This window comes from Lampris incognitus, chromosome 13, assembly GCF_029633865.1.
Source record: "Lampris incognitus isolate fLamInc1 chromosome 13, fLamInc1.hap2, whole genome shotgun sequence".
Taxonomy (NCBI): Eukaryota; Metazoa; Chordata; class Actinopteri; order Lampriformes; family Lampridae; genus Lampris; species Lampris incognitus.
Genome location: NC_079223.1, coordinates 32,339,659 through 32,400,606, shown reverse-complemented (window position 1 = coordinate 32,400,606; position 60,948 = coordinate 32,339,659). Strand labels below are relative to the sequence as shown.

General features: G+C 42.5%; 3 protein-coding genes across 4 annotated transcripts; 1 reads left to right on the top strand and 2 right to left on the bottom strand.

Moving 5' to 3' along the window:
- Positions 1-1,032: 1,032 nt before the first annotated feature.
- Positions 1,033-9,577, bottom strand: runx2a (RUNX family transcription factor 2a). Its single transcript, XM_056291430.1, has 6 exons — positions 9,541-9,577; positions 7,404-7,618; positions 6,546-6,705; positions 5,694-5,798; positions 5,343-5,405; positions 1,033-1,361 (listed from the first exon to the last, which is right to left on the bottom strand). Exons 1-6 carry the CDS (start codon positions 9,575-9,577, stop codon positions 1,033-1,035), a joined length of 909 nt encoding a protein of 302 aa, XP_056147405.1.
- An 18-nt stretch (positions 9,578-9,595) lies between these two features.
- Positions 9,596-30,426, top strand: supt3h (SPT3 homolog, SAGA and STAGA complex component). Of its 2 annotated transcripts, none has more exons than XM_056292061.1 (12): positions 9,596-9,642; positions 10,919-11,022; positions 14,394-14,478; positions 16,970-17,056; positions 20,435-20,531; positions 21,431-21,573; positions 22,798-22,873; positions 23,288-23,400; positions 24,214-24,318; positions 24,479-24,607; positions 25,096-25,185; positions 29,436-30,426. In XM_056292061.1, exons 2-12 carry the CDS (start codon positions 10,931-10,933, stop codon positions 29,475-29,477), a joined length of 1,059 nt encoding a protein of 352 aa, XP_056148036.1. In that variant the 5' UTR covers positions 9,596-9,642; positions 10,919-10,930; the 3' UTR covers positions 29,478-30,426. The 2 variants fall into 2 exon arrangements, with proteins under 2 accessions (XP_056148036.1, XP_056148037.1); XM_056292062.1 differs by having other exon boundaries at positions 9,601-9,675.
- An 81-nt stretch (positions 30,427-30,507) lies between these two features.
- Positions 30,508-54,507, bottom strand: cdc5l (CDC5 cell division cycle 5-like (S. pombe)). The gene is made up of 19 exons (XM_056291827.1): positions 54,340-54,507; positions 53,591-53,694; positions 52,648-52,809; positions 52,310-52,437; positions 51,755-51,854; positions 51,126-51,252; positions 49,947-50,038; positions 47,179-47,323; positions 44,835-45,026; positions 44,082-44,230; positions 43,572-43,746; positions 42,953-43,117; positions 41,927-42,007; positions 39,218-39,469; positions 38,858-38,965; positions 36,865-36,954; positions 36,167-36,298; positions 35,031-35,111; positions 30,508-32,438 (listed from the first exon to the last, which is right to left on the bottom strand). Exons 1-19 carry the CDS (start codon positions 54,382-54,384, stop codon positions 32,325-32,327), a joined length of 2,442 nt encoding a protein of 813 aa, XP_056147802.1. The 5' UTR covers positions 54,385-54,507; the 3' UTR covers positions 30,508-32,324.
- Between the last annotated feature and the right edge of the window lie 6,441 nt (positions 54,508-60,948).

Here is a 60,948-nt window from a genome sequence, read left to right as displayed (position 1 = left end):
TTCATTGTTTGTGTCTTTGTCTGCTCAATGGCTGTAGCATGTTCTGACCCTAGACTTTGAGTTTATTTAAAGATATTCTACAAGACATCGGAGTGTGGAGTTATTTGAAAACTCTTATCAGAAAGTTATATTGAGTTGGGATACCTGAAAAGGAAATAATGTGACTTACCTGTTTGTTCTTATACAGTATACCTGTACCGCAAAGAAAAGTGTTAAAACATATTGTTTAATGTTTAAATGACTAGGTGCGGCAATAGCTTAATGTGATTTACCTGTTTGTTATTTTACTTGGAAAGGAAAATGTTAAAAATGTTGTGTAATGTTTAGACGACTAAGTTTGGTTATAGCTTAACAGTCTCTTGATTTTATACTTACCTTGTATTCTTATTCTTATTATTTTTTATGTCAACTTCAAAGGAAGAAGGCTGTAATGTTATGTGCCCACCAGGGCAGTAGGTGGAAGTATTGGTATATGTTGTTTATTGTAGAGGGTTACGGTTCATGCGCAGAACGTTCTAGGCTGAGAACATGTTACAGCCATTGAGCAGACAAGACGTGATTAAATACACAGAGACAAGATTTACTTTTCAGCTTGATTTATTATATAACAGAACATTACACAGTGCATAATATTTACTGCATATTACTTACATATTATATATGCATATTATTTACTGTATCATTTATTTCTCTTTTTCTACCATCCAAGGTTAGGAGTGCCAAATCACAGGAATTTCATTTTATTTGAGTTTTGACAAGATCTTTAGTGCAGACAACATTAAAGCTGAACTTGAACCTTTTGTTATACCTGTTGTAAAGTCAATAACTATGATGGAAACAGAAAATATTACAGCTGCATTTCACAAGAGAGAAAAGCCCAACACTTTCAGACTGTGAAGAAACGTAACAGAATGAAACAATGTAAACATATTATTTATTTCTTATGGCAAAAAAAAGCTAAATGTATAAATAACCCCACAAGCAGTAAACTCAATTCAAATTACCGGTAGTAAAACAAAACAACAAAGATCATCAATAGGGCCTCCAAACAGGCTCTTCCCCTCTGATAGAAAGATGTGTTCCTTCAGCGTGATTGATGAGTGGATTTGTGTAGTAACGTTCCTCCCCCGTACCTTGGTGCAGTTGGCTTGGTCCAAAGTAGAAGCTACCGGGCTGAAACGGCCCACTGTGGCTCATAGGAGGAGGCCGATGAGAGGCGTAAGATGGAGAAGGGTTGGAGTAAGGGATGGAGGATAGGTGATGCATTCTGGGAGCTTGAGTGAAGGTTGACCCCAGGGAAGGTACCTGACCTAGAAATGATGGCTCACTGGTCCAAAAAGAGGTGGGAAGAGATCTAGAGTCTACGTGGAGAAAAGATTAGAGAGCAAAAGATAGAAATTTGAAAATAAGATACTGAGAAAGGTATCGGTGTGCTATGATGGTAATTTGACAGCATCTCCAAAGGTCAGCAAAATTATGAATCAAGCTATCATTTTGGGGTCTGTTTTGGAAAAAAAAACTAAACTTATACTACTAATTTAAGGTGAATGAAATTAATTTAACCCATACTTGAATGAAACAATGTGAAGTTGCCCCTGCCCCAGGGAAAGGTTCACATGCAGGCCAAGCAATCAAACTTTCTGAAGTTTGGCAACCGCACCATATTATATTTCATAGTATATGTCATGATGTTATAACTAATGCATTTAACCGATGTGTTTATCCAGAGTGACCCTGAATAAGTACAACCCAAGAACAAACTTAACTCATTTAACCATTGAATAATGAGGCATGCATGTTTGTTTTTTTTAGTTTTTTTTTTTAAATAAGCTACTAAATGCTCATTTCTAATGTCTTTTAGGATTACTCTGGTGCTGGTCACAAGCTAACAGAATTACAAAATTAAGCAAAATAAAGTACAAAGTATTAAATTATTAAGTGCAAATGTTGCTTTACATATGATATGCTCACATTTACAAAGAAAATTAACGAAGGGCAGCCCCACCAGGTACACAACTAATTACAGTTATTTTCAAAATTATTAGTCTCCATATCTGCTCTGTGCCAGAAACCATGGTAAAATGTGAAAAGAAAAATTACAAATGTGAATACACAAGAATATCATATGCTTTAGGATTGGTGTGGGGGACAGGGCTAGAGGGGTCTGTCCTTATTCTTTCTGCCTGGACCAGTGTCTCAAGGGTCCGGTTTCACTGTTTTGCCATATGCCTCAGCCTTGCTCTCTTCAGCCATCTGCCTTTTGCTATCCTGAGCACTGTGATATGGTTGGCATCCATACTTGCTCCACTGCTGTCACTTTTCTAGCAGACTGCTGCTGTTGCTATTTGTCAGAGGTTCCTGCTGACCGGATGTTCTTACTGAGTGTGTGGTCCACCTCCCCTACATGACATCCTCCCTTAACAATGTTAGCTAGCTTGCTAACAATTATTGTTTCCTCCAATTTGATCTCTTCCCTCAGGCTTTCCGACTGGTGGCTATTTTTCAGTTTTCAGTTGACGTCTTCTCTGTAGTTTTGTTGCTTCGTTTCGGCTTTTTCCATGCAGCAGGTAATAGACCCATGGTCTGGGCTCATGCTGTACTGTGACTTGCGAATTGACTGGCTGCTGCCTTCTGTTGACAGTCGATGCACACACATCCACAGCATAAGATGTTCACGCTCCGTTGTCTTTCTATGGAAGACGCTTTGAGTAGGTGGGCTCTTGACCCCCCCCCCAATTATTTCCCAGCAGATCTGCACGAATCATGAGGGCCCCCTTTCTCAAACTATGGGAAGGAATCCCTGCTGGGCCGCCACAAAATAACTGTCTTTAAAAAAATATAGGCTATATTTTTTTTCTTTTAATTTAAATAAATAACTGTATTCAATTCAATGGGTCTGTGAATGTTCTCATTCATCCAGGTCATGGTTATCCAAAGGAGTTGAATCAAGTGCAACTGGACTTGGTATTTATCCGTGAAGACGTTTCGCCTCTCATCCAAGAGGCTTCCTCAGTTCGTGCCTCTCTGACTAGACCAAGCTAGTCTGACTGTCTGGTGATGAGACTCGGTATTTATCCTCTAGGAGTCGTTGTCAGAGCTGTTGATATGCGTGGCTCTTTGAGTCCCGATGTTTACCAACGCCCGTCGCTAACAGAGCCATAGATATGCGTGGCTCTTCTTCTCTACCCAGGAGACTCAAGAAGCTTAGCCTCCAAGAACAACAGTCGGTCACTAACGGCTCCAACGACTCTCATGACCACTGAACAATGAAGTCGAAATCAACATCCCCAACGACCGTCGCTGCTAAACAAATGCAAATCAATAGCTTCGATAACGACGGGCGCGGCCATGACATCTGTACACAAAAGAGCCACACATATCTATGGCTCTGTTAGCGACGGGACATTTTTCAGACGAATGACAAAATCGCTGCATTCAAGAAAAAGCTCTCCGTCTGGAAAACTCGAGTTGGCAAGGGAGTTTATGATGTGTTCCCATTATTTTCTTCTCTGGCTGATGATAGTGAGGCGGATTTGAGTCCCATGCGCAAATTTATGGGAGAACACCTGAGCCAGACTTTGCTCAAATTTGAGGAATACTTCCCATCACAATCTGACGCACGCACCGGAAATCAATGGATGCGTGATCCGTTCACCACTGCCGAGACCGGCACATTATCTGCCACTCTCGAGGAGGACACACTTGAGGAGCTGTCATGTGACGGAGGGCTGCGCGCTCGTTTCAATACTATGCTGCTTTCAGAATCCTGGCTGGCCTGCCGAGGAGAATACCCGCAACTCGGTGACATGGCAGTGAAAATGTTGCTCCCCTTTCATTCCACCTATCTGTGCGAGTCCGGCTTCTCAACTCTTGTTGCGACAAAACCGACATACAGGAATAGACTGGCTTCTGAAAACAGAAAACACCATGCGTGTTTCCCTCTCCTCCTTTCCCCCTCGGTTTGACCTACTGGTTTCAAGAAGACAGGCGCACCCATCTCATTAGGTGAGCACATGAATCAGACATTGATTATATTATGTTTTTTTAAGACTAATTTGATTTATATTGTTCCTCTTATTATGTCTCTCCCTATACCCTCTCTCTCTCACACACACACATGCACAAACCTTTTTATTAAATAGCCTATTGATTTGGTCACCTGACAGCAAAATGATTTGAGGGAATGTCATTCATGTGTGAAGGTGTTTGTCTAATTTATTTCGTTTTTAAAGCTAATTAGTACCTGTCATTTACTGCAGGGAAAGATGAGGTCCAACAGAGAGACAGCCAACTCAGCCAACAGAGACAGCCAACAGAGAGACAGACAACTCAGCCAACAGACAGACAACTCAGCCAATAGACAGACACACATCAGCCAACAGACAGACAGACAGACAGACAGACAGATAACTCAGCCAATAGACAGACAGACAACAGACAGACAGACAACTCACCCAACAACAGACAACAGACAGACAGACAACAGAGACTTTCAAATAGACATGATGTGGCGCGGACAAGAGAGACAGACACAATTCTATAAATATAGCCTACATTTAAATGATTAAAATGTTTTATATAATAAAATACATTGAATAAAAAAAATAGTCTTTTTTTCCCCAAAAAAATTACGTAAGCGGTCCCCAGAGGTTGAGGGCCATGGATTACTGGTCCCCGGGACTAAAAAGTTTGAGAAAGGCTGATGTAGGAGACCTATTTTGGATTCAAAATTGTGAATTTCGCCGAAAGGTTTGCTTGGCTGTTAATTACACTGACATCGATGTTGTGAGCCCCTTTTGTACATAGAGGCGAGGGATTTATAAAGATAAACACTTTTCTAGTCTATCCACCTCTTTGAGATTCGTTGTGATGACAAGAAAACCAATAAGAATAAGCATGGCAGAAAAGCTTTGGAAGAGAATGATTGACAGGCAGCAACACTACCCCGTCACAGAGACCTCCCCTGATTGGTTGAGGCCAACTGGGAGATGTGAGATTTTAAGAACATGAATACATACATGGGATTAAACGCAGAGGCTTGGTTTTCTCTCAGACCGTTTCTCATAGCCATTATCAGAGATTAAATCTTTCAGAAATAACACTGAAAGAAAGTTGCCTACCTCAGCTTTAAATTACCACTTTGTCTATACAGTAATATATCTAATCTGGTCATGTGTGATTTCCAGCTGGGGTTTGATTTGAAACCACCAAACAAAAACTATATGGGTTTTATCTTTAGCTAACTATTTGACCAAATCTAAAATAATTTACTTGATAAGTGTGATTTACAAAAACGAAACCAAATGGAAATTCGAATAAACCATTAGCTGTCCTCTTTGCACCTGAGGATGCATGGCTGTTGCGAGACTTGAACTCGACTGACTTCATCTCCTTCTGTCTCTGTCCTGAGAGAGAGAGAGAGAGAGAGAGAGAGAGAGAGAGAGAGAGAGAGAGAGAGAGAGAGAGAATAGAGAAATGACAGCAGAGGGATTGAGATAAATCAATGCCTGTCACATGCTGTTGTAGCTAATTTGGGCGGGGGGGGGGGGTAAACCAGGAACCGCCATAGCCGGGACGCGAACCCATGGCTCCCACACCACACCCGTTAGCCAAGGGCTACTTTATGAAAACTGTGGTTGGTGCTGCTTATCACGTCAAACTAGTTACATTGGCCAACCTCTGTAGATACTAACGTCTAGGCAGTCGGGGCCCATCCACCGTAACCTTGATGGCTCTCTGCAGAGTTGCAATCTGAGGAGGTGTGGTCAACACATTGATTGACACGGTGAAACTCCTTCCTATAACAATCACACACACATACAAACACACACATATTAAAAACAATCATGTCAACACACACACACACACACACACATACACACACACACACACACATACACACACACACACACACACACACTAAGAAATTGGTGGTTTAGCTCGAATAAACTTTGATCAAATGTATTGTATCAGAGACTTAAAGTAGTGCAACAACACTAACTTAATCAGTGCAAGAAACAAAAAGAAGTAAACTATCATAACTACGGTACCATACAAACTCAACATAATAATGCAGCAATACTGTTCAACTACAATGTCCCTCTCAATAAAGTTAATGAACAGACAGGACACTATGATCCAATAATGTTAATCTGAAATTAAAATAAAGTGCCAAAAAGTACAGATAACATATCCTGCAAATACTACGGAACAATCAACAACCATCAACGCCATAGATACAATCAAGAATACAGAAAAAAAGCACTCTGTTCTGTTCTAAAAAATAATGAAATTTGAATTTACATCTCAGAACCACTTTCCAATTACTACATGATAGACCTATATTAGTTTTAATGTAACAGAGAGGCTAATTGGTGCACTGTGTCTGTCCATGTGAATACATATTTATGATATATATATATATATATATATATATATATATATGTGCATTGATATATGTATCATACTATATTAATTGTCTATCTTTATCTGTATGTATTTACATATGTATGTGTGCATATGAATATATCTATCCTTCTCTGTACCTCTCCCACTGCGTCCTATAAAGCGGAGGTCGTTGAAGTGGGCATGGCCTTGCTTCATGATCGCTGTGGCGTTGCGTAGCTCAGCGCTGCTGTTGTCATCATTACCAGCCATCACTGTGATGACCACACCATCTGCAACATCACCGCCCAGAGCCACCACCTGAACGGGATGGAAACGACGTTGGTTAGCTGGATAGTTTGGCCTTCTTATGCCAGTGGTCTTGTTTCAGTGTTTGTATGGGCTTAATGAGCATGAGGCAGGCAGAGTGTGGTCTCAGCAGTGATTTAGTGAAAACTCAGAAAGGGCTCGCTTTGCAAACAAGGACCCTGTGTGCCTATTACCTCCTTCTAATATATGTCCACACGGGTTTAAGCAGGGAGAGAAGATGTGACTAAAACGGGGCAGTATGGACGACTACACGTAATTGTGAGCCGTTTTTCAAGCATATGAAAAGGGAGAAATATTGGTAAAGGGACATTACTTTGAAAGGAAAGCTAAATTTTGTACTTGGATTGTTGATTTGACACTTGCTGTGTTGATGATAAACTACACACTGTTCCCCATAACACTCATTTGCCCTCCCGTCCCTCCATAAATTCCCAAATGTTGCTGCAAGTGTGCTGAGGGTAACAAACCAATATATTAATCCATGTCTTAACCAATTTATCGATCTGTTAGTAGTTATTAATGAAATGCCATCAGGCCACACCGTTATGAATCTAGTTCATATCACGAAGATGGTCGGATGACACAGACAGACAGACAAACAGACAGACAGACAGACAGACAGACAGACAGACAGACAGACAGACAGACAGACAGACAGACAGCCTATCTACTTGGAGGCAGCCACTCACAGTGAAGGCTTTAGGTAGAGTCTTATTACACCTCCAGTGTTGAGGCAGGCTACTGCAGAGGAAGTTAGGGCTGTCCGTCTGTACCAGGTCTTGAGAGGAAACTATACTACACTTGTGGAAGGACTGATGAATGGGCCCCCGTGGTGACCTCACTTCCTTGTCCGCTGGTTGCCAAGTGCATGGGGGCAGTGTCAGACATTGTTTTGCCTGGGGATCTAAAGAGAGAAACAGAGAGTACAGATAGTTGCTTCTTTCTTTCTTTTTTGCAGTCATGCAATTATCAATTTCATCCATTAGCATATCAACAGGTAAACATGAAAACACAAAGGAACACTCCAACCGGTCCAACAGATGGTCACTATAATTGGAACGGAAGTGTTGTGCTGACCCTGCTCTCACAGATGTAATGTCTTTGAAGAGGGCACACTCGATTATTGACCTATTTACTGTATTGTGCATTTGGAAAGCAAGACATATAGGTATGAATACAAATAAGTTTTGCACTTTCAGCTGCACAGTAATTCAACAAAAAACTACTAAGCCTTTACAATACAACAAAAAGAAGAAAGATTTGTGTTAGGATATCTGGATCATTTTTGACCGAGGGCACAAAGTTTTTTTTTTTGTTTTCTTTTACCATCTGACTGCTGTTATTAAGATGTCCCTGTACATATACTGGTTATATTGTTATGTAGTGATAAAATCTGTGTATAATTAGTCTCACAGCTTTGGATACAGGCCAAATTAAACTTATAGCCTAGTCCATCCATCCATCCATCCATCCATCCATCCATCCATCCATCCATCCATCCGTCCATCCATTATCCAAACCGCTTATCCTGCTCTCAGGGTTGCGGGGATGCTGGAGCCTATCCCAGCAGTCATTGGGCGGGCAGGCGGGAGACACCCTGGACAGGCCACCAGTCCATCACAGGGCTTATAGCCTAGACCTCTAATTAAAATCCAAGGTAAATATATTGTCTAACACAATCAGCTTTGATTACTCAAAAACAAACAAACAAAAAACATCGATTTATGTTGTTTAGTAAAGTAGTAAATCGATCAGTAACACCTCTGCAATCCATCAAGTGTCCTGATCTTTAATTTGAGTATCTATTTGCAAAGGAAGGGAGTTTCTGCTGATGGCCTCTGACTGAGGCTATGTGTTATGTTTATCTGTTGTCTTGTTTCACCCCATTTATTGTAAAGCAACTTTGAGTGTTAGAAAAGCGCCATATAAGTTTGATTTATTATTATTATTATTATTATTATTATTATTAAAATAACATGAATACAGATGTGTCATTGATTACTGTCAAATTTTCCTTTCAAATACAATTCACTGAATGAACTGAGGACCTCTGAGGTAGTATGAACTAATTATTGAGGCAGCTAAGTAAATACTCTGAAAAAAATTAATAAACCCCAAATTTATATCCATTTGGGAATGTTTCCTTTTGAGATCAGCATCTTAACCCTCTTATTCAACATTTGATGATTTCAGCGCATGAATACTTCTGATATAAGATATTGGATTGTTAATTCAGGTCGGTGCACTGAAATGTAACCTAAATTCTGCGTGCTCCCAAAATAGGTAAATTCAAGCCAAGTCAGGGCCTGGGATGGCCTGGCAGTCTGTCCAGGGTGTCTCCCCGCCTGCCGCCCAATGACTGCTGGGATAGGCTCCAGCATCCCCGCGACCCTGAGAGCAGGATAAGCGGTTGGATAACGGATGGATGGATGGATGGAAGCCAAGTCAGCCTGGGGTATAAATTAGATTATGAAATGTTTTTATTCTAAAATAATCCCTGTTTGTTGTTTGAATGCGCAAAGTGGGCAAGTAGACCGAAAAAGCAAGCAGGTAGCCGCTGCAGCTAGTATATATGCATATTGGAATCAAAAAATTTGTGCAAGAATGAACGTAATTTTGCAAGCATGCCTCCTTTATGGTGGCTCGTGTGCCACCTTTGCAAATAGTAAAATCCAGCATTAAATGCAGTTAGATATTTACATACTTTCTCACGATTAAAATAGATATTTGTACACAAATAAATTAATGTTCAGTTTAAATCATACATTTCTTTGGAATGACAAACGCAAACAGGCAGAGGACTTCGACGAAAGAGATAAAAACTACAGCCTCCATAAGGGCGCGCGTCTCTGCCGAACGTCATCAAATCGCGCTGGCAACAGATCGCGTAAACAGCCGGCAGGTTCAACCTGAAGGGACTTTAAAGAGGTAAAGATTTGTTATTCGAGACTTTACAGCGAGGTGAGGATTTGTTTTTCGATTTTTGTCTCTCACCAGTCTCGACTCGTTCTCCCCGTTTCTCTGTCCGCAGCCCTCTCCCTCTTTTTTCTACGTCTTTGTTTTTGTATCGTGTTTAATCGCCGCAGTGTTTGAATACGAGGGAACAGGGCTGCATTATTATTCAGATTCTACTGCCGGAGAGGATGTTAGCGGTCAAACCACCTGTGCGTGTGTGTGTGTGTGTGTGTGTGTGTGTGTGTGTGTGTGTGTGTGTGTGTGTGTGTGTGTGTGTGTGTGTGTGTGTGTGTGTATACACACATGTTTAGTGTGTGTGTGGTTTAAGCAGTAGCCGATGTTGGCTCTACTCCACTCTTGTTATGTTGTTATAGGAATCCAGTCAATATATCTTCTGTTCTATTCTTGTCTAATTATCTCAGAGCAGATGCCAACCAAACTGCGTTTTAGTTTCCTGGTTTTCCTGCTACTCGCATACATAACAAACACTGGGTTGTCTTTTTTTCTGACTATTTTTGACTAGGAAATATAACCCTTGCCAACTCTTAAGAAATTTGCATTACATTACACCGACTCCGTGATGTCATTTTTTTCAAAATTCAAGTGTATAGTGAGTTTGATTGGACAACTGTCTGACGTTTGGCCTTACCACCTTTTCCCTTTGCGAATGAAACATAGGTAGTGCAGTGCGTCTGAAAGGCTTTTTAGGATGGGAAACACTCTTCTAGTTTGCTTGGAGTTAAAAAAAAAAAGTACCTACAAAGCCTTCAGTAGAATTCCAGTCTTATTCTTTTAAAGGCCCACCACTAGTTATTTAGCAAGACCTTTTTTGAAAACCTCAAACAAATGACTGCTGGATTAGCCATTTAAAGGTATATATTTAAGCTTTATATCTTTGTGGATGGTTGTAGTACTATCTCTCAATTTGCTGAAAGATTTTGAAAAAAGTCAAAAAGTGTTATAGCTGATCCTACTGTCATTTCGTTAATAAGTATGCTGGCAAGCATGAAATCCAAGCTCTTATTAGTATCATCACTACAAATAGTGTTTTCCATTCTCTTACTGAATTTTGAGGAAGTTCTCAGAGTTGCCACCTTGCCTAAGACACCACCTTAGTTTTCACCTTAGTTTCTGTCGAGTTTTAATGTGGTTTTATCTAAACTCTCAAACTAATTCAGTTAGCCTTGTTTTTCCTCTTTCAGCACACCTGTATTTTTTTGATTGATTGATTTTTGTCTTGTATCTTAAGGTCAGCTAGGTTATGAGTAGCCCCATGGCTAGCTCAGCCCTCTCCAGTTCTAAGGACCGACCCCCATCTAGGACCAGCTTCATCCCAGAGCTACAAGGAATGATGTAAGATACATAAATGCAAACACACACACACACACACACAGACACACACACACACAGACACACACACACACACACACACACACTTCCCCTTCAGAGAGAGAGAAGAGGAGAGAAACACTCACCCCTATAAAGGATTGAGCTGGTGCTAGCAAATAGACTGTTTGAAGCCATGGCAAACCTGTTGGATCAATACAAAGCAGAGTCATAGTGAACACTATGGAAATAGTGTTGTCTATGGTTTGGGCCTCTAAAGATCCAAAATTCTTAATGGTGAAACGTTATCGTATACAGTCATCGCATAATGATGATAACAACTTTTTAAAAAAAGGTAAAATAACTATTAAAGCTTTTGCAGGTAACTTTCTTTTAACACCATTTTGTAATATTGATGAAATTCCCATTATACCCAACAAGTAAATAAATGTACTGTGAAAATAATCCAGTCTCTCTAGCTGCTCCAGGAGCTTTATTCTGATTAGCAAAAAAAAACCATCCGTTCCGAATAAAACAACCAATCAGTGCTAAGGAGCGTCTCTAACTTTGTCAGTCATGTTGTGTGGACATGCAGGGCAGTCGACAGCCCCCCCCCCCCATCCCTCCCCTTCCCAGCCAGGCACTGCTGGTGGGAAAGAGTGCTTTTTGTTCTTTTTTAATGCATAGATTAACAACTGTGATACTTTTTATTCTCCACAGCATATGGATAGAGGTCATCAAACGCTGTGCTGGTGCTTTGGATATAGTGATATTTATAAGTACTTCACGTAAAATAGTGCCTCACAACAATGTTGGTGTAACTCGAGATTCGCTGAGAAGAAAATATTTTTACATGTATAGATTATCAACTGCAATACGAACTTTGCCTGTTAAAACAGGCAAACTCAGGGGCATCCAGGTAGCATAGTGGTCTATTTCGTTGTCTACCAACACAGGGATTGCTGGTTCGAATCCCCGTGTTACCTCCGGTTTGGTCGGGTGTCCCTACAAACACAATTGGCCATGTCTGTGGGTGGGAAGCCGGATATGGGTATATGTCCTGGTCACTGCACTAGTGCCTCCTGTGGTCAGTCAGGGTGCCTGTTCAGGAGGGAGGAGGAACTGGGGGAATAGCGTGATGCTATGTCCCGCTGGCGAAACTCCTCACTGTCAGGTGAAAAGAAGCGGCTGGTGACTCCACATGTATCGTAGTAGGCATGTGGTAGTCTGCAGCCCTCCCCAGATTGTCAGAGAGGGTGGAGCAGCAACTGGGACGGCTCAGAAGAGTGGGGTGATTGGCCAAGTACAACTGGGGAGAAAAAGGGGGAAAATTCCAAAAAAACAACAACAAAAAAACAGGCAAACTGGAGGGGCGGGTATGGAGGGAAGAAGTGTCGAAGGGGTGGATTTTTTTGTGGGGTGTTGGGTCAAAATTGATCACCTCTACAAAGTTACCTACAGCAGCTATAAAGCCCACATTTCAGATTAGAAAGCAGTCACCAGCTGATTTGAGTCAAACAGATGAAAAAATAAAGGACTTTGGACAGAACAGTTTTAGGGCTCACACTTTACTTTTGAACATAGCTATATTGTTGAAATTAAGTTATATAAAAAATACACTTCTCGTTGCCAATTCAAAAAGCATGAACCTGTGTTGTACATGGCTGTCAGTGAGTTATGATAAACTTATATAGCACACATGGACTCAGATTATCTTAAGGCCGACTGCTACATTTTGTTGCCAACTAAAAGATAATTAAGTGACTTTTACCAAAGATATAAACTAGTTTGGCATCTTAAAGTCCTAAAAATTTCATTAAATTAGTTGAAACAGTAGTTTGCAAAAATCAGTTTGAATTGCAAAAAATAATTTCAGAAACGTGAATCCCTTTTTAGATACTGTCAAAACAGTAGGACCCCACTATCCTAAAAACATTGGTTATGAATAAAGTGTTGCATATTTTATGTATCACAAAGGAAAATCCACCAATTGGATGAGTGATAGAATCTATTTTCTTATCACATATCCTGCATTTGACCTGTATGATGTGTTGTGGATTAGAAATTCTTGCGGCTGTCTAAATGAGGAAATGCCACAGGTGTGTGTGTGTGTTTCAGGGTACTCACCGTGTGGCGTTTGTATGCGGTTTCTGAAGTAGAGCAGAGAGGTGGTGTTTGTGGTCACACAGGTCGAAACCAAACTAGACCCCAAAACCTACATCTGTCTAAACCTTTAATCAGTATCTGCCCTCAAACTTAAAGTCCACCTGCCCACAACCCCAGTCCAAATCTACTTCACTCTCTCTGTGACTGACACCTCTCAGCCAGCCAATCACAAAGCAGAGGAAAGATGGGTGGGAGTGGAGAGAGGCCTGGAAAGACTTCTGTGATGATGTGTCTGTGTGCACGCATGTGCTGGTGGATGGCAGAAGAAAAGATAGAAAGAAAAGGAGAGAATCAGCATGTGGGTTTAGGTTAGTCCGGCCCCATGGAAGTGGTCTACCGGTATGCAAATTGTGTGCTGAATATGTGTGTGGTTGTATGAGAGAAAGATGAATGAGAGTGAGATGTACATGGTGTGTGTACCTGTGTGTATGTGTATCTGATGGAGAGATGAATGAGACAGACAGACAGACAAAGACATCCAAAATCTGTGTTTCATATACATATGCTTGAAAATTATGCATTTGCATTTAGTACTCACTTTATTATGCAGTGAATGCCACAGTGAACGCCACAGGCAGCTGAACAACAGCACAGTGTTATGCATTTCTCCATGTATTTTAATGCTTATTATTATTTTATCATTTTACATTTTTAATTCTTTATATATTTTCTTTCATTACCTTATTTTAATTGTTTTTATCATAATCTAATTCTCTACATTTTAATTATGTGCTTGTGATTTTATCTTGACCGTGTTTTACCTTGTTCTATGGAGTGGATCTGACATTATGTCCTATATTTTTATTGTATTTTACTGTTTTATCTTAACAATGTGCATTATTTTATCCTGTTGTGTAAGGCACCTTGTAATGTTGTTTAGAAAGGTGCGATATGAATAAAGTTTATTATTTATAATTATTAAAGAATTGCTTTTTAAAAGAACTCTCCTTTGTATCTTGGAGTTAGAAGTTACCGCCCAGTCAAAATTTCATTTCTGAAGAAAATAGTGAAGGCAGCATTTTCATACCATAGGCCTAACTATCTGTTTTAAAATGGAAGAATAGAACAACTTCTACAAGTTGGCAACCAGTACACATCATCAGACTGGTATCCTGTCAGCAGGGTCTCTGACTGGATTCTGTATTTCAGTACACCTCTCTGAGGCTTTAGCTGTGACTCCCTTTATATTGAAAATGCTAAATTCATCTCTAATGATTAATTGCATGCATTAGGTTTGCTCTGGGAGACGCTTGCAGGCCTTTGCATGAGACGGCTGCTCTGGTGGAGGACATCGTGCACACACAGCTCATAACGATGGTAACACACACACGCATGCATGCACGCACACACACACACACACAACTTCATTAAATGAAACCCTCAACAGTAGGGTTTGTGCTCAACAAATAAGGAGCCAAATAATCCACTGAGTCAAGTAATTTTATAATTAGACAGTACAAGCCTGTTTCATGCTATGTGCAATCATCAGCTGTCAATAGAGCTAAATGGCAGAGAACATAACGTATATTATATACACTACCGTTCAAAAGTTTGGGATCACCCAAACAATTTCGTGTTTTCCATGAAAAGTCACACTTATTCACCACCATATGTTGTGAAATGAATAGAAAATAGAGTCAAGACATTGACAAGGTTAGAAATAATGATTTGTATTTGAAATAAGATTTTTTTTACATCAAACTTTGCTTTCGTCAAAGAATCCTCCATTTGCAGCAATTACAGCATTGCAGACCTTTGGCATTCTAGCTGTTAATTTGTTGAGGTAATCTGGAGAAATTGCACCCCACGCTTCCAGAAGCAGCTCCCACAAGTTGGATTGGTTGGATGGGCACTTCTTTGAGCAGATTGAGTTTCTGGAGCATCACATTTGTGGGGTCAATTAAACGCTCAAAATGGCCAGAAAAAGAGAACTTTCATCTGAAACTCGACAGTCTATTCTTGTTCTTAGAAATGAAGGCTATTCCATGCGAGAAATTGCTAAGAAATTGAAGATTTCCTACACCGGTGTGTACTACTCCCTTCAGAGGACAGCACAAACAGGCTCTAACCAGAGTAGAAAAAGAAGTGGGAGGCCGCGTTGCACAACTGAGCAAGAAGATAAGTACATTAGAGTCTCTAGTTTGAGAAACAGACGCCTCACAGGTCCCCAACTGGCATCTTCATTAAATAGTACCTGTTAGAGCCTGTTTGTGCTGTCCTCTGAAGGGAGTAGTACACACCGGTGTAGGAAATCTTCAATTTCTTAGCAATTTCTCGCATGGAATAGCCTTCATTTCTAAGAACAAGAATAGACTGTCGAGTTTCAGATGAAAGTTCTCTTTTTCTGGCCATTTTGAGCGTTTAATTGACCCCACAAATGTGATGCTCCAGAAACTCAATCTGCTCAAAGAAGTGCCCATCCAACCAATCCAACTTGTGGGAGCTGCTTCTGGAAGCGTGGGGTGCAATTTCTCCAGATTACCTCAACAAATTAACAGCTAGAATGCCAAAGGTCTGCAATGCTGTAATTGCTGCAAATGGAGGATTCTTTGACGAAAGCAAAGTTTGATGTAAAAAAAATCTTATTTCAAATACAAATCATTATTTCTAACCTTGTCAATGTCTTGACTCTATTTTCTATTCATTTCACAACATATGGTGGTGAATAAGTGTGACTTTTCATGGAAAACACAAAATTGTTTGGGTGATCCCAAACTTTTGAACGGTAGTGTATATATATACTATATATATATATAAAACTTGATGATTGCACATAGCATGAAATGGGCTTGTACTGTCTAATTATAAAATCACTTGAATCACTGGATTATTTAAATAATATAAAAATGAACACGCATTGTGGGGATCACATTAGTGGGAAAACAATAGGTGTGTTTTACAATTAGGTTCAAGTAGTGCGACTCTAGTCCAGGACATGATGGGTCTTGGCAAGACTTGTTGCTGGATACTAAAATGGCACCATGCACTACCCCAGGTTGGATTAAAAAGGGCTTTCCAAGCCCATGATCATGTAAGGCCTCCCCGGGCTCAAAAGCCAAACCAACTTGTGGGTCAATTACACTGATCTTTTAGGAAATTCAGTCTGACCCTCACTGAGAGTAATTCCAAAATGGAGGAATGTCTAAAAAGTGGAAGTTCAGTTATAACTTTACCTTCTGGTAATCACTAACAACAATATCAGCAAAGTCAGGCAAAGAAGAATTAAATCTTACAGTGTGGTGTGATTTCAATGACAAAAGGTGACAGACTTGCTGAGTTCTCACTGTGTTTGCATTATGTGACACATTCAATGATATGGCTCCCTTGATAAAACATACCTCAACTGTTCACCACTGCTGCCATTCTTGTTTACAATCTGCAGTGTGTCTCAACTACAATACTGGTCTCCAAAGCTTTGTGGATGGGTCCGCCTATTTGAAACTGCGCTTAGTGAGCGGGAGGCCAGGCTCCATCTCACAAAAGACCAACATGATTACCTTATGAAATTGGTGCAACTCGCAAGGCAAGGGCTACCTAAGGAAGAGTAAAATAAGATTACCACATCCCCAAGCAAGGGCAAAATGGGACTTTTTGAAGGTTAGGGCAGATGGGGCTAACTGAAGCTGATATTAACTTTAAAGGGTAGTACCAAAGAAATGGTGTTTTTTTTTTGTTGGTATAATTCTGGTCCAGGATCTGTGCTTTCTCCATATCTCTACGTTTAAGGCGATACATATAACTTTTCTACACCATATAGTCTGTTTAATATGATATGATGCTAATTGCGAGGATGTGATTGGTTTGTTAGCTGCAACAGGCTTGTGAGGGGGCGGTTCTTCGGGGATCAAGAGTAATTTCAACAGAGGACATCCTCTTCCTGATGAGGAGGGACAAGGTACCTAAAATTTGTGTTATGCACGCACACGCGCACACACACACACACACACACACACACACACACACACACACACGTTTCAGGCCATCTTGAGGAAAAAGTTCCTTGTTTGAGATGCTCTCTGTAATTCTGCCAGAATCCTGACCTCTCGATCAATGTGAAAAATGTCAAAAGGCAAACAAATTCAAATTGATTAAGCATTATTGATTTATTCTATAATCGAAATGGATTGGTGTGAGGTGATTAGATTCACAGAGTAGCTGATAATGGTCGATCTCCTTGAAGTCCTGTTGAGGTTTTCACTCTCACACTATAAACCTTTTTCTTCCACAGAGAAACACATTTTTTCTACATCAAAAAAAATCAAAATCTGAATTCATATTAAGGCTAATTAAGAGGCATCAGATGAGTCTGAGGTAATGTGTTTATGATCATAATAATGATTTGGTTTTACATAGCGTAAGTGTGTGTGTAGGGCAGCACGGTTGTGCAGTGGTTTGCGCGGTCGCCTCACAGCAAGAAGGTCCTGGATTCTCTGTACCCAGGACTACAGGAGACCCAGTTAATGGATGCTGAACATGCCAAATTGACACATGAATGGCAGGGGCAGATCATTTATTCATCCTTTACATCCCAATCTAGGGGAGTTGCCACATTGATAGGTAAAAATGTCCCTTGACATGTGGATGTTGAGAAAGACAAACAGGGCAGATATTTGATACTTAAAGGCTCCATAGCAGGTGAACCTATTACACTAGTTAATATTTATGGTGGGTGGCACGGTGGTTAGCGCGGTCGCCTCACACCAAGAAGGTCCTGGGTTCGAGCCTCGGGGTAGTCCAACCTTGGTAGGTTGTCCCAGGTCGTCTTGTGTGGAGTTTGCATGTTCTCCCCATGTCTGCGTGGGTTTGCTCCGGGTGGTCCAGTTTCCTCCCATAGTCCAAAGACATGTAAGTCAGGTGAATTGGTGGTACTAAATTGCCCCTAGGAATGAATGGGTATGTGTGTGTGTTGTCCCTGTGATGGCCTGGCGGCCTGTCCATGGTGTCTCGCCACCTGCCACCCAATGACTGCTGGAATAGGCTCCAGCATCCCCGTGACCCTGAGAGCAGGATAAGTGGTTAAGATGATGGATGGATGGATATTTGTGGCCCAAATTATGATTGCCCTCAATTCTTCCAAAGTTTGTTTTTCACACTAACATGTCCTTCTAATAAGCTTATTATAGGTGGAGATATGAATCTAGTTTTGGATCCATCCAAAGATCAGTCATCTTCTAACCCCAAAATTCTAACCCAAGCAGCTAAGGTGCTCAAAAAAGAAAGGGTAGACTTCAAACTTGTAGCTGTCTGGAGGAAAAGTCATAAATTACTACGTGAGTACTCTTCTACTCACGTGCTCATAAAAGTTATTCCAGAATTGAAATATTTCTTGCTCATACTGGAAAAATCCATCTTATATCCTCATGTGAATATCTATCTATGACTCATTCAGACCATGCTCCTCTCATGCTCATGATAGCTCAGAAGAACATTGCTAGTAGTAATAGACTATGGCGATTCCCCATAAACCTGCTCAATGACATAGATTGTTAAACTTATCAGAAATAACATTGACAGTTTTCTTAGCATTAATAAAGGGACTACCTCACCAGCCATTGTATGGGAATCCTTAAAGGCTTATTTGAGAGGTGAGACTATAAGTTATGCATCATGGAAAAAAAAGCAGTATCTGTTGAAAAACAAAATACTTGAATCAGAGATTAGGAAACTTGAAAGGGAACATTTTCAAACACAAAATGAGATGACTTTTGACTTTCTAAACAACAAAAGGGTTGAATATGACCTGTTAACCACTCGGGTAATTGACTTGGGTAGGGCTGAAGACTACCACATGCCACCTCCGATATATGTGGAGTCACCAGCTACTTCTTTTCACCTGACAGTGAGGAGTTTCCCCAGAGGGACGTAGTGTGTGGGAGGACCACACTGCCCCCCCCCCCACAGTTCCCCCAAAGTTCCCCCACCCCCCGAACAGGCACCCTGACCGACCAGAGGAGGCGCCAGTGTAGCGACCAGGACACATACCCACACCTGGCTTCCCACCCACACCAATTGTGTCTGTAGAGATGCCCGACCAAGCCGGAGGTAACATGGGGATTCGAACCGCCGAGCCCCGTGTTGGTAGGCAACGGAATAGACCGCCACGCCACCTGGATGCCCCATCTGAGCCAAATCTTTTGTGATGCAGGATGTCGCGCAACAACAAAAAGCATCCTGTGCTTTTTGAATGCAGAAATGTGGGAGGACATGAGTCATTACTTTTGCTTCTATCAGTACCATGTAAGCCATGGTGACATAACACAGGTATCCCTGTTCAATCCCTGTGTTGCCTCTGGCTTGGTCGGGCGTCTCTACAGACACAGTTGGCCATGTCTGCGGGTGGGAAGCTGGATGTGGGTATGTGTCCTGGTCGCTGCACTATCGCCTCCTCTGGTCGACTGGGGAACCTGTTCGAGGGGAGGGGGAACTGGGGGGAATAGCGTGATCCTCCCACATGCTACGTCCCCCTGGCAAAACTCCTCACTGTCAGGTGAAAAGAAGTGGCTGGTGACTCCACATGTATCGGAGGAGGCATGTGGTAGTCTGCAGCCCTCCCCAGATCAGCAGAGGGTTGGAGCAGCAACTGGGACGGCTCGGGAGAGTGGGGTAATTGGCCGGGAATAATTGGGTAGAAAAAGGGGGAAAAAAAGTCATTTTATAGATAAGCAAAAAAAAAAAAAAAAAAACCCTACACTAAGCACCTTTAAAGCCCTGAACAGACTTCCATAATCATAGCAGACTGAAAAGACAGGCCATCACACACTTGACTGAAATTGGCAGATTTCTGGTCTTTCTAATCTTAGAGACGCACACACGAGCGTGTTAAGACAGGTCAATATTTGCATCCTAAAAATCAAAAATATTTGATATAATGGTGATTGGTCAAAGGTTTGATCAGGAGGTGGGCAATGTGAATTCTGAAACCTCATACACTACAAGAAAACCCATGCTGACCGTCTGTGGTGGCCTGCCCTATTTTGCACAGTCCGGTGCAGACTCTCTACCATCTTGAACATCAGTCATCACGGCCAGATCGGGGTTATCGTCGACCTTTAAATCATCTGGTTTGTTCGCAGCTTAAAGGAACTCTTTCTCAGTGATGATTATACCATCATAAATTAAATCTCTAACCTGCAAATATTACCAACCCTGTAGTTTTCTCGCTTTGAAATGAGCAGCAGCTGTGTTTTGAAGTTCTTCTCCTGTCTTTCTATTACAGTCTCAAGTCCCCTGTTTCTCATCCATCTGACTTTCTGTCTCCGTGTCTCTCAACCAGGGGAAGATGTCTAGGTTGTTAAAATACCTCCAGTTCAGAGATTATAAATCAAAACTCCTTAAAACCATCGAGGATGATGACTCCCAACAAGACATGGGTATACACACACACACACACACACACACACACACACACACACACACACACACACACACACACACACACACACACACACACACAGGTGTTTGGAACCTGAGAGCATGTTAATTTTTGCCAAATTGTGATGGAAGTATTAATAATAATAATTTATACCAAATCCATAGGTATGAAGTGTAGTAACTTTGGTATTTTCCTTGATGAACACTGTGATAGAGAACCAGATAAAGTAAGAGAGAGCAATTTGAAATGAATGTTTAGAGTTTGTGACTTCTGACCAATGCTAATTCATTTTTCAAATTCAATATGGTGCCAATAATAATTTATACCAAATCCATAGGTATGAAGTGTAGTAACTTTGGTATTTTCCTTGATGAACACTGTGATAGAGAACCAGATAAAGTAAGAGAAAGCAATTTGAAATGAATGTTTAGAGTTTGTGACTTCTGACCAATGCTGATTCATTTTTCAAATGCAATATGGTGCCAATAATAATTTATACCAAATCCATAGGTATGAAGTGTAGTAACTTTGGTATTTTCCTTGATGAACACTGTGATAGAGAACCAGATAAAGTAAGAGAAAGCAATTTGAAATGAATGTTTAGAGTTTGTGACTTCTGACCAATGCTAATTCATTTTTCAAATGCAATATGGTGCCCTCTATTGAAGACAGTTGGAAGTTTTTTTTTCCCACTTTGGCAATGTTTAACAGCACTGGAGTAAAAGTTACTTTTATTATATTTTGAATTACAGGATAAAGAGTTCTAAAAACTCTTCCCATAAACACGTCAAACACCGCAAGAGCAAAAGTTAATATACCTAAAACATGCATGGTGGATCATTTTCCAATTGATAAGCTCTACCAGCACCACCAGCAAATGTCATTTGTTTGCTGCAGACAGGTGGGGTGGTGCAGCTGGGAGTAGCCAGAGAAGGCAGCGATTGGCTCAGGACTTCCTGATGTGGATGGATCAGACAGGAGAGCTCCTGTCATTGGCTGACAGACAGGAAACGGACCCTATCAAACAGGAACGGCTAGAGGTAAAGTTTTAAACAAGTAATTCTTGACCACACAGTATCAGTCCAATGCACGAATCCAGAGATGGTCAAGTAGCCATGTGTTTGAAAGTCTGATCCCATTTACACGTGGCGTTAAAACCGGCAATTCAAATTGCACTTATGCACATGAAAATCCAGGTATAAGTGTACTCAAGATACTTTGCAAATGTACTGTACTCTGTTAAAGCACCTCAGTAGGTATTTTAAGATGCATTGTTGCTTCTAGTTCACTAGGTGTAACTAATGGAACACAACACAGACGGATACGTCTCTCTGTTCCTCCCAAAATATTGGGCCTCATGCAGAGCATTCTCCAAACTTTGTCTTACATACTATATGCTACATTTGTTCATGCTACACGGAGAAATGAACTTGGGATTCATGAAACGTTCTCAGCCACCCAAATTTGTTCTCACACATGTGCCTTGAATTTTGAATGCCACTTGAACGCACATGTCCGTGAATGTTACACCTCAAAAAAACGATGTAAGGAAAGATACAAGACATAGAATCAAATACTGACACCCTTTCAAAATATGTAAAAACCTGAAAAGGTGACTGGACTACCCACTGTATGGAATCAAGATACAAAGGTGGGGGGCATCCGGGTAGCGTAGAGGTCTATTCCGTTGCCTACCAACACAGGGATCAACGGTTCCAATCCCTGTGTTGCCTCCGGCTGGTTAGGTTTCCCTACAGACACAATTGGCCGTGTCTGTAGGTGGGAAGCCAGATGTGGGTGTGTGTCCTGGTCGCTGCACTAGCGAACCCCTCTGGTCGGTTGGGGCTCCTGTTTGGGGGGGAGGGGGAACTGGGGGGAATAGCGTGATCCTCCCACGTGCTACGTCCCCCTGGTGAAACTCCTCACTGTTGGGTGAAAAGAAGTGGCTGGCGACTCCACATGTGTCGCAGGAGGCATGGGGTAGTCTGCAGCCCTCCCCAAATCAGCAGAGGGGGTGGAGCAGCGACTGGGACAGCTTGGAAGAGCAGGGTAATTGGCTGGATACAATTGGGGAGAAACAGGGGGGGTGGGGGTGGATTCCAAAAAAAAAAGAAAAAAAGAAAAAACATTATTTTATGGGTTATTTTGACAATAACTACAAGAGTATATTTTCTCATTTGTTTTTAAAAGTTTTTATACTAATCTTGATCTGTCTATACTTCCTTCTTTTCTGATTGCCCTCCTTCCTCCTTTCTGTCCCTCAGCGTTTAGAGCGTCTGTCTAAGACTATGGACCAGGCTCAGTATTCAGAATTCTGCGAGAGTCGACAACTGAGCTTTGGTGAGATTGCTTGAAAAGCCTAATGCTGCACGTCGCCTCTTGAATGGTGAATAAGGAATATAATGGGGGGGGGGGGGATATAGAACCAGGGGTTACTGTACATGGCCTAGAAAGCTGTACATTATTTAACAAACACAACCTGTCATTGTGCTTCTTGATTACTAAAGTGTTGGTGAAGTTATTCTTCATTTGATCTGGGAATCACTTGACACCCTCCACACAAAAAACACGGAGGATCCGAGGGCCCGTGCTGCCAATACCTGTCTGATGCTTGCACTGAGAATAAACTTACATGCAGCACACATACTGCGTACTTCATTGTTTTATAACTTGTCCGCCTTTATGCCTGCGTCCGTCTGTCTGTCTGTGTCTATTTGTGCATGCGTCCGTCTGTCTGACTTTCCGTTTACAAAGCTAAAAAAGCATCTAAATTCCGTGACTGGCTGGACTGCAGCAGTTTGGAGCTAAAACCGAACAGCATTGCCATGGAGACCTTGTCATACCTCGCCTATGAGACTGTAGCCCAGGTAACATTTCCATTTATGACGCTGTGGGCTCAAATCTTGGTGATGGCATTAGCGTTTTCATTGTTGATTGGTTTGTGATGATTTTGTGATTTGTTATTTTCCTGCCGCTGCTTGGGCCAGGCTTAATCATTTGAAGCTGAACTAAAGCCGTGGCTAGTTTGTGAGGCAGGGAATTCCATCAAAAAGGTTATTCATACAGGGTGTCCGCATAGCGTAGTGGTCTATTCCGTTGCCTACCAACACGGGGCTCGCCAGTTCAAATCCCTGTGTTACCTCCAGCTTGGTCGGGCTTCTCTACAGACACAATTGGGCGTGTCTGCGGATGGGAAGCCAGATGTGAGTGTGTGTCCTGGTCACTGCACTATCGCCTCCTCTAGTCAGTCGGGGTGCCTGTTTGGGTTGGGTTGGGTTGGGTTGGGTTGGGTTGGGTGGGGGGGGGGAATAGCGTGATCCTCCCACGCACTATGTCCCCCTGGCGAAATTACTCACTGTCAGGTGAAAAGAAGTGGCTGATGACTCCACATGTATCGGAGGAAGCACGTGGTAGTCTGCAGTCCTCCCCGGATCATCAGAGGGGGTGGGGCAGCAACCAGGACAGCTCAGAAGAGTAGGGTAATTGGCCGGATACAATTGGGGAGAAAAAAAGGGGGGTATTCATCATTGATAGAACACTGATTACATCTGCACTGGACCCAGTCAATGAACAATTTTAACAATGGTTGCTGTGTATAATCATATTGGTGGGTAATTTTTTTTTTTTTTTTGCTCCCTCCCTCCCTGTCTGCCCCCCCCCCCCCCCCCCCCCGTCTCCAGATTGTGGATTTGTCTCTCTTGGTGAAACAGGAAATGACATCAAACAGCGATCCTATCAGTCATGTGGTCTCTGCCAGTTACATCCATTACAGCACACACACTGAGGTAGACACACAAAACACACATACACACAAGGAATTCAGGTCTATGTGATTTTTTTTTCATGACTCAGTCATTGACTCTGTTTATGGATGATTCAAGGCCTGTGTTATTCAGATTTCATGTGTACATGGATGTTTTTCTCACTAGAATGTTTCCCTGTCAGGTGAAGAAGGACCCAGACTCCCCTGAGGCCACTCCCCCCTCCACACCGAGCTCCTCCCACTCTTCAAAGCCCCTCCTCCAAGGCAATGGCAGTTTAGACGGACGAGCCAGACAGAGAAAACGGAAAAAGGTAATTAAGCGCGACTGTAAACTTATCATTAGCTGCTTTTCATGTGCGTAACACAATATGATATATTTGTAATGGAATTTAATATAAAAAAAATTTTTTTTAAACAGTCAACAACAACCCAAACTAAGAGAGTAAAATTGCCCCCAAAGTAATTTAGAGAAATTTCTGTGGGTGGCTGTTATGTTGCCTAAACCTTAAAAATTCATACTATACAGTGACAACTAAACCATATACTAGATGAGTTGCTTAAAACAGAACAAATTATCTGATTAGACTATACAGCATGTACTGATGGTTTTAGATGAGTAAAACTCCTAGTTGAAAAAGGTTGGCTCTGTACATTATCCTGTATGTTACAATTATGTAAGGTAGAAAATGGAATAAATTTAAGCTGATTGTCATTGTGAGACAGAATGCCCTTTGGTCCACATTGGAAATGTATGCTATGGGGGAACTTAAAGTTCTTTGTGTGACGGTGTGTGTTTCAGAGTTACCCTGCTACAGGGGAGCCTCTTAGTGGAGCCATCCAGCCCTGTCACATCAGAGAGGCCATTAGAAGATACAACTACAGACACACGGTACGTAAACACAAACACACACACACACGCACACACACACACACACTCTTGCAATCATCCAGCTCAGCTACTTTCAAAATATAAAAACAAGGGGTTTGCTAGCCTGGCCAAATACACATCAACATATTATATTTACACAGCGATACATGACACATTTATACACTGATGAGCCAAACGATTATGACCACTCACAGGCGAACCAAATAATGTTGATCATCTCCAAACAAGGGCACATGCCAAGGTCTGGTTAGATTAGATGGTAAGCGAACACTTAGTTGTTGTAGTCAATCTGTTGGATGCCGGAGAAATGGGCAGGAGCAAAGACCTGAGTGACATTGATAAGGCCAGACAACTGGGTCAGAGCATCTCTGAAACGGCAAGGCTTGTGGGATGCTCGCGTTCAGCAGTGGTGAGTACCTACCGACAGTGGTCCGAGGAGGCACAAACCGGCAACAGGGTTTGGGCGCCCAAGGCACATTGATGCACAAGGGCAACGAAGACTATCCTGTCTTGCCCGAACTGACAGAAGGTCTACTGTGGCACAAGTCACAGAAAGTTTTAATGATGGTTACAAGAAGAGTGTGTCACAACACACAGTGCATTGCACCCTGCACCCAGTATGCAAACTACGGGGAGCCAGGGGGAGCTTGGCTCCCCTTAATAAGATATGAGCTCCCCTGAAAACCTGATTTGTGAAAAAAAATTTGGGGGGGTGGGGGGGGTGGTCTATAAAATATTGACAATATGCTATGCATTTCTATTTTTCTGTGTCTTCATCATCATGGATCATGTGTAAAATTAAGCATTATTGATGCATGATTCATACATGAGGATCACTAATTCACTTTTAATAAAGATACCGGCATGCATACAGTTCTTCCCATTACCATCAAAGTGTGGCGCCGCAATAAAAAAAAACGAACTTTCTGAAAAAGCAAAAACAAAAAACAAACTCTCTTAGTCCCACTCAGTCTGCATGCAGAATTGCCATTGTTCACTTCTATTTTGTAGTCAGCATACAGATAGCTATGTCAAAAAGAAAACAAGGGAACTTAGTCGCAAGTTTTGGATTTACTAAAAAATCTAAGCCAATTGAAGAGCAACCAGAGCAAGAGGCATCTTCTACAACCGATGCTGATTCTACACTTGCTGGGATTGCTGTCAGCACAAACCCGACAACACCCGGTGTGACAATGCAGGACAAGCCAACAGAAGAAGCTGGAGATGGGGGTAACAGATTGAAAGAGGAAGAGGCCGATGATGATGCTAACTCCACCTGCCCCTCTCTCTTGCCTAACTGGACCAGCCAGCAGTGGAGGGAATGGAAGACTCATAACACATGGCTATTCGTTAAGTGTGGAATCTTGGGATGCACAGTATGCAGAGACACAAAAACCCTTCTGCTTTCTGAAAAGGTAATTGACACACACTTATTGGAAGAGTGGATTAACGGGGATGTAAGCAGCCATGCACAGAACCAGTTGCACAAAAAAATCTACAAACATCGTGATAGCATAGCACAAAAGGGCCACTGAAGTCGCAGCAACCAAGCAAAAGGAGATTCTGCCAAACAAGGTACTCGAGATCAATTCCAAGTTAATGGAAGAAACAGCAACTTCATTCAGATCCATCTATATGATGGCCAAGGAAAGCCTGGCTTATAAAAAGCTCACTCCTTTGATGAAGCTTCAGGAGCTCAATGGCGCAGACGTAGGCACTGTACACAAGTCAGAGAACTTGTGTGCTGAAATTGTCAGCCATATTGCACAGCAAATGCGGAAGAAGTTTGTTTCAAATATTAAAGAGATCAATTCAAAAATCAGCATCACCATTGATGAAATCACAGTACACAGGCATGCTTATCTCATTATATACATGTATGTGAGATGTGATGGGAGGGGGAAAGGAGATGTGGACAGTGTATTTTTAGACATTGTAGAGCTGACACAGGGCACAGATGCAGAATCAATTTACAACAGCTTGAGACAGAGCTTTCACTACACGGGAAACACTTCATCAGCATCGCCACAGATGGGGCTTCAGAACGCAAGATTGCTTGAAGAAGCAGCTGCAGATCTAAATATGTAAATTTGGAGAATTGGACAGATATTCAACATCAGGTGGGTGGCGAGTAGTTTTTAATACTGTAAAAGCAGTCTGGAACAACTACCCGGCTACTTCAAAATAGCAAGCGATGACATGTCTCGCAGTGACACTGAGAGGAAGAAATTCCTGGGGCTACACAAGCACCTCACAAACTCTGGGTTTTTACTGGATCTGGCTTGCATGAAAGACATACTCCGTGAGCTGCAGGGTCTCTCACTGAAACTTCAGCAAAGAGACATGTCTCTAGGGGATGCCAGTCGCCACATTCAGCAGACTATTGATATACTGACAGCTGTGAAAGCGAGTGGAGGTAAATCCACACTGAAGGCCGAACAGCACACGTCCTTGGGCCTGTTTAAAGATGTTGAACTCCTGAGGGCAGGAGTAAGATTAACCGGAGTCAATTTTATCAATCTGTGATTGACTGTCTCACAAAGCGAATGCCAGGATCAAACTTTGTCCAGATGCTGAAACCTCTGGATAAGCACTTTTGGCCCCATTGATCCTGTATGGAGAAAATGAGGTACCCCCACCCCCCCGGTAAAAAAGTGACCCAGTCTGCTTTTCCATCGGGTTACCAGGGGCGGGGAGAAAAACAAAACAAAAACAAAGTGGACAGAGTTTGGGGTACCAGGGGCAGGTGGAGCTTTGCCGGCGCATTTCCCCAGGAATGTTGTGGCTTGGGAGGGGAGTGCTTAAGTGTGGGTGCCCGTGTTCAGCTGGTGCACAGGTCCCAAAGGGGACCCATATGGGGCTGTGTAGCGGCAGACTGATCAGAGCGCCCATGATGACCCCTGTCCACTGTCAAAAGCGCCTACAATGGGCACACAGGTGTCAGAACCTGACCTTGGAACAGTGGTGTACGTGTGCGCCATTTACCTGGGGAAGTGATGCCACCAGGATGTACTGTGGGAAGATAATTTGCCGGTGGAGTGTGATGCTCTGTCCAGTGTTCTGTTGGGAAAGCCTGGGTCCTGGCATTCATGCGGATGTCAGTTTTCCACCTACCTAAAAATTGTCGCAGATCAGGTACACCCCTTCATGGTAATGGTATTCCAATGGCAGATGCCTCTTTCAGCAGGATAATACGCCCTGCCACACTGCACACATTGTTCGGGAATGGTTTGAGGAACATGATGAAGTTCAAGGTGTTGCTTTGGCTTCCAAATTTTCCAGATTTCAATCCGATTAAGCATCTGTGGGATGTGCTGGACCGACAAGTCCGAGCCATTGTGTTTCCACCTTGGAAGTTACAGGACTTGAAGGATCTGCTATTAATATATTGTTGTCAGATATCACAGGACACCTTCAGGGGTCTTGTAGAGTCCATGCCTTGGTGGGTCAGCGCTGGTTTGGCAGCACACCCAAGACCAACAGCATATTTGGCACATGGTCATAATGTTTTGGCTCATGAGTGTACGTAAACACATTAAATAAAAAAGTTTTTATATGTGCTTACTTTGATGTGGATGGACATAAAGTTACCTGGGTTGGGGAGATCTTTGTCATACAAGCCCTAGATGGCAGCAGTAGCAGTTGAGTCTGCTTAAAATTGGTGGGGCGGGAGCATTGGAATCCCCATCTTTTACAATGTATTTTTAATGAAACATTGGTCTTTTCAATACATATATGTTATGATGTAGCAATGCTTGTGCTGCACCAGAGGATGAGTGGTCACACAGAAGACCAATTCAGACAGCAAGCAAGAATATCCATACCCCGACCAATTGTGCTAACCAGTCTCAATACAGTAGAAGACAACAGGCTACACCACCATGAATCTAATGGCCGTCTCTAGGGGCAACATCCTTCACTTAGTTACCTAAACCAGCTATTTGAGTGTTGCGTGTGAGGGGTGAAAAGAAGTTCCCGTGCCAACATACTCAACACTTCCAGCATTGATATTATAGGTGGATCAGTCTTTGGTTCTGCCCATGAGATAGGTGGCCAGTAACTGTATGATGGTGTCACCTGATGTCCTCTACAGTAACCATTCACAGGATTTTTTTTTTGTCTGAATTTGACTTCATCTTTAAATAATTGTCATACCTTGTGTACCGATAAATGACCCACTATTTTAGTGCATAGGATGTGCTGATACAATGGACAGCATGAAAATCCATCTCTTTCATTCCCTCTTATAGACTGCCTATCGTAGGAGTGGGATGGCCTTCCTTGCCTGCTGAGGATTTGGCGCCTCACATAAAACACAGACTGATGCTCTCGCCTTCACACACTTAAATATGCATACTAAGACTTACCCACACACTGCATACTCTCCCCTACAAGCTTTTACAGATGACTCAAGACACAAACAGGCTGTCATAAATCCAAACACAAGAATTCTTCAGTTCACACACAGTCATTCACCTTTTTTATACTAGATGTGATTACTGAATGGACTGTGTTAATTGTTTGTGCTTTTTTGTTTTGTTCTCTCTGTTTTTATGTTTTTAGTGGTATCAAGCGAATTTTTGGATGTGTATTTTTATCTTTTCTGTTGCACTGCTGTGGGGTGGGAGAAATGACACTTTTTTATTTATGTGCGCAGGTACATAATGGAAATGACAAACTAAAGCTTGAAATCTTAATTAGAAAAATACAATCTGCCAAGTCTTGTTAGTGTAATCTTTTCAACACATGAATGTTTCAGAAATGTCATTAATGAGCTGAGTTCATTTAACAATTAGAGATACAACAAATATCAATGTTTATCAACAGTTATCTACACACTGATTTATTGGACAGAAACTTTTTGCTCTAATTTCTAATTTACACCTTTGCATTTCCAATTGAAATACTAATAACATGTTTTTCTGTAATGAACCTGGCATAATACCAGTCTTGTTTTTTTTTTGTACCTGACTTGGTGTTGAGACAACAGGACACAATTCTGAGTAAGAACTCTTAATGTTTTGTTTACTTTTCTAGAACGTGTGGCAATAAGAGCTTTATTTGTGGAGATGGCCAAAATATGTTCAATGACATTTGTCAATAAAAACTCGTATTTAGACATTTTGCTGATGATCATTGTAATGAGTCTGTCTGTTCTAAGTAACATTTCAATTATTCAACTGATCCTAATCCAGAATGAGTCACTGTATCCATGTGTACTTCCAGCTATGTAGATCTATTTTTTTCCTTATTTAGCAAAGCGAAACAGAACGATCATTGCACATAACTTAGAAATACACGAACACTCTTCCTGTTGGATGTTTGTCAGTTCAAAACAAGCTTTATTGGTCACAAATATTGAAAGACATCATGAGACTACGCAACATGCTCACAACTCAACTTGTGACTTCACTGAACATCAGAGCACAGAGGTGGGGCTTATCACTGAGGCTGCAATGGCATTGGCTAATGGTTATGAAAGGGAAACGATCACAATTTTCAATATATAGTAAGGATAACACTCCATTAGTGCCCATAATACTGAGCAGGTCTTAGGTGCATCTCTGAAATGCCAAAAAGCTGTGCAAAAAAGTGCCTGTCAGTGACGTCACTGGTAAACAACCTGTGAAAGTGAAAACTACAATCATCACTTACTAGTTTGTTGCAGCCTTCAGTGGGGTACATCTAAATAGGCTACAGTGTTTAAGAAAATAATAATGCTACATATTGTGTAAATGCAGTTGAGGATATGTTTTAGGAAATGCTACCCAATGAAATTTAAAGACAGCGAATCGTCGACTGTCCGCCAGTCACCTCACTGGCAGATAGACCCTTAAGCAAATTTTACAGTGGCATTTCAGAGATACACAGAAAATTGCTCAGGATTATGGCTGTTGATGGAATGTTATCCCTACAACATATTGTAGTGAATTCGGGGGGCAGCCGGGAACCGCCACAGCCGGGATGCGAACCCGGGTCTCCCGCACCATGGGCGACAATGTTAACCAGTTGACTAAAGGGTCCGACCAGTTAGCCAAGGGCTAGCGAGTCTATTTATCCGTGCACATTCCACTACCCCACTCCTTCGGGAAGCGTGTCAGCTCCCTCATGCCTCTGGGCGCATGCGCTTCCGATGGCCTCGCGGTCTCACCATCCCACTTCTGACACCAATGTAGCGAATTGGGGGGGGGGGCAGCCCGGGAACCGCCGCAGCCAGGACACGAACCCAGATCTCCTGCACCATGGGCGACAACGTTAACCAGTTGACTAAAGGGTCCAATCCATTAATGGGTAACGGGTAAAGGGTCCGACCTGTTAACGGGTCAAACCCTTTAGTTGACTGGTTAACGTTGTTGCCCGTGGTGTGGGAGATCCGGGTGTGGCAGTTCCCAGCGGCCCCCAAATTTGCTACATTGGTGTCAGAAGTGGGATGGTGAGACCGTGAGGCCAATGGAAGCACATGCACCCAGAGGCGTGAGGGAGCTGGTATGCTGAAGCGCGGGGACGCGCTTCCCGAAGGAGGGGGGTAGTGTTAACGACCTCAGACGAATCGACACGCTAGCCCTTGGCTAACGGGTCGGACCCTTAAGTCGACTGGTTAACATTGTTGCCCGTGGTGTGGGAGATCCGGGTTCGCGTCCCGGATGCGGCGGTTCCCGGGCTGCCCCCTGAATTCGCTACAATATACTATGTAGAGATGATGTTGAAAATGGTGACTCTCCCTTCAAAGAGGCTCAAAGGGTAGCAAATACTCAAGAGGGTAAAAGAGCATGAAATTGTGTGTGTCAGCATTTCCAAACACTGTCCGAATTGCACTATGGTACCACAACACTGGCACTATACCCAACTTCAATGAATACTAGATGGAATCAGCACTTACATTGCAATGGCCATGCAGCCGTTTTGTTGTGCAAATGTGGTTGCCAGTGAATACAGATTCTATCCATGGCTCCCTTGTGTGTTGATAACATTAATTTAAAAAAAAAAAAGGTCTGTAGGTGTCTATAAGATTAGCATGTGTATATGAAATTTGTCATCTGGGTTATTTTGCAGTCTCTCCAGCTGGAGCTCTCCACAATCAGTGTATGTGTCGATGCATCTAGCAAACATGATTTACAGTATGTGTGCGTGTTTGTACATCAGTGTTTCCGGACACTATTGAGTAATGTCTCCCTGTCTACAAGTAACTCTCCAAATCTCTGTTGTAGTTCTCGCTCTCTCTCCATTTGTCTCTCCACATCCTCCCGCAGACCCTGAGACAGAAAGAAAGACACACCGGTATGAGTAAAAGATGACAAGAATTTTTTACCAGTTGGCATGTTCAACACTGCCAGGTATTTTGAATATGTACAAGCTTGTGTACTTGATATTCCATCTTTTGGGCATGGTATGAATAGTTCTAACAAAAAGCGGTTGTAAACACAAAAAATTGTTTTTCTTTTACTTTTAAAAAAAAAAAAGTTAAAAAGCTCATTCATGTGGCGAGAGTGAAAGAGAGAGAGAGAGCGAGAGAGAGAGCGCTTTTAATATTTCAATATACACATGTCTATGAATTTAAACTCTTTGCTTTGTAAGTGATGGTTGATAGAACATATACCCAGAGTAAAAAGCTCAGGACAGGATCTAATGGTGATGATGATCTAATGGTAATGAACTACAGACTGAGTAAGTAATACATTTTATCTGTGTTCACACATGCACTGCTAACCTGAACTTTTATTACCTGGACGAGCTGTATGTGCGAACGCAAATGTCCGTATCAGTTGAACTGGACATTAACATTCGTTTGCTAACATTTACGTGGCATGACACGCTGGTCCGAGTTCAGTCACAGACAAGAGTCGGCTAACATTAGCTTACGTTAACTCTGGTGTGTTAGCCTGGTAATTGTATGTTAAACGTTAGGTAACTTTAGCTAAGATCACTGTTCTATACTGTTGTCTGAAAAAGGAAATTTACAAAATATATTCTTGTCTTGAAACAAACAAATTGCATTTAACATCCTTTTAATGGAAAAAAAGACCAAAAAAAGTCCAAAGACATGTAGGTCAGGTGAATCGGCCATACTAAACTATCCCTTGGTGTGAATGTGTCGGCCCTGTGATGGACTGGCAGCCTGTCCAGGGTGTCTCCCCACCTGCTGCCCAATGACAGCTGGGATAGGCTCTAGCATCTCCGTGACCCCAACTGGGATAAGCGGCGAGGATAGTGAACGAATGAATATATAAAATATCCAATGATTCAAGTAAATTCTTTATGAGACAGTACAAGCCTGTTTCATAAAGAATTTACTTGAATCACTGGATTATTTTGCTCATTTTTTGAGCACTTTTCCTACTGTTGTTTCTTTTAAAAAAGTTTTATATACACACACACACACACACACACACACACACACACACACACACACACACACACACACACACACACTCTCTCTCTCTCTACTACTACTGCTACTCCTACTACTTTCGGCTGCTCCCGTTAGTGGTCACCACAGCGGATTATCCGTTTCCATTTCTGCCTGTGTTCTGCATCTTCCTCTGTCACATCAGCCACCTGCATGTCCTCCCTCACCACATCCATAAACCTCCTCTTTTCCTCTTACCTGGCAGCTCCATATTCAGCATCCTTCTCCCAATATATCCAGCATCTCTCCTCCACACATGTCCAAGCCATCTCAATCTTGCCTCTCTTGCTTTGTCTCAACCGTCCAACCTGAGCTGTCCTTCTAATATAACCATTCCTAATCCTGTCCTTCTTCGTCACTCCCAGTGAAGATCTTAGCATCTTCATCTCTGCCGCCTCCTGTCTTTTCGTCAGTGCCGCTGTCTCCAAACCATATAACATAGCTGGTCTCACAACCATCTTGTAAACCTTCCCATTAACGTTTGCTGGTACCCTTCTGTCACAAATAACTCCTGACACTCTTCTCCACTCACTCCACCCTGCCTGCACTCTCTTCTTCACCTCTCTTCTGCACTTAGTTACTTTGGACAGTTGACCCCAAATATTTAAACTCATATGCCTTCGTCACCTCTACTCCTTGCACCCTCACCATTCCACTGTCCTCCCTCTCATTTGCGCATATGTATTCTGTCTTGCTCCTACTGACTTTCATTCCTCTTCTCTCCAGTGCATACCTCCACCTCAACCTGCACCCTACTCTCGCTACAGATCAATGTCATCCGCAAACATCATAGTCCACCGAGACTCCTGCCTGATCTCGTCCGTCAACCTGTCCATCACCACTGCAAACAAGAAAGGGCTCAGAGCCGATCCTTGATGTAATCCCACTTCCACCTTGAATCCATCTTTCATTCCAACCGCACACCTCACCGTTGTCACACTTCCCTCATCCACATCCAGCACCACTCCTACATACTTCTCTGCAATTCCCAACTTCCTCATACACTACCACACCTCCTTGGCATTATGCATATAGCACAGGAGCACTGAGATGCTATTTGCTTGGCAGCGCAGTTAGGGGGGCATTTCACCCTATGCGGGTGCTTTGAGAGTTACAGTTTCTTTTTGTCATAGTTGTGCAGGTTTTAGGCCGCATGATCCTTTTGTGAATTGACCAGTTCTCAGAGTGATTGCTATTTGGCGTGCCTTAGCTGTGTGCTCTCTCCCTCATGCCTCTTGGTGCTTAGCCGACCAATTGTGTAACTGGTTGGTCACCTGATCCTGTAGCCCAATTGTGTCAAACATGACCTCTCAGTCAGCGACATTTGTGTTTGTAGGGCTGGCCTGCTGGTCTGGTCCAGCCAAAAATGGCTGTAATAATTGCAGTAACTTAGAAGTTGGCAAAGCTTTAGAAATGTTTAAGGTGTGTGCATGTTTACCTCAAGTCTCCTTGGAATAGCTGTGTCTTCCTGTTTTTTCAGTTGATTGAACGTCTGGAGCTCAGTAGCTGCCTGCTCCACCTGTCAAATACAATGAAAATTAATATCAGTACCACCAATTTCATATCATGATACACAATTCTGTTGTCTACAGTAACGATAAACGAGTATCTATTATCTAAATTTTCTCACAAAATGAGGTCTGAAATATCTGGGAGTATTATTTGAAAACCAGTTTTGATTTGACATTATACTTTATATTACCAAACATTTTGAAGTGGTGAATCTCAGTTGGATTCTTAAACATGGTATTTTTGCATATGTAAGCAGATGTGATATATACTGACATCGTGTAAAATTCTCCATGGTAATATATTTCCCATATCACCCAGCACTACAAGAGACTTTTTTAGTCAGAAGGCATGTTATATAGTACAATTTTCCATCTTATGTCAAACGAAGATCCCTCTACCATCAGCAAAATATACACCCATTTATCCACTGTTTTAACTTGCCAACTCTTCAGGGTCAGCAGCTCGAGCCTGTCTTAAACCTTTTTCCCACTGGCTAAAAAACCCGCTAATGTCCACCTTTGGTCAATGTCAAAAGGCGGATGTTAGCGGGGTTTTTTTTGGCCAGTGGGAGAAGGGTATTATAGACTACTTTAGGCAGAATTCAGGGACACACCCTGGAAAGGCTGCCAGTACATCAGAGCCCCCACAACCATTTACACTCCCATTCATATGGGCAATTTAAAGTTTGCAGGGCAAAAAAAGGAGGACCTTGAGCTTTATGGACACACAGCTACATTGATCTGCCAGAAAATAGCTCTGAAATCAGAGACCATGTTTCTATATTCCAACTCTCCTTTCAAAAAGGGAGTGCGTGTTTTTTACTTTGTGGTAAGCACTGCATGTGGTCTATGCTGCGTTACACACTCCTTCATGACTTTGAACTAAATCGAGTCACAGGGGATGCCAAAATGCGTACACGATATTGCATTGTGAATAACCGTTAATCTGGTATATCAAAAATGAGAAAACCTTAGCTATTATAGATGCAACAATGAGGTGTAGCATGTATTTCTGTGAAGAGGAATATGAAGAGTGGGTATGTTTTGTGTGCATGCTCAGCACCTGTTCCCACAGTTCACTGTGCTGTTTCAGCAGCCCCAGTGCTCTGGACTGAAAGCCACCCAGCAGGACTTTGAGTTTCTTCTCCAGTTTAGCTGCTCTGCGAGCCTCCGCTGTCATATGATTACGGTTCACCTATGAACAGACAAACAGAGCAGAGCATTTAGACAACTGTTTCTAATAGATATGATTTTATTTTGTGTGGATAAATGAGGACGGGTTAGACTGGTTCTGAGACATAGGTTTACTTTCGGACCATTTCATTTTGATGTCACAAAAACCTTACAATTACTGTATTTTATGTGTCTTAGGGACAGGACAAGTTCTTATTCTGAATTTTCCAATGTGTAATGTTCATTCATTCATCTTCAGCCGCTTCTCCGGGGTAGGGTTGCGGTGGCAGCAAGCTAAGTAGGGCATTCTAGACGTCCCTCTCCCCAGCAACGCTTGTGCAATGTGTAAATTGTAATATTGACCTCTTATTTTTTCCTGTTAACTATCTCTTTTCACTCCTATGAAAGCAAAAATAGAAAATTCCAGTAAATGTAGAAGCTATTTTATCCTAAGCCCTCAGTAATTAATGTTCAAAACAGACCAGTGAAAGGTACTCTCATACATGCATAGTGTGTGTGTGTGTGTGTGTGTGTGTGTGTGTGTGTGTGTGTGTGTGTGTGTGTCTGTCCAAGTCTGAGCATTCTCACCTCTAATTTTTTCTCAAAACTCTCAATTCGGTCTTTCTTGGATGCGAGGTTGGCTCTGGTATATCTACTCTGACCTGCTAGATACAACACCTTGAAATGGATGAAAGATAAAGAAAGACAGGTAGACAAAGAGGGAAAGACAAAAAGACAGAAGGAAAAAATGTGTAAAATGCAATTAAGTATTACACCAGAGATCTTTTTCCCCCACTCTCTGACTGATTGATATAAAACCTGACAAGATGTGACAGTTACACAAGCACTACACGTTATGTGTTGTGAAGCTGTAGATGCTTCACATCTACAACTTAGATAGCTTAATTTTTTTTATCTTAGCTTAATTTGACCTGCATTAGGTCAAATTTAGAAAAAACATGTTACCAGTAGGTAATGTGGTTCACTTAGAATAGGAATTGGAGTGGACCATTTGAGCAGTGGTCACGTCCAAAGTGATAGTGATAGGGACCCTTCCTTTCAAATTTTGATTGACAGGCAAAATGAAAACACATTCACATGGGTTCACGAACTGGTGTCTTCACATCTTAGCTTGCATTTTTCAAAATACAGCAGCTATTCAGCCATATCAAAATGAACCTGAATTGGACCCAGAATATGAAGCTGAAGCTGATCAGCCTCTCATACCGAAGATTGTAAGCAGGATATTAGTAAATGGTAAACTGGCAAATTCACCACAGATATAGTCTATGTATCCATTAGCTGGCTAGATAGTGCTACAAGTTGTCATGCTGTTTGGAGCTATTGCAGCTAACACAGGTTCCTAAAATAATGCGAGTATGCCTGGTGATTTTGCTCATCAGTGTCCAGACAGGATCCCCAGTGTTGCAGATTCACAAAAATGGGAACCAGTCATCTTCAATCAATCAATCAATCAAGTTGCATTTTTTATAGCGCTTTTCTAGCTGCAACAGCCACTCAAAGCGCTTTGCAATTAATTAATTAATTCTCACACACACACACACACACTGATGGCATGGAAGTGTCAGAAGTGCTGGTTCTCTGTGATCGAAAGAGGCATGCTGCATCCTATCATCAGGTCCGTTAGAATGGCATTTTTAACCAGGGCCTGTTTAATGTGGGATTTCTCCCTTTCCCCGGCCGCTGTGTTGGTGGGGACATTGTCAGCTCAGTGGTACAGCGTCCTGATGACTCCTATAAGCATTAATTTTGTTTCCCCTATCATTTCCATTGGAACAAGTTAGTGAAACTCTGATCAAACATAGTCAAACCAAGCGATTTCTCAACCTAGCTGTTCACTTTTGTTGACAGTCGCACGGAGCTGCTTAGAACATATTAATTAAAAGCACTAAAAGGGGAAAAAATGCTTGTATCGCATCGTGTTAGGATGGACTGTAATAAGATTCTAGCTGTATCCAGCAAGCGATGTTATAGCATCTCTATCCATTCATCTCCATAATATAACTACACCCATACTACTACTACTACTATTTTCGGCTGCTCTTGTTAGGGGTCATCAGAGCGGATCAACTGTTTCCATTTCTTCCTGTCCTCTGCATCTTCCTCTGTCACACCAGCTACCTGCATGTCCTCCCTCACCACATCCATAAACCTCCTCTCATAGTAATTATATAACTACACCCCAAAATTCAGCAATTGAAATCAAACTGACCTTTCTTAATCAAGATACTTGTAAGACCCAGTTTTTGATGGGGTGAGAATCATGACCCCAGTGTATTATTCTTAATCCAAATTGCCATTAAACAGTACTAACTGTAGAAAAAAAAAGCCTTTTCACTAGACTAGACCTTTAAACATTTTCCATTTTTGATTGTTTTTGACAATTGTTGAGGATAAAATCATATCTTTTGCCTTACAGATTTTAATTTCTGTAAATTAGTGTAAAAACAGTCATTAAATTCACTATAACACAGCATGCTATAAGATAACTAAACATGGAAAAGCCCAAGGTGGGCAAGATCTTTGTGGCTACTGAAAGCCAGAGGGAAAACAAGCTTACCTGTCCATAGCATTCCTCCCACACCTGAGTGTAGGCTTCCATGCTGAGCTCTCCATGCCCCATTCCTGACTTTACCACATCCATCTCTGTTGATAGCAGTGATGAAGCCTGGTAGACACACCCATCACAAAGTTACACACACAGTCAAAAGCATATATTTGCACAGGGGTCTACACTGCCATCACATGTCCTACAGTTGTATTCTTCCTCTCTCTCACCCTCTTACACGTCACATCACACACAGACGTGTTTTCATACACTCTGAATTGCTGCGAGCAGTACTAATAGAGCAATAAAGCCAAGGGTATTCCAATCTTTACCTGTGATTTGTGTATGGTATTGAAAGTGGTGGTATGTTACCTTTTCCATCTCCTCCGTGCTGATTTGCTGGTAGGGGTGTGTCTCCAGGTAGGCTATATGCAAAGCGTTATTAGACGTAGAGGCAGGCCCTCTGGCCTTGCTGCGCTGTGACTGGCTGGTTGGGTTGAGGGACGGATGGTGCAGACAATCATAGTGCAACATAGTGATCATCTCCTGTTTGATCAGTTCTTCAGCCATTTGGAGATCAGAAAGAGGCTCCATGGAGGCAGGGCGAAGAACAGATTCGTTTACCTGGTGGCAAAGATGGCAATCCACATTATCTCATATCATTTACCAGGAGAAGCACAGCCTTTCCAATATCATACTCACTCATTCACACAAATATAGATACGTACACACTCACCATCATCATCTACTCGGAGACATACAGAAAACATAGGAAAACTCAAAGGCTTCATCATTATCATCTATTATCCTGCGAGCTACACACTATTCAACATCCTACTATCCCTCTCAGTCACTCTCTGATGCAAAAAAGAAAAATCATCCATCTGGGAACATGGAGATATCATGTTTGGTTTGGATCATGGCAGCTGCATTTCTTTCTTACGTAAACAGGCATCAGTGTGACTTCCAACAGCAGCCATTAGAAAACCAAATAAAGATCTTGCAAAGGCAAAATATTGCTTTGTTATGTATTTGTGCATGCTCAATAATCCAGGTAAGAAAATCACAGAACGTTGAATCAGTGCATCTGGACGCGTTTATTGAGAGAGAAAAGTTTCATCACTCATGTAAGTGACTTCTTCAGCCTCAACTGACTGCCTTACAAACAATACAGTGGCATAACGATCGAAAACAACGATCGGTTTCATCTGCAAATTTCTGTGACCATTAACTAGAGTTTTAATGGCCATGTGACCATCATTGGTGTTCACATCAGTGAGGACCTAACATGGCCACTTCACATGGGCACTTTGGTGAAAAAGGTGAGGCAGCATCTTTATAAACTCAGGTGACTGAAGAAGTTCAGTGTCTCCCTACAGATCCAGAAAACCTTTTACTTTGGTGCCATTGAGAGCATCCCGGCAGGGGGCATCACCACCTGGTATGGAAGCTGTACCTGTCTAGACCAAAAAGACCATCAGAAAGTGGTACGGTTGGCTGAGCATACCACCGGGACGACACTCACCCCCCTACAGGACTTATACACTAGGCAGTGCAGGACCAGAGCTGGAAGGATAATTATAGATCCCCATCATCCTAATTATCAACTGTTTCAGCTGCTGCGGTCAGGCAGACACCTCCACAGCCACAGGGCCAACACAGAGAGACAAAGAGTTTCTTTCCCTAGGCCATAAGGACACTAAACACCACATAATAGCATTTGTAACTCACACCGTGTGCACTGTGTACACATAATAAGAAACCTGTCACTACTGCCACTTTGCCTCTAACACTTAACTCGTACAGACTATCTGCATACTTGTAATTGTATATAACTGCACATAGATATTTATTGGGATATACCTGTGTATACTCCCCGGATTTTTAACTTTCTCAAATTTTATAGTATTACATTTTATTCTTATTTTATTGATGTTCCACTTCTTTTGTTGCACAGTTTTCGGGGTTTACCAAAAAATAATTTCACTGCATATTGTACATTGTGCATGTGACGAATAATCCTTCCGAATCTTTGATCCAAAATGGTGAACAGACAGACGAACTGTGAAGGCACTTTTTCTGCCATATAATCATATACGATGCTTGCTTACTTTGAATCTTTGACGATGTATGACCTATGCTATGTTTAAATTCAGTCTATATTGCTTAGATAGATGCTTAAAGCTCATGTGCAGCAGAACAAAGGTAGTGTTATAAAGTGTATTCTCCATATGAACTAATAAAGGCCTCTCTGTTAACTTAGCTGATAGTAGAGGAATGTATGGGAGGCTCATTTGAGTGCAGTAAGGTCTGAAGGAACGGTGCTGGAAAATCATGAGCTGGAAGATGAGAGGAGACTTGACCTATGAACTCTTTGAACAATATGCAAGTTCTGTTATCCATTGGGATGATATACCATTAACAAATATAAGCCATACCATTGTGATCATGACTCAGACTTGTTTACAATAAGCATACTAAGCAGTTTGTCCTGCAAGGTATAAAGGGAGTGCGCTCTGTGATCAACGCACGCACTTAAGTATCTATGCTTTGTGCGTCTGTTCATGAACATATTAAAGTGTGACAATACTGTAAGAGATTTTTGTCTCCCTCGTTTATTGTCAGAGTGGAATTAAATAATTGCCATGACACCAACTGACAAACAAAATGAAATTTCTCACCTCTGAAGCCTTGTGCTGTCAGCAGCTGGGCTAAAATGTACAGCGTGAATGCATAAATTATAGTGGAAAATGTTTGGTATATATATTTAGAATTTTCTGGGCTAGCACTGATCAAACTATCTTGAGGCTAAAATGTTAAAAGATTCGACTTCAGCTGGACTTTGATGCACCTCATTGTCCTTTCACTCAAAGGGTAAGTTCCCTCTTCATTTGCTGGTTTGCTCATGGATACTTTAATGTATAGCCACACATAGGTATAAATCTGGGCTTCTTTTAGGGACTTTTTAAGTCTCTGGCTTTTGACATTCCTGTCTGGCTCCCAAAATAAGTTGAATTCATATTTTTAATTCAGCTTGTAGCAAGGCTGTGAGGTTGCAGTGACTTTTTTTTAATTGCTTACCTCAGTTGGCCTTGGCAGAGCTCTCTGAACAGGGGTGTGCCTAAGCTTCAGCTCCTTCTCTCTTTCAGCCTCCCGCAAAGCCTAACATACACAAAAACAAACACACATACAGTGTAGCTCACTTATAGACCAGAAAGAGCAAAGGCTTAGCCTTTTGTTTTTCTGCTGCAGTAATGCCACACAGATGTCAAATAAAAATATCATAATTTCACTGAATGTTGAGCAAGGCTTGTTAGACTGGATTTAAGGGCTTGAATTATTTTCAGCTCTAACATGAACAGAAACAGTTGATAAAGTTGCAAAGTTATGCAAATAACAATATGAACTGATGTTAAGTATGATGCAGTCTGGACAAATGCTGAGGTATGGCTGTGTAAAGTGTAAAACTTTAAAATGTGTCTAAATTCTGCTTTATACAGTTAAAATCAGTCCAAATTGTTCTCCTATTTATCAAAACTAAGTGAAAAAAGACTTTCTTAAGAAAATCTCTAAATGAAATTGTTACAGTTATGCAATTTCTTTTTAGGGTTTAGAGTAGTGAGTTTGCTGACATCTACAGGTCAAAAACCATAACATGCCAGGCTGGTCTTGGTGCCCTGTGATGTTAGCATGTCATCAGGATTAACACTGTTGCAGCTGATGAAATTAATAAGTGTGTTTGATTTATATTCAGTGCATTACCAATCTTGAGTAATCTTGAGCTCACATTGGATGCTTTGGAGACAAAGCAAGAGAGGCAAAATTGAGATGGTTTGGACATGTATGGAGGAGAGATGCTGGGTATATTGGGAGAGGGATGCTGAATATGGAGCTGCCAGGGAAGAGGAAAAGAAGAAGGTCAAAGAGGAGGTTTATGGATGTGGTGAGGGAGGTGGCTGGTGTGACAGAGGAAGATGCAGAGGACAGGAAGAGATGGAAGCGGATGATCTGCTGTGGCAACCCCTAACAGGAGCAGCTGAAAGTAGTAGTAGTAGTAGTAATATTGCTAATCTTCAGTGTGTCTCTTCGTGAGTTCTTCTGATCTACCTGCTTGCGCGCGTGGATATCAGCAGCGTCCTCTACAAACCCCGTCTCTGTGTCTGTCTCCTCCAACTCTCTCTCTGCATTTTCAGGCAGGACGATCTCGAAGTCATTCTTGGGAACAGGCAGTGACATCAGACCCTGCTTCAGCTGCTGCAAGCTTTCCCTCTGCTGTGGTAAGGAGAGAGACATACTTGATATAACTGTGTTTGAACACATTTTCACCAATCAAATGTCATGACTGTTTAGGACCATTTTATCGAGAACAATTTTTATAACTGAAATGTGGCAGTGTCAGGAAATAGTTGTGTGGAATAAAGGGAACTACTTCAGCTAGTAATAACTATATATCCATGCAAAAAGTTATCAGCAAAATTGTTGTTTGTGTTAAATGATTTTGAAAAGTTTGAAGTAGTAAATGTATATGTGTCTTTCCAAATGCATTTTAGGCCCAAAGAGCCCAATTTCCAAGTGCCTTAAATTTTTCAAGTCTTTAACGACTTAAGCCCCCTGATAGCACATTTCATCAACACCTAACAGACCAATTGTAATAGTGATATGATGAAGCCAGCCTCAGCCAGTTATGTGATGAGACTGTGCTTTAAAAGTAAATGTGTTTATTTACCAAGTGTTTGGCATATGCAGGGTCAGCCAGTTGCTCCTCACTGTTAATATTCAGTTTGTCTCTCAGTGGTGTGCGGGCAGGGGTCGACCCTGGCGTCAGAGACCCCCGTGGGGTCATTCCACCTCCTCCAGCTTGAGGGGTCAAGCCCTCTGAACCCTGACCTAGCACTGGGGTTCTACAGGTAAGAAGACAGACAATATAATCACATTTACAGAGGACACTGATTTGTGTGAGCCTGAATAAGGAAGATATCCATAAGTATTCTACAATTATAAACTTAATATTTCAGGTAGTCTTCAAACCAATACAAAGTTTGAGATCATTGCAGCATGCGTTGTGCTGCTGTCATAGCTGATGCCATATTTTGCATTTAACTGCATGTTCAATGGGACACATCAGTTGTTGTCAATTACAATGAAGGGCAATACATCAAAAGCATGAAAAACCAAATCAAAACCCTTTTGCATCTCGAGGTCCTTGTGAATTCGCAGCCCTTGTAACTGTGATTACCTGGAGGGCGTACGGAGTACAGTGTTAGGTGTCTGAATCTGTTGGCGCTGAGGTGTGACTCCACTAAAGTCACTTTGGTGCAGTGGAGTATTGAGGCCCCCCTTTAGGGGGGTATCGATGTTGGTCAGAGCCATCAGGTTCTGGGCTTCCTGGAAATACCGAAGGGCAGGGGAGGGAGAGGGGGAGAGAGAGGGGGAGAGAGAGGGGAGAGAGAGAGAGAGAGAGAGAGAGAGAGAGAGAGAGAGAGAGAGAGAGAGAGAGAGAGAGAGAGAGAGAGAGAGAGAGAGAGAGAGAGAGAGAGAGAGAGAGAGAGAGAGAGAGAGAGAGAGAGAGAGAGAGAGAGAGAGAGAGAGAGAGAGAGAGAGAGAGAGAGAGAGAGAGAGCATTAGAAACTATTTTTTTTGTGGCTACAAACAAGTTGGAAACAACAATGCTGTTTAACTGTATCCTGCAAACCTGTAGGATTTTCCATGTTTATTAACCCAAGCCAAGATAGCATTTCCTTTAATTGTGCCACTATACACTGTCAGAGTACACTGAAAACAAAAAAGAGTAAGTATATAGTTAGACTTAAATCTACCAACACTGACTAGCAGTTGGATAGAAATGCTTTACGCTTAGAAATTTCAAGATTAGCGTGTATTCTTTGAATGTGTGTGTGTGTGTGTGTGTGTGCTAGGACTATGTAAATGTCTGCTTGTGTTCATTGTCTTTGTACGAATGCATATATATGTGTTTGAGTATGCATGTTACCTGCATTATCTTATCTTGAGCAGCAGGAGTGCGGGGTGTGCGGAGCCCCGTAGCCATGGTATTAGTGACGCTGTACTCGGACAGGAGGGTGGAGGAGGCAGAGTTAGTTCCCTCACTCTCCTCAGCTGCCTGACGGGCAACCTCACTGGCAACACCCAGTTTTACCACTTCCTCTAGCTCAGCATCACTGATCTATGAATAGAATGGTAAACAAAATATCTGGCATTGAAAATAATAAGAAAACACACATTACTGGCATCAAGGTGATTTAATTAATTTTTACTTTCCTTCACTTCTTATTTATGCCTCATTTTTGTGCCATTCTTCTCTTGGTTGAATTGGTGTCATTGTTGTGCATTTACACAGCAATGTGTGTAAGTGTACTTATATACTTGAGTATATATTTAGCTATTGAACAATCACCAAACTAAATTAACTACATGTGTGACAGATTTAGGGGATTTAACCATGCACGAAGTCGTTTACTCTTTTTTTTTTCCAAGAATACTTCATTAATTCCCATGAGAAAATCTTTTGCTTGTCTCTTCTATGTTGGGGTTCTGCTGCACCAGCTTCCCTAAGGCTAATAGGGTTTCAGTGTCTTCCTTAAAGATACTCTTGATATTGTGGATAGTTTTTAGACAAGGTGGCTTAAACTTGAACCTTTCATTTTAATTGTGATCTCCCTATTAATTGTGCCACAGCATTGTTTAAAATTATTATCACTGGCAGATATCGAATCTAAGTTAATCAGCTTCAGGTGTGTACACATTTCAATAAAATGAATGGTTGGAGACTTACGAGCTAAGCTTTAAGAACATAACCTATGCTTTAGCAGGCAAAAAGAGAGATGGACAGAAAGATATAGACAAAGGGGTGACATTCAGAGAGAAAAGAGAGGTAGAAACTAGTTTTGTTGTGGCTACAAATAAGTTGAAAACATAACTAGAGTTGGGACCGATCCGGTTCAATATCGGTATCGGGTGTCGACACTGACGTAATTCACTCATCGGATATCAGACTGATGTTACCGATCCACGAACGATCCAAATTCCATAGTCTGATGTTTTTATGAATTATAAATATGTAACAATGCAATTTTAAGCCCATAGCCAAAATGCTAGAAAGTTGAATCAGTTCATCTGGACACAACGTTTATTGGGAGAGCTGATTTAACTTTCTGGTACTTCCTTACCTGGATTATTGAACATGCATCAAGACATAGCCAAGATGGCATATATTTAAATTCAAGTAGTATGAAGTATTTTGAGTGTGGAACGTGGAACATAAGTGCTTCACTTGCCCGCATAGAGAGCGGGAAGCAGAGGATGTGGAAGCCCCCGACCAGGCGGCTGAAGCGGAAGGAAGTAGCGAGGGTTGGGGGGGGTGTAACAAGGCTGATGGGCACGGAATAACAAGTGAAAACCCACAAAATCTAAGCCTGGAGTCTCTTAAACTCCACAGTAATTTGTAGAAAGATAAAATGGCCGTAGATGACGTAGTAACTGTGTCAGAGGGACCCAGTGTGCGTGGAGTTAATGGCGCTGCTGCATTCGTAACCTCTCCAGCAGCTGCTGCAGCCCGGGTAGGAGGCGCAGAGTGATGGGGAGGCGATGGCAACGGACCCGCCCGTCACCGATAGCCAGGAGGAGGATGACGATGAAATGGAGTACGATTCTGACTCAGATGACACGGTAACAGATTCCCAACAACCAACCAGTGAACTGCACACTTTAGAAGAAATCAATGTTTTTTCAGGTGGAACTTTTGGCAAGTCTGTCAAAGTAATTATTTTCCAGACACAACTACAATTCTCAAAACTGTCTCAGCACTGCAAAAACTTGTAGAGTTTAAGTTATTAGATGAAAAAAAGGATTATTGTTTACAAAAGCACGTCACCACCTTAAGAAAAAAGCACCTGTTCACAAGAAAGGGAAGGACACTAAAAAACTAACAAATAATTGTTATGAATCACAGGCTGTTTTTTATAACACTGCTACTTAACTGTATCCTGTAAACCTGTATGATTTTCTGTGTATCTTATCTAAGTTCATCAGCTGCAGGTCACTACATGTGCACACATTTCGATAAAATGAATGGTTGGAGACATATGAGCTAAGCTTTAAGAACATGACCTATGCTTTAGCAGTATGACTGACTAAGTACAACGTATAATTTCTATCCATATACCTGAAATAGTGTGGAATAGCAGCAGGACAACTTTGGTTTGACTTCAAGGCATAGGGGATATGGTAAGGCAACAACAACAACAACTTAGTTTTGTATAGCGCCTTTCAAGGAACCCAAGGACATATATTTGCACTAGGTAGCATATACTAATTACCTGTGGAGCAGGCAAAACCAATTTGGAGCGCTTCTTGGTGAACTCAGCAACTCCACTGGTCTGGAGGATGGCAGAGGGCAGGTCACTCTCTTTCTTCCTCTTTATCTTCTGCTTGTCTTTCTTCCTGTCCCTCTCCTCACGTTCACTAGACACACAAAACAAATACATAATCAGGAAACACAAACATCAGGAAAAATGAAAAACAAAATAATAATAATAATAAAATGGAAGTATCTGGCTGAAGACACACACATGCATGCACACTAGAGTGATGAACATGACTTTGGAGCATGAAAGAAAGACAGGCTGTGTGTGTATTTAAATTTTTTGTGCAGAAGCACAACTCATTTCATTTTTGCAGCCAAACAGTTACAGGAGTGCATACGGCCGAACCGCTGCACATAGTTTTCATAGACCTTGAAAGGGCTTTTGATTCTGTCTTCTGGCAAGTCATGTGGCTAACTCAAATTGGATCCCCACACAAATACATCAAAATGTGGAGGATGCTCCATGATAACAGGTCGGCAAATGTTGTCTCAAGCAGTGGCAGGGAAAAATAGTAATTCAAGGTAAACAGAGGTGTCACACAAGGATGTATCATTGCTCCCATGCTGATTGCAAACTTGATAGCATCCATCCTCCATCTCACAGGCCAAACTCTCTTGCCTAACATTCAGATTGCCTGAAGGACAGACACAAACAAGTCTAAACAAATTCAAATCCAAGAATCAACACCATCATGGAGCTTCAATATGCTGATATCAAAATCTGTGATCACACAGAAACAGATATGCAATGCTTATCTATTTCTGTGTGATATGCATCTTAAAACACTTATAAGCTTACAAATTCCTTGGATTGTCTCCAAATATCAAAAAGACTTAAATCCTGTACCAACCACCAACTGACAGCTCTTCTTCGCCACCAACAATAAACACTGACAATAGCCATATGGAAATGACTACTTTTTCTGTCTTGGCAGTTATCGCTTCTCAAAGCTGATATTGACAAAAACATTTTCAGTGCAAGTGAGGCTTTTTTCCAAGTGTAGTAGTAGAGCCCTTGAGGACTGTGACCTCCAAGCTCAGACCAAGCTACTGGTCCACAAAGCTGTCCTTCTTCCCACTCTGTTTGATGGAGCTGAAACAAGGACAGTTTACAGTAGGCACCTCAGACCCCTGGAATTTTACCACTAGGGATGCTTCTTTGGGATTCTGCACATTAACAAAGACCAACAGACTAATTTCAGCATCTTGGAGGAAGCTGACATCACCTCCACTGCTACTACCATCATAAAAAAAACTCAATTGGACCTGCTATTTTGTCAGAACACCAAATTCTCTACTCCCAAATGCTTGCAGGACAGAGAGACCTGGAAGCCAGAAGAAGCACTTTTTTAAGGACAACACCAGAGTCAACATCAAGACGCCATGACACATCAGCCATATCAACCGGGAAGGCACACTCCATGACTAAGGCCTTCGACAGGCTCAAAAGAACAAAAGGCAGCAAAACAAAGCAAAAGCATGAAGAAAGGCTATCCAATAAGAATGCCCAACCATCTACCAACCCTGAAATCTCAAAGACATGGCACTCACTGTAATAAATCCAACAAAAATGGTCTTCTTCAAACACCAAGACCCATAGAATGGAGCTGCCTTGCAGAAAATCATACTTGACCCCAAGTGACAGCTAATGATGATACTAACTGGCCACCTCTTAGGATGCTATTATTTCAGGAATCAGGAACATTTATTTGTCATTTCATTCCATGCACCTGCGCACATGAAATGAAATGGTTTCCCCCAGCCCACAGCAGTGCAACACAAAGACAAAAGCACATACCCCAACAACAAGAACACGTAAATCCAAACTCCAAAAAAAACCCCCACAAAAACATATCCCCCCCCCAAAAAAGAAAAAATTCACTGTCGCAAGAGAGCGAACGCCAGGATGATTGTCAAAACTGCCGGTCTGCATGGGCGAGCAGTTAGCTTAGCCCGCCCTGCCTCCACCTCCCATCAGATTGCCCTCGGTGTTTCCTCCTCAGGCACAGCTCCAGGCAGGGTCGTGGTCCCCAGGCCAACTGGACGCAACAGACCAGGCTCCCCCAGTCGATCCAACGCCAGCTCTCCCAGCCAAACACCTTGAACACATTTTCCCGCATTCCACATGATGACACCAAAAACACAGTCAACGCTAGGTGAGGCCGCCACCAGACCGCCCTCGGTGTTATCGGAACAGCCGGTCTGCATGGGTTAGCAGTTAGCTTAGCCTGCCCCACTTTTGCATCCTGTCAGACTGCCCTCGGTGTTTCCTCTTCGGGTGCAGCTCCAGGCAGGTCCATGGTCCCTGGGCCCACAGGATGCAGCAGACCAAGCTCTCCCTGCCGATCCAGTGCCAGCTCTCCCAGCCATCAAATGAAGACACAAACTTAGATGCAGCCGTGGACAAGGACACTGCATGGACAGTACTGGGTGAGGCCGCCACAAATATAAGTTTGCACCACCATCTTCCCACACCGGTACTGGGTGAGGCTGCTGCAAACATGAATTTGTGCAGCCACCTCCCCACACCGGAAGCGGGAAAAAGATAAATTTGTTGGATAAACAAAGTGTCTTTTTATTGTTTTAATTGTGTATGTATATAATGTGTCAATGTATTAAATACCCCTTTGTGTGTGTGTGTGTGTGTGTGTGTAAGATGCATTTGTTTGTGTCTGCTCTAAGTGTGTATTAATGAGGTCGTCTGAAGTCTAATTCACACACTTGCGTAGTTCTCCATCCAAGTGCTGCTGTCTGAGGCGTTTGAAGTTTGGGTCCAGTGGGTTGTACTGCTCCATACTGGTATCATAGAAACCCTACAAATAAACACAAAACCAGAAATGGACATGAAAAAATAAACTAAAAAAACTTTAGCTCTAAAGCTCCTTTCTTGTGTTTAGTCCTTTTGATAAACAAAATAAAATAAACAACATAATAAAAAGGAATAAACCTGAATGGTTTTACTCCTAGGCCTTCCGACAGTTTTATTTGACCAATCCTACAGGTAATTATCAAATTTGTAAATATAAGACTAAAAAAAATTTTGTCATGTAAGGGTCCATACTGAATAAGGATAAAGAAAAAATGACAGAAAAAAATTAACCAAAAATAAGGAAACAAAAACATTACAATTCATTCACCATGGTTAGTTATTCATATTACTGACTGTTGCAATAAACTCATGTTTACCATGCATCCATCCATTATCCAAACCGCTTATCCTGCTCTCAGGGTCACAGGGATGCTGGAGCCTATGCCAGCTGTCATTGGGCGACAGGCGGGGAGACACCCTGGACAGGCCGCCAGGCCATCACAGGACACACACACACACACACACACCTAGGGACAATTTAGTACGGCCAATTCACCTGACCTGCATGTCTTTGGACTGTGGGAGAAAACTGGAGCATCCGGAGGAAACCCACACAGACATGGGGAGAACATGCAAACTCCACACAGAGGACCACCCGAGACGACCCCTTAGGTTGGACTACCTTGGGGCTCAAACCCAGGACCTTCTTGCTGTGAGGCGACTGCGCTAACCGCTGCACCACATGCCGCACTACACACACTTATGCTATGTAAAACCAAATCATTATTATGATCATAAACACATTACCTCAGACTCATCTAATGCCTCTTACTTAGCCTTAATATGAACTCAAACTTTTATTTATTTATTTTTGATGTAGAAAAAATGTGTTTCTCTGTGGAAGAAAAAGATTTGTGGTGTGAGAGTGAAAACCTCATAAGGACTTCATGGAGATCGACCATTATCAGCTACTCTGAATCTAATCACCTCATGTTTACCAAAGGAAGTGTTTTCTTTTTTTACAATGAGGATCTTGTGCTGTACTCACTACTACTAATCCCTTTAATCAGTCAGAAAGTGCAGTTAGGTACCTGAGCCGGTTTCTTTTCAAATGGGATTTCAGCATTGTAGTCCACTCCTCGCTTTTTCTTTCTCTTCTTCTGCACATCTATTCCTGCTGCCCTCAACTCCCTGCGCTTTTGGAGAGCTGCCAATCTCCTGAAGATGTGTGTGTGTGTGTGTGTGTGTGTGTGTGTGTGTGTGTGTGTGTGTGTGTGTGTGTGTGTGTGTGTGTGTGTGTGTGTGTGTGTGTGTGTGTGTGTGTGTGTGTGTGTATTTATATTAGAAAAAAAGAGACAGAGTTGGTTGCGTCAGTAATAGGTGTTTTCACCTTCGGACAAGATGCATAGAAATTAGTTATCACTTGCACCATTAGCCTGAAAGTGTAAGGAAAAATAGTCAGAATAATGGTTAACTAAATTAAGATTGCACATGTGCTACTGCAGTATAAGACATGTAATAAAACTTGTAAACACCACCTGTAAATTAAAGCTGAAATGGACAATCTAAAATGTGAAAAAAAAACAACAAAACAAGCTAGCACATTACAAAATATTAAACATAATTTGTAATCCAACTTTTTCTATTCTATGTATAGAGTGCAGTGCATGTAGTATGTGTCTGTGTTTTTTTGTTTTTGTGTGTATGAGGTTTATGTTACCTAGCCTCCTCCAGCTGCTTCTCTCTAGCCTTCCTTTTAGCCTTCTTGCCCTGGGTGTTGGCCAGTCTAGCTCTGGCCTCTGATAGCATCTCCAACTCATCTTTGGTAATAAAAAAACAATTTCAATTCGTAGACAGACAAGACACAGAGACAAAAATAATTGTTTCAATCGTTTGACAGACAACAAGTGAGGTCTATTAAGATGAAACTGTTGTCCTGCCAAACAGAGAACAGAAGTGCCCTGCGATTTGATATTGACAGAAGCTGCAAAAAAGTAAAATTCAACGATTTGTTTTGTTGCTGAAGTCACTGCAAACAAATATTTATGTATGGGTCAATGAAAACGTATGACAATTGCAGTTGTTGGAAAAATACAGTTAAACCAAGGAGATTTTTAAGGATCAGGGTACAATTACTGATTTGAATAAAACTGATAAAACTGCAATAATATGAAGCCCATTTAGTAATAAAAGTTAATATGAACCTTGTTTACAAAGTTAATCTCTTATTTCACAGACAACAGCTTAGTTTGGTATTTTTAGTACATGAATGTACCTTCGTCCATGTCCACAGGGTCAGGCCTAGCAGGTTTAGTTTCAGGGTTGGGGTCAATCTCTCCTGGTTTTAATTTCCTTGGGTCATCTCCCTGTTCCTCCTCATTGTCTCTCTGAGCAGCCTTGTCCCTGGACACCAAAAAATAAACTAATGTAATTGCATATTTTGATTATAAAACTTTACCAATAACAGTTGTTTGAGCATGATAGTACTTAGCCAGTGTTCACCATGACAGGGACTGTGTGTGTGTGTGTGTGTGTGTGTGTGTGTGTGTGTTGTGTGTCTGTGTCAAAAGTGTCAAGTACAGAAGAACATGTAATCATGCGATAAACTCATACAGCAGGAATTCGTAGTGCTCCAAACACTGTGCAGCAGTGCGTCCTATGATGGGAGCAATGGTTCTCCATTGTGTTGGCATTAGCTTGGCCAAATGAAGCAGCTTCTCCTCCTCTTCTCTGGACCACTCTGTTTTCTTAATACTGGGGTCAAGCCACTCGTACCTAAGATAGACACAGTGCTGAATTTTCAAATATGAAGCACCCCCCTCCATTCAACTTGTAAAAACATTTAAAAAGATGAGCAAATACATTATGACATCCTTAAGTATTTTTCATGACTGCAAAATGTACTGCTGCCATTTAGCACATACTGCATCTAGCATAACCCCTTTTACCAATACTACCCTAAGAATCAGAATCATATATATTGCCAAGTACAAGAACATACAAGGAATTTGTCTTGGTATGTTGGTGCAAGAGGGCAAAATTAACAGTAAATAGCAAAGATAAAAGCTAAAAAAATAATAATAAATCAAATATATATACACACAAACTAAAAATAAAAGGTGCAATCAACACCAGTTCAAAATGGACAATATGGACACGTTCATGTGCAAAAAGTACAATTTCAAAATTAAATATTGATACAAATATACATAAACTGAACATATAGCACCTATCTGAATCTTCACATTTGAAATGTTTTGTACATTGAACAGTATACATTGTGACTGTCATCTGAAGTTTAAGTTCAAGTTTACTAATAGCCATGTTGGAAGACAAGAAATATATCTTGCTGATACGCACAACATGAAGACAACAATTTATTTTAAAGTAGGAAACACAAGAATATCTAGCATAACCTATGAATGGATGGATGTCATACTTTATTCTCTTTCTTTTTAAATGAGGCTATATAGTCAAAGTGGCCTATTGGGCCATCGTCTCTTCTCTGGTGTCAAAACTGGAACGCTTACATCTCGCTCTCCGTGTTAAGACTTACCATCGTGCTTTACACTGTTTGGCAGATTTGCGGTGCAGCAAGGAGGCAATACGAGACCACTGGTTTTTCCCATATTTCATCACCGCTGCTTTCAGGATCTCATCCTGGACAGATAGATATTTAAATGTTGATATATTTGTAGGGATAAAGACAGGCAGCCAGGGAGATAAGATATGTAATCAAGCAACTAGAAAGACAAGCAGAGAACAGGTCTCAAACAACATCAGGATCAGGATAACAGCTGGTAACCTATGGCAGCAAAAAAAAAGCTCACTGCAACAAAAGCAAGCACAATCTTTAATAGACACCTGCCCTAATCATCATATAAAATAGTAAAGTCTCGTGATTCCTTCTTAGCTCACAAGCTGACATAATTATTCAAAACTGTGCAAACTAGTGTCGATTTGGCTCAGTATATTTCCAATTTTATTGGCATGTTTAGCTACGCTGGATCACAATGCAGGTTATTTTTCTGCAGACGCGCAGGAAACAAGGGACACCATATACCAGCACGCTAACCTGGCGCACCAGATGGTTTGTTACACATAATTTTGTTACATGTGATAGCACATTTGCTTGATCTGCCTTGCAAGGTAACCAGCCCGCAGCAGCAGCAATGAATGCAGCAAGGGTGGTGAGCTAAATTTCACTAATTTAGCGAGTGACTTAGCTTCGTGCTAATTAAACTCCTTTAGTTCAACGTTAATGGTTAGCTTCCTGCTAACCTAGCTAGCCACATAAAAATGTACCTCGGTGTTGCGCCAAACGCCTCCTTTAATCATAATTCGTGGCATCTTGGCGGTTTGTTGTTCTCCTTAGCTTCAGAGAAATTATATCCCCTTCAGTTAATCAAAAAAGATAACCAACGCGAAATGTTTACAATCAAATAAACAATTGTATACTTAAAAAAAAAACACCAAAACTGAATAACCGCTGTTGGCAAGTGACGAACGTGTCGCAAACAGGAAGCTTTACTTCCGGAAGTGACGTAAACCTAGACGCTTCTGCTCGAACCGATCCAATGACCTTGAAATACCTTTTTTGTACAATACAATACAAAGAAATTTAAAAAAACATCCGCAGCGTATAAAGTGCAAATGTTCAATGTACAATGAATGAATGATATAATAATAAAATTAAATAAAATACAATCAATCAGACTTTATTTGTATAGCACTTTTCATACAAACAAATGTAACACAAAGTACTTAACACAATAAAACAATAAAATCCCCCCCACACACACACACACAAAAAGTACAAACATATTTTATAAAAGTATTGATTAGGATTATTTTCTCTCTTCTTTCTCGTTAGGCAACATTGCTGAAATTCCTGTGTAATGACCCTGTATATCTGTCTTTGTTGTTTGATGATAACAAGCAAGGCCTTTTGTTCTGTACTTTATTTGTTTGTATTGTAACGAATTCGGGGGCCAACGCAACCACAGGAACTGCCGCGGCCGGGAAGCGAACCCGTATCGCCCGCACCGCAGGAGGCATCGCTAACCGCTCGACTAAAGGGTCAGACCCGCCAGCCGGTGTTTCAGTAGGCTATCTTATAAAGAATGACACACACACGAGTTGCTCAGTGCAGCCAAGTATATTCAAAGTGATGTAACATGTTCCTGAGCGCGGGTCATGTGTATCTAAGGTAAACTAGTGGATAGCCGATGGCATCGATCTATCTAGACCCGTAACATCCTCCTTTTCCAAGTATAAACACATACACATGAAGTTAGTGCAAAATAAAATTACTTTCATATACGAACAACCAATAACAGTGCAACAGCAGTAAATCTCTTCATATCCCATACCAGTGTAATAACCACTGTAGCGTATGATAACATTTCTCCTCTTTTCCCCCTCTCTCCCACATAGCAACCATCAACATTATTCAGATTACATAGTGAGTTTCAGTGGAAGTTTAGACAGCCGTCCAACCCTTGTGTAAGTGTGTCCATCCGAACGCGGAGCGCCAACAGGAGTAGATGGCGCCTTGGGCATGGACCTGATGGGGCTCGGCTCGAACACAGCCTGAGGGGTCTCAATGACAGTTTCTGTAGCTGGATCCCCGTCCGGTGTGTGTGCCGCAGCGGGTTCAACAGGATCGTGCGCGGCTCGTGCAGCTGGCTCAGCCACTCTGAGATCGATCCTGTTACGACGGTACAGGGAGCCATCAATGTCCACAAGATAAGACCTCGGCGCAACCCTGCGGAGACAAGTTCCGACTCTCCAGCGGCCAGTGTTATCACCTGGCAGGGGCTTCATCCGTACGACTTCCCCAATTTCAAGTACCGGCAATTCACGGGCAGATCTGTCATAGAAGAATTTGGCGAGTTGCTTCCTGTGGCGCAGCTTTTCAGTGACGCCCACGACAACAGCTGGTTCCAGGAGCTTGCTTGCCGCCGGGATGGACGTCTTCAACCGGCGGGACATGAGGCGTTGTGCTGGGCTGCTGCCCATGTTTTCCGTAGGTGTATTCCTCCAGTGAAGCACGGCTTTCCAGGGGTCTTCACCATCATGCGCGGCCTTACCTAGAAGATTTTTTACAATCTTCACGGCCGACTCGGCCTTGCCATTCGCTTTCGGGTGTCTGGGAGAGGAGGTCACGTGCTCAAATTCCCACTCAGAAGCGAACCGTGTGAACTGAGCTGTGAACTGAGGGCCGTTGTCTGTAATAACCTTCTCTGGCTGACCATGTCGGGTGAACTGTGCCTTACATCGCTTGATGACTGTCTCTGCAGACATGTCGGGTAGAAGCTCAATCTCCCAAAAATCGGAATAGTGGTCGACTATTAGGAGATAGTCTTTCTGTCTGAAGCTGAATAGGTCCATGCTCAAGACCTGCCATGGCCTGGTTGGTACTTCGTGAGAGAGCATGGTCTCCTTTTGCTGATTGTGGGCGTACACATTGCAGGTCGAGCAGCTGCTTACAAAGTCCTTTATCTCTGACTGCATGTTGGGCCAGTACAATGTCTCTTGAGCGTGTCGGTAGCATGCATCACCCCCTATGTGACTTGAATGTATGCGCGTCAACATTTCTGGGCGGAGTGACTTTGGGATGATGACTTTTTGCCCCCGGAACAGAACTCCGTTCTGCACACTGATTTCATCCCTGAAGGGCCAGTACTCCCTAGCGATGAGGGGCGCTTCCTCCTTTACATCTGGCCAGCCCACGAGAACAGTGTTCTTCAGTGCCTGTAAGCATTCATCTCTGTCGGTGTGTCGTCTGATCTGTTCCAGCCGCTGGTTAGTCACATTCAGGTACTCTGCCTGGTTCACGTGCTGTATGTCTTCCTGCTCTTGTTGCAGAGAGCAGATAGCGTGTCACTGATATGCAGTCCCTCTGCCGGAGCATCCAGCCGTAGCTCTGCTGAGCGTGTCGCTTATGAACATCTCTGGGCCTGGTTTGTAGATTACCCTCAGGTCGTAGTTCTGCAGAGTCATGAGCATGCTCTGGAGTCTCTTGGGCGCATTGAGAAGTGGCTTGCTGAAAATAGAGATCAGAGACTTATGGTCCGTCTCTGCAGTGATTGGGTCGCGGCCATATAGGTAATGGTGAAACCTCTGGCAGGCGAAGACGATACTGAGACACTCCTTCTCAATTTGTGCATAGTTTTTTCGGTGGGGGTAAGAGCCCTCGAGGCAAATGCGATGGGCTGACCTTCCTGCATGAGACAACAACCGAGACCGCTCTGGCTGGCGTCGCTCTGGATTGCGATTGGCTTAGTTACATCATAGTAGCGCAGGACGGGCATGGCTGTCGCCAGCGCCTTAAGCTCATGAACCGCCGCCTCGTGCTTAGGCAGCCAGTGCCAGGGTGTGTCCTTGTCCAACAGGCGTCGCAACGGCTCGCAGACAGTAGATAGATGAGGCATGAACTTGGCTAAATAGTTAGCGAAGCCAATGAGACGCTGCACGCCCTTGGCATCTGTTGGGTTCGGCATGTCAATAATGGCTCTCACCTTCTCTGGATCGGGCTTCAGTCCAGCAGATGAGAGAATGTGGCCATGAAACTGCACCTAAGCCACCTTGAACTGCAACTTCTTCAGGCCGAGGCGAAGCTTGACCTCGCGGCAGCGTTCCATCAACGCCGCAAGCTTGACGTCGTGGTCGTCCCCAGCCTCCTTGTCTGTGTCCCCGCAGCCGACGACCAGGATATCGTCTGCAATGGGCTCAACGCCCTTCAGGCCGGCAAGGAGCTCGTGCTGCTTGCGCTGATATACCTCGGGCGCCACCGATACTCCAAATGGTAGCTTGAGCCACCGCTTCCTCCCCCAGGGGGTCCAGAACGTGGTCATGAGGCTACTCTCATAGTCCAGTTTGCATTGCAGGAATGCATCCCGAGCGTCCACTAACGTGAAGACTCTGGCCTTGGGCAATTTATACAAAATGTCCTCCAAGGTAGGCATGATGTAGTGAGAGCGCTTTAGGGCTTTGTTCAATGGTTTAGGGTCAATGCATATTCTCAGCTTCTCCGGTTTTTTAACAATCACCATGTTGCTGATCCAATCTGTAGGATCTGTGACAGGCGCAAGGTGGCCGTCAGCCTCGTACTTGTCCAGCTGGGCTTTGACTGCTGCTTTCATTGCGATTGGGACATTGCGAGGGGCACTCTGTACTGCAGCAACACTAGGATCAAGGTCAAAATGGACCTCCCCAGGCACGGATTCCACAGGGGAGTTGAACACGTCACTGTATCTGTTGATAAGCTGTTCTTTAGTTAGGGCTCCTGGTTGTGTGTGTTCCATTTTGAGCACATCCTCTAGAATTGTGAAATGCATGAGCCCTAAGCGTTCACAGGTGGAGCCTGACAGAAGAGGATGTTGGCTGGTCCTCACTATTTCGAATGAGAGCTTGTGTGTTTGGCCTCTCACAGTACAGTCAGTCTCAAAGGTGCCCATAGAGCTCAGTGTTTCCCCCGAATACAGCTTCAGTCTGGTGTCACTCGGGCGGAGAGGTGTGTTTGGGGCCAGCCTTTTCTTGTCTTGAAAGCCCATTACATTGCAGGTGGCTCCAGAGTCCAGCTGACATTGTTGTGGCTTGTCGTGGAGTTTCAGAGTCACAAACCACTTCTTTCCTTTGGTGTGCACTGCGCCGATTGACTCAAACATGTACAGATCATCTGCATCATTACTATGCTCTGGGGGTTCTTCTGTGTATTCCACACAGTTTACCTTGCCCTCAGCATGCCCCTTTTTGCTCTTTAAGCACACTTTAGAAAAGTGATTAAGTGTCCCACATGACCTACATTGTTTCCCGAAGGCCGGGCAATGCTCTCTGCCCCTTGAATGCGAGCTGCCACAATATTTGCAATTGCCTGCATCTCCTGCTGTTCTGAGTGGATTGCTCTGTTTCCATTGGTTTTGTCTGGGTTGCCTAGCAACGGCATGCACTGCCTCCGGCTGCGGTGTTGTTGCAAACTCCATTGCTCTCATACGGATGTCAGTTTGCTCTGCTGCGCGACACATGTCAATAGCTGTGACCATGTTCAAATCCTTCTCTCTCAACAGCCTGCGCCTAACGGCCTCGCTTGCAACTCCCAGGACTATCTTATCACGGATCATTTCATCTTTCAACTGTCCATACTCACAGGTTGCTGCCCTCTCTCTCAGTCTCGTCACAAAGGTATCAAACGATTCTCCTTCCTCCCGCTTGCAACTCCCGAAAATGTACCTCTCGTATATTGTGTTTTTTGCTGGCTTGAAGTATTTCCCCAACTCTCTCAGTATGGCGTCAGGATCCCCTTGATCATCTTCTGAGAGGTTCAGATTGTGGCGGTAAATATCCCTGCATTCACTTCCCATCACACTTCTTAGAGTAGCCGCTTGTATTTTCTTGTCCTTGCCAAGTATGCCCGTGACGAGGACGTAGTCTTCATATTCGGCCCGAAAAATGTCCCAATTGACACTCCAATCGCCTGTGAAGCTCATCGGGGACGGTGGTGGAATATTCACGTTAGCTGCCATTGTATGTGATGCTATCGGCGCCGGTAATGCTAGCGTTAGCTCCTCTGTGACAACGTCTTCAGCAGAAGTACTTTGCTCTGAATCGACTCCTCCGACATGTGACCTACTCAGGCCTACAAACTTAAACATGCGAGCTAGTAAAATAAGAAATAAGTTCTCCGACTTCTGGCACCATGTTTCAGTAGGCTATCTTATAAAGAATGACACACACACGAGTTGCTCAGTGCAGCCAAGTATATTCAAAGTGATGTAACATGTTCCTGAGCGCGGGTCATGTGTATCTAAGGTAAACTAGTGGATAGCCGATGGCATCGATCTATCTAGACCCGTAACAGCCGGCGGCCAGCGTGTCTTCTTATCCATGCACGTTACACTACCCCCCTCCTTCGGGAAGCGCGTCCCCGCGCTTAAGCATATCAGCTCCTTCACGCCCCAGGGCGCATACGCTTCCGATGGCCTTACGATCTCACCATCCCACTTCTGACACCAATGTAGCGAATTCGGGGGACAACGCAACCACAGGAACTGCCGCGGCCGGGATGTCTCCTGCGGTGCGGGCGATACGGGTTCGCTTCCCGGCCGCGGCAGTTCCTGTGGTTGCGTTGTCCCCCGAATTCGCTACAGTATGTTAAATTTGAAATGCTGTTAAAAAAAGAAGATGAAGCTATATGGATAAAGCACTTCATAGACTTATACCAACAAACATCCATCCATCCATTATTCGAACCACTTATCCTTCTCTCGGGGATGCTGGGATGCTGGAGCCTATCCCAGCAGTCAATCGGCGGCAGGCGGGTAGACACCTTGGACAGGCCGCCAGGCCATCACATAGGGCGGGCCCTTAGGGGTCTGTTCTTGGGGCCATCCTCTTCTGTTTATACATGTTTCCTCTGGGTCATTTGTTTGGTCACTTTCAAAACATGTCATACCACTGTTATGCCGATGATACTCAGATCTATTTCTCTGCCAAAACCAATAACCTGAATCAACTGTCCTCCCTCCATGACTGCTTAGCTACAACCAAAGACTGGATGTCCCTTAATTTCTTCCATCTAAACACTGAAAAAAACTGAAGCTCTCTTAACTGGTCCTGAGAACTTTAAATGAAGTGGGCCAATAAACTCATCAACTGCAGTGGCAAACATTGAACCTACCACTAAAAAATCTTGGCATCATGTTTGACCAGATTATGTCTTTTGATCACCATGTTACTAGGCTTGTCCAATCCTGTTTGCTTCAGCTAAGAAATATTGCAAAAATCTGAAATATTTTGTCTTTTAAGGATATCGAAACATGAATTCACACTTTAATTTTCTCCTGTCTAGATTACTGTAACTCCCTCTACTCTGGCCTCAAACGAGCTACTTTAAATTGTCTACAGTTGATT

Coding starts and splice junctions, on each gene's coding strand:
- runx2a (XM_056291430.1), bottom strand. CDS start 9,577: ATGACGTTCGGCAGAGACGCGCGCCCTTATGGAGGCT. Junction 7,619..9,540: donor CGCGCGCCCTTATGGAGGCT/GTAGTTTTTATC, acceptor TTCTCTCTTTAG/ATCCCCAGGCAAAACAATGT. Junction 1,362..5,342: donor CAACAGCCATGCATCCTCAG/GTGCAAAGAGGA, acceptor TTCTCCACGTAG/ACTCTAGATCTCTTCCCACC.
- supt3h (XM_056292061.1), top strand. CDS start 10,931: ATGAGTAGCCCCATGGCTAGCTCAGCCCTCTCCAGTTCTAAGGACCGA. Junction 14,479..16,969: donor ACACACAGCTCATAACGATG/GTAACACACACA, acceptor TTGGTTTGTTAG/CTGCAACAGGCTTGTGAGGG. Junction 24,608..25,095: donor GACAGAGAAAACGGAAAAAG/GTAATTAAGCGC, acceptor TGTGTGTTTCAG/AGTTACCCTGCTACAGGGGA.
- cdc5l (XM_056291827.1), bottom strand. CDS start 54,384: ATGCCACGAATTATGATTAAAGGAGGCGTTTGGCGCAACACCGAG. Junction 51,855..52,309: donor CCCTGTGGACATGGACGAAG/GTACATTCATGT, acceptor TTATTACCAAAG/ATGAGTTGGAGATGCTATCA. Junction 42,008..42,952: donor ATATCCACGCGCGCAAGCAG/GTAGATCAGAAG, acceptor TGTGTATGTTAG/GCTTTGCGGGAGGCTGAAAG.